The sequence below is a fragment of the Pecten maximus genome, chromosome 6 (genome assembly GCF_902652985.1).
Source record: "Pecten maximus chromosome 6, xPecMax1.1, whole genome shotgun sequence".
NCBI classification, from domain to species: domain Eukaryota; kingdom Metazoa; phylum Mollusca; class Bivalvia; order Pectinida; family Pectinidae; genus Pecten; species Pecten maximus.
The window spans coordinates 26390603-26451550 of record NC_047020.1 but is presented as its reverse complement, the minus strand read 5'-3'; the positions used below and the strand labels follow the sequence as shown (position 1 = coordinate 26451550).

Sequence of the window (60948 nt, the reverse complement as noted above, 5' to 3'; positions counted from 1 at the left end):
TACAAAACACAAATAATATTGAAATTGTGAACAGTTTGCATGCTAGTCAAATCATCATCGTTTCCATCGATAGTTCAAGGAGACCATTATATGGCCTACGTTGTGTGACAAGTTAATTTCTGATTCAAGTAAATCTTCCCACTGAAAATATCAACCAGGAGACAGAATGTCGATCTTGAAGAGTTGATGTGACAAGAACGGATATAAAGCATATCATATGTTATACAAAATCTATATCAATATCAGAAATCTCGTTGAATGACGTGACACCGCCACACTTTATGCATAATACTGATATTTCAGCCAAACGTTAATAACATCTTCTTAAACATAGATATATATGTATTCAGTTGAGATTTTCTTATTTTTCTGGGGAAATATTTAACAAGTCTAACGTTATGAATCATCATTGATTGACGTCAACATCTTCTGAAAAAGACTCTCATCAAAATGCTGTCGCCAAATTTGACAGGTTTCCAGGATATCTAAGTATCATTTAATCACCAAGCACAAAGAATTCTATCCATGATAAAACTTCAAAATCGACAAAACGTCAAGAAAATAACAAATTTGAGAACATTAATGCTTAGGTATACTTCAATGACAATCCTTATGGACTGAACAAGCAAAATTAAGCAACTTAAAAGCAAAATGCATGATTATTTTAAAGGCGTAATAAGATCGCATTAGATTTGAAAATATGAGTGGTATGAACAGGACTCGAGATGTTAACAATACAATTGCTTATTCAAAATAATAAGAACAGAATAAACAAAAACAGAGGCATGAGTTTCTATTAGTTGTTGATATGTTTGCCCTCTTCTGGTTGGTCAGAAATGAACCACGTGTCGGTTTATAAACAAATGATATTGATTTAAACAGCGTGCAAAACTATTATTGTGGTACCTGCGTCTAGATAATCTAATTAAAATAAAGATGCTCATTCTTACTACGTTACACGAACATCTAACAACATCGCATTAGGGGTCACGTCAGGATGACCTTTGTTACCTCAATATTTTTACTTTCAGGTCGAATTGACGATTTTTCGATGTCATCGGTCTCACCCATTCGTCACATGATGCATCTGAAGCTAACCATTTCGGTACAGCACGTGTAAAGCTATATATTTCGCTGGACGAAATGACTCCAAACAGATTGACAGATTATGAAAGCCATGCACTCTGGACATGCTATGTCGGACATACGGTATTCACTTCCAAGATTCTGTGTGTAGTAATTTGATTGGTTATTCCAAAAAGTCATTCTGACGTGACCCCTGATGCGATTTTGTTAGATGTTCATGAAGCGTAGTGAGAATGACCATCTCGATTTTAATTAGATCAGGTTAGGGCATCTGACATCGGCGTCTAGACGAACTCACCGTTTACGTCTTAATCGAACTCACCTTAGTGTGACTTCCGTTTCCAAGACGTCAGACGACAGACTGAGTTGTCATTTTCCGACATTATCAGATTATGATATCAAGAATGTAATTATCCGAATCTTTTGCTAACATCACAATGAATTCACCGAATACAGCTGTGAATGTCGTCTGACAATATCTGGAGAGATACTTTTCCGAAATGACCTCGATTCATTTTCTAATGAACGACTTGTAAACATTATAAGTAGACTTAAAGTGCTTCGGGTGAAAACAATACATATAGGCGTTATTTTCAAAGCCTCTTAAATAACGCGGACCGCGTGGTTGACATTCGTAAAAGAGGGGATTCTAAGTACTTCATATTTTTGTCCGTGAAGACGATACATCAGACTGCAGTCATGTAAAGTAGGACACATCGCTAGTCCTACAGCTACTTAATTAATATTACCATTTTGCTAAACCAAAGACATGTTATATTTTTGATATCCATACACCATGAATTCAAATGAGTATTTGAAACAACTGCTTCGAGCTTCGTTACATGCATGAATTATATCTTATTATAGGTTAAGATATGAAAAAAGATAATTTAATATTTGTTTAATCTTTCATTGGCATAACCCCAGATATTTTAAGCACTTTCTGATTAACTGAAACAGTGTCACGTGATTCCGGGTAAAAATATATTGACAGACATAAAAAAGTAAGTGAAAAAAATGCTGGTTGACTGTATTTCACAAAAAAAATAAAAGGAAAAAAAAGAAAGAAAAAATCGTAATCATAATTGTTTAAAATAGTATAGACATGATTAATGAAACATAGTAATAAAACAAACAGGAAAAAAGTAATACTCAGAACGTTTGAAAGTAATTTCATTATAAATGAATTAGTGTACCAAAAGTGTATTAATGTAGAAATTAATTCTTTTGATTGTGTAGTTTGATCGACATAGCAAACTCTAGCAACATGTGTTTAGTGCAATCATCCACATTGAAACACTATAATTATGTAATGGTTAAACATTTTAACATCCCTAAATATACTGATGAGAGGGAGTTTTGATTAAAAAGTTGCATTATGTTTTACAAATAGAATTGTAGTGCTATTCATCATAATAAGACAGTTACACCCACAACATGTCGATAACCCCAGTACATGTATGTCGACATACATGTGAACCTTTTCTTTTTGTCGTGGTCGCTTACAGTAATTTTTCAGTTTGAAGTATATCACATTTTTGATACATTGTGGTAACAAACGAGACAAACTTGGCTAATAACATTTGTTATCTCATCCTAAGCCATGCAGATAGGGCGAAAGAATTGTACCTGTTGCGCCGATTTTTTCTAATCAACTGTCTTCTCCCTAATATCACCCTTTACACTGCTTCACGTTTGGCCTTTTGCTGAGCGTCCGCCTCTGTGCTATCAGATGGAATCAATGAAGAACATACCATATCCCCAAAAACTCACACTAATACACTACACACATGCATTTTTGTCAATTTTCGTAGCAACGTTTCCTTTCCTCCATTGAGACTTAACTTTAACAATCTGACAACAGGGAATATATCAGAAGATTGAGTGGTATAAATGAAAGCATTTATTGTTACTTTTTCATTGTTGGCTGTGATGAGATCTTTACACCTGGACATTTCTGCAACAAACTACCAGCAAGGAGACTTGGCTCATAATCACCCCTGCTGCTGTGAACTGGGTAATATATACAAGTAAACGGCGTTTCATTGCAGTTCAAATCGAAGCCACTTATGTCCTTGGTAACTGGTATGTTGGTATTTAATTTACACAAAAAAAGTATTTCCGAGGAAATTTACTTCTAGTAATTGTTTGACGAGTTTAAAAAAACATGCCAAACCAAAAGGTCTATGAGCAATGCGAGCTTTAGTGGTACAAACAAGTCCTTCTGAATCAGTACTGCCTCCGCTATGATCCTTCGTACGTTTGGTTGCAAAAGAAAATATAAAATGGAACTATTAACATAGTGCGCCAATATGTATTTGTATGTTAAATTTGGTTTAGAATAAAGTCAAATTAGCAAACATTAGCATAAATAGGGTACCTCAATGAATGTCGTAAGAGGCAACTTGTTACGCTCCCCCTGCAGGGTCGGGGATGGGGTTTTTGTCTTCTGTCCACGGGACATTGAAGAACCGACAAATAAGACCGGCTTTACCCTGCTGCATGTTGATTGCAGGTAAAAGCAGACTATAAGTTGGCCCTCTGAAGAATCGGTGATTTCCTTCCGTGTTTTCTACCAAATGGACTTTGAATACACCAAACTAGATCTTCTGGCTCAAGAGCAACACTGTAGATCTTGAATCTTTCCTTCCTTTCCTCACTACTCTGTACTTTTCTGAGCTTTATTTTCTTTCTCTAGGTGTCCCCTAGACACCCGTCGTCATATCACCATGGTTGTTGCGAGGACGTTCAACCTATACAACAAACAAACGATCCCTAGGCCGGGTGTTTTTAAGGACAATTCGAGGTCTAATGCTAATTGTATTGTACCTAAGAGCAGAGACATATCTATATATGTATTCGGCCTCATGTTTAAAGAGTGGACGTGTCTACTACCAGACATTTGTATGCTATGCCTTTCTAAGACTTCACAATGCGCAAACCAGTAAACCATCGAACGTGATATTACAGGTTAGCCGTGTACAATGGAGACGTATGTGCTCGTCTAAAGACGACAGTCGGAAAAGCAAAGTAGTGAAAAACCAAAAACCAACCAAGGCTAAAAGACGAAAACCAGATCATACAACATATTCCTGTAATATTATGCATTTATGGCCCTGGATGCAGGGTAATATGAAGGTTTGTTTTTTTTGGCCCGGAGGTATCATGTTTCTCGAGGACTTGCCCGAGGAAAATATGAGAGCTGAGGGTAAACAAACCTTCATATTACATTGCATCCAGGGTCATATATTATTAATTATACCGAAAAATAATCAGCAATGATGATACTCAAAAATAAACTGAAGATATGAAATATCATTTGATCACAAACCCTCTGTGATCCCGGTCGCTCAATTGATACGATTCCAAACCAAGGTGTTATTGACAGTTTCTTTTAGAAACTCTTGGAAACAGTTGGCGTGTACATTTGTTGATATTTTCGTGTTCTGAGCAATCTTGTTTTACAGAATTGTATCTATTTCTGCTTTTCGACTGCACGAAAACGTTTGAACGTTTAACTTGAAGGGAGACAACTCCTTCCAACAGAATGTGTGTGTGGGGGGAGGGGGGTCGCCATGGGGGCACGCGCCTCAGGGAGATATGATGTTTTATCCCCCTTCCAAGTGATACGTTTCGGCTAATCACAGGCACTGTTATAAACATGAGGTATAATATTATCTATAGCGTATAGGTAAGGGGGGTGTAACTATCTGTGCAGCTACATATAATGTATGATCCCTACAAAGAAGTATAATTTAACATTTAAGTGAATACATGTGCATGCACATATGCCTATATATTGGTTTAACAGTTTGCTTCATTGTCACGGTGAGGAGAGTAATAATGAATTTACATTATGTATATTCAATATTTATCTACGAATATACGTTTAGTAACTATTGCGTATCATATAACCAAAACGAACGCTATTCAGCAGACGAAATGTTGTTATCTCAGATCTACATTTCACCTATTTCCAATTAACCGTTATGTTTATTTTAACATGTATTCTTAAATTTTGACTGTTTGTTCATCGCCATGTTATACATATTGTATATATTTAACAGGTAGACACTTTCTTATTAAGACAGCTGTAACATAAACTTGCATGTAGCACTGGTAAAGCAGGCACCATGGTGTAAGGGAGGTAACTCCAGTCACATAAAACAACTATTGTCACTTTGAGGACGGCTTCTCCCGTGTGGTACATTGTTGGTGGTTATACGTACGTCCTAGTAGACTGCAGTATGTTCATGCTCTTCTCTTGTGATAGAACGGAACAGAAGCTGACCGTACGTATACACTGCTACATCATCGCAGCCTAATGCCGAAGACATCCAGCAGGACACCCTCACCCGGTCATATTTAACATACTACCAGTGTGTGAATCAGTTCTCCCAATCCTAAAATAATCATCAGGAGTTAAAACTATTGTTTTACGACACTCAGGTGTGTCTCGACCAGGGTATAGTACTAAATTACTTAAAACCGTCCTCATAGGAGCGAACGCTCATCTAAAGATGATCAAAAGAAGCAGTAGACATTAAGACGTAGAGAGGTGTTCAGGAGAAAAGATAAGATCCCGCATTTAGCCGCCTCTTACCATCATGCATCCAGAACAAAAGAAACAACGCATATATCTTGCTTTTTTTATTTTTTTATTTTTTGCATTTCTGTATCATTGAGTTCTTGAAACCTCTTCTTGATTCGGAGGAGTGCAAAAAGGTCAAGTGCAGAAAGGTCAAACAGATAAGAAAACGTTATAGTATTAGACCCACTGGCTACATATAAATAATCTCGGTGGGAAGAAGATTGTATATTTGACCCCATGACCTTGAAAATATGTCAACCTCATTAATGTGGGGAAATTCCATAGCAATTTAATTATAACCGGGACCTACTAATGAAATTAAGTATCATGGGTCTTTTAAAATCTGAAAATACGATTAGCAAATGGACTTTTTTAGACAATAGTTGATCTTGAGCTTTTTCCTTTATTAAGGAAAATATAATGCACTCTCCTCATACCTCATGCTATTATGTTCTAATTCACCAGTTCAAACGAACATAAATTATTTATCAAACAAAAATCAACACACTGTGTTCAGAATACCGCTTACTGCAGCTAACGCTATTTACTGTGCACTCATTTTCATAAACAAAAATCACGACAATGTCCATAATCACACGCGATACCGCCATAATAGTCCTTGCTCTTCGACCTCTTTACCACGTCCATGTCCGGCTTACAGACCTGTAACACAGAAAACAAAACAAGAACAACTTCTCTTTCCAAGATAGATTTGGTGGGGGGGGGTCACTATAGCGTCTGTCGAGGTATATCACAGGTAAAGCACGTGCATCTCGCGCTACGTTACCCGATACACTCAATGGCCCATAGTCACCCCACGGGTGCCCCTCACTGTAAACACAGTGCAAACGTAACATTGATCAATTCAAAATATAAGTACTCCGTTGCTAATGGTTTTCTAGAAGTAAAAATATTCAGTGATGGATGGACGATGGACGACACTCGCCCACTCTGAAATAGACTCTAAGATCACCGACACTTCGTGCCATATGAGCTAAAACCACAAGGTTGAAATCTGGAGATAAAAAAAAACTTCCAAGATACATTTAATATTGTACAATCTCCGTCAAAATGAGATGAATACGTGATTTTAATGTAAGAATACATCATAACCATTGTCTACCATAAAATATGAAAAAGTACAGAAAAAAAATGGAACAGGATCAATATTACTCAAAGATGACAAGAGGCATTTACTTTCACAAGAACGCAACGTGAATTAAAAAAAACCCGTAAATACACTGAAAGTTTAAATTTACATACGTAAGTATATTTCTCGGCTACGTTCAATAAACTGAAAGTTGAAACTAACAAACATTGAAAATATTTTCGGGACATTTAATGATATGTCAGTTTTATATTCTACCTGAACTGAATCAGTAAATCAACCTCCAAACGAAAACGGCGAATAATACGAGTAATTACAGCTGACCTAGCTCTATCAGGTGTTCAGTAACTGTACGTGTACTCATATTACCAAATGAGGGCCGAGTTAAACATTTATCCTCTGTAGGGTGTTTTCAGATATTTGGCATCTGTCGATGACGGATATAATTTCATCAAAAATAGATGATTTGCCATGTCATATGGGATTTATCAAACAAGTTCAATAATTTGAAATGCCACAACCTTTAGGCGAATTGCACATCAAATTTATTAAACGAATTAAATCAATTTCATCAGTCATAACCTTGAGTGTAAGATTCTGTTTTCACATAACTCATAACAATGAAAAAAAGTGAAAACTGTCGATTCAATTTCTATATAAAACAGGCGGATTTCGAGTAGGACGGTATTCTTTTTCTTTGATTAGACAATCGCGTGACCTCGTATTGTTATTGTTACCTAATACATCATCGATGACATCACATGAGTGTTGTAGCACATGTGGTATGTTATATCTATGATACTGTTCACTAGTGATGTAAAAAATACAATTTTAACACGAATGGCATTCTGCTTCGTCCGTCCGTCTGTCCGTCCGTTTAAGTTTAATATAATCTATTAAAAAAATAAACGAATTACTATTGACTTACACAAGAAGAGTCAAAAACACATCAATGCTAGCCTAGTTGACTCCGATATGCCACACACTTTGGGATAGGGGGTAGGGGTTTGGGAGGGGTTGGTCATTTACACCAAGAAATATACATCCTGAAGGAAGAAAACAAAGTGTTCAAATTGCCTGTAATAAAACAGTTAATTCAATAAAGAGCTTATTTATATTATATTCATGTTTATGCCAACTTCAAAAGTAAAATCTGAAACCAAAACACAACAAAGTAAGATTGTTTTGTGGAAAAGTATACCTTCAAAATCATTATCTAAATACATTTTACGAACTTCAGACATTGGAAATGCTTTGAATTTTGTATCATCCGGACGTCAAAGCCTAGTGAAATAAAGACAGATACATGCACACAGTTCTCATGAGAGTAGCCCAAGTTCATTAAATCCATCAATAACATAATAACAAAACCATCGATCCAACTCAAAAGCGATAAAAAGATGGCAAAATTACAATTAAAGTTAATGGATTTACATGGAAACTCCTGAGCAATTACAAGAATAAAACCAAAGGTGAGCGACACCTGTTTCATCGACAACATCCGCCATATAAATCTAGAATAGATCCAAAGTTTGGTTTGTTTTTGTTTAACGTCCTATTAACAGCCAGGATCATTTAAGGACGTGACAGGTTTTGGAGGTGGAGGAAAGCCGGAGTTCCCGGAGAAAAACCACCGGCCTACGGTCAGTACCTGGTAACGGTCCCACGTAGGTTTCGAACTCGCAACCCAGAGGTGGAGGGCTACTGATAAGGTGTCGGGAATACATCCAAGGTTAACACACGTCGTCAATTAGAACTATATAATCAGGGCAATGGTTTAGTGTTATACATCAACAGGTAGAGGCCTTAAACTGGAGCTTATCTTCAAAATAATTCAGGTCCTATACACAAATGTCACAGGACATTAAATTTTTAAACCGACGTTATTGAAGGTGCATCATGTGGAAACTCACGTATGTTTCAGCAAAAATCATCAAGCTAAAACTAAAAAAGTTCGCCAAAATCGCCGGAGTCAAAAGTATCACAATACGACTGTAACCATTCATTAACGGGTTTCAGATATTGAGAAACTGAGGATTAAGAATGATCCCTCCTCTATAAAGGATTATAATAACAAAAACAAGCAAATGCAGTTTTCAGTCATCTAAAAAATGTCTTTAAAAACTAATTCGAACATACCAAGCATGTTTTTTTTTGTTTTTTGTTTTTTTAAACTTTTAAGAAGCTATTATTGAGTACAGGTATATGTTTTTCCCGGCTTAGACATTGAAGTTTATTGCCTTTATCAGGGACGTAGCTTCCTAAACGCGGGTACGCAAGTGCGTACACATAAATTTAAAAAAAATCCTGATGCTTTGATTGTCATGTTTTTTTTTGGTTTTTTTTTGTACTATTTTTCAGAATACCGACGATGGAGAAAGTAAACACGTAGACATAATTTGAAAATGAAGAAAGCGGCAGTAATAGCCAAAAGATAGAAAGCTTTCTAAAGCTAGTCAAAGAGATTTTCTTTGTGTTTCTGACACAGCAGTTAATGTACCATTTGTTTGGATCCTGTTATGGACATAACCAGCGGCAAGTAGCTTCAATCCGAAAATAACAGACTACCCAGACATAGTGCGATAGGGGAAAGTATAACTGCTAATAACTAATAATGACACCATTAAGTTGTCCCACGTCAAAGTGCTCGAAAGGCCTTTACAAAAATATATCAAATTTTCTCCTGGGGGAGACCCCAGAGACCCCCTAGCGGTAAGGGGGTATATCCTCCTCCAATTACATTAACCCTGCCTCATCGCGCTGCGCGCTTCGGTTGGTACTTTCGGCACCACATCTGCGTGCACATCAAAACAGGTCTCTATACGCCACTGTAAATGGAGTATTAAATCTATTTTTAATCCCGAACAATGTTTATACATTTATATGGCCCATGACGTGGTTACTACGCATAGTACTGGAACGTATACCATAACAGTTTTAGCATACATTATGGATATCATACTGAACATAACCAGTCAGCCGACTGGTAATTTTTCCGTCAAGAGCAGACGACATATTTGCTTGTTAAGTTTACGGAATAGTATAAAGATATACATGTCTTTCCAGGTAAAGGGGACCGTGGTAGGAACTGTTTGTTTACATCGAGTTGCTATGCTCCCCACAAGGAAGTTTATAGGAACGACCCGCTGCTATGGACGGTGACATGGATTTATATCACACGTAGTAGTGTTACAGTTTGCTTCATCACTGCAGTAAGTTTATTTCAAATACATCTATATACAATATATCATAGTATACCATATATATTTAACAGGTAAAAAATGTTCCGCTGTAGTACGTATTCACGTGTAAGATCTACGTGTATTATACATACAAATCGAAAGTAGAACATCGTATACACGATGAGATCTATTTCTTTATAATGTGTGTTTGTTTCGGCATTTTTTAAAAACTAATATGACCATGTTTTATAGGTAAGCCCGGCTCTCATATGATTTGTTATTAAGTATCCCCCCTAATACTGTGTGTTCATGGCATGGAGATATTATATATGTACAGAAAATTACAGACACACACACATACATATATATGTATACAAACTCACACACCTGCCTACACACCCGAACATGATATGTGTACATGTATACTAACCCGAACAAGGTATGTGTAGGTGAATACACACCTGAACTATGATTCCAGTGTACGTGCTAAACCATACAAAATCAGAGTATATTACAGTAATAGGTGTCATTACATGTACAGGTAAGCAGTAGATTATCAACCCGAATTCATAAATAAGATTTATGCCAATTACTGTAAAATACACATACATAGAATATATAGCACAAATCAAGAGATGATTAAACACACGATTATCTCTGCAACACAGCTAACATATATCAAGGTAAATAATGAAATGACACAGGACAATGAAAAGTTTTTGAGAAAGCTCTACATAGCACTACTTCATGTAAATCAATTAGGATAAAAAGAACATTACATAACTATTTCATAAGATAATGCAATGAGGAGGCCCCTACCAATAAGATACCATCTCATTGTCAGATTATGCACCCCTGACATATTTTCATAGCATCCTATACTATACTTAATATTTCACAAACAAGAAAAGAAAGAAATACAATAGTAATTTACACACTCAATTGTGACATATTTTACGCTTTGTTTATCACGACACGAGCGATTTCCACGGATGAAAATGCTTAATCAGTAGTGCATTAAACGCATCTCCATTGCTTATTTCATGTGCGCTGAGTCGTAATAGTAGTTTAATTCAATCTAATAATTTATTTTACTTAAAATAGATTTTAAAAATGCATTTCTGCTATTCATATTGTACAAGTGTAAAGGTTCTAATAGAACCCAATATGCTCACACTCACCCGCACCCCACTGCCGACTCGCCGAATTATTGTATTTTTAGAAAATACGTTTTTTGGTATCATTTATGTTTAATATTGTAGTGCATGTTTATGACGCTATATACAAACGTCCTGTTGAGTAGTGCATTGCTTGATATTAATGTAATGTATACCAGGAAAATGTCAAGCATCGACAAGGGTTTGAACCTAACTTTTAATGCAAACATTTATTTCGATGATATTTCAAAACAATTGCTTTGAGCAAAAGATGGTATAGTATAACAGTTGTTTAAACGACTTCCAAACACATATAACTCGTTTCCAGTTGCCGTCAATAATCCGGAGTCTCAGTTTTGTCAACTAACACGACCGTTGCTGAGATTTATTGATCACAGAAATGGTACATGTATATCGTATAACATTTTTTATTGCAATATGCACTTGTTTATAAATCAGATACCACGGCATAGGGTTTTTGATTTATGAATAAAGACTAGCAAGTGGTAGGCAAAATGCGAACAGACCATCATGTCACATTTTATATCAAACGATGAGCATAGTACTATTATAACAGTTATTATTCTCAAACGAAGACTATCTTTTAAAGACAACGATCAACTTTAACTTGATAAAAGTAAAAGTAGAGTATTTAGAATTTTTCTGGTAAAATATGTTTACAATGCATGATCTTATTTGGTTAGTATTCCATTACGTGTTGTATGATATCGCATAATAAAGTTCTCGGCATTGAAATTATTGAACCTCCCATGATTTGTGTTTGTTAAGTTCCGTAACCATGAACTCGTATTTTTACAATATTTCTTTAGATTTTAATCATCTGAACGGGTATGTTGTGAAGTTGTTGTTGAATCTTTTTTTTTTTAATTCTGACAACAGATACGATTGAGACATATTCAGAAATATCCCGAGACGACGATCGTTTTCGCTGATCTTCTTACTCAGTTGTCTATATACAGAAATATTGATTCTGTTACAGGGTAAAGAAAAATTGAATGAATCATAATGCCACCGAAGACCAAAAATAAAAACACAAGGAAATCAGCAGATCTGAAGAAACAAGATGGAGCATCAACTGGGTAAATATACACGAAGTGTGCTTAATTCGTTTTCAATAAATAAAATATAAACATTATACAGGTATTCAAAAGGGGGGTGGGGAGGGGATGGGTTGGTAGGGGGGGGGGGGGGGGTGAGGTTGGCAACAAAAGCTTTGTCGCAACACACGAATGTATTAAGAATAACAAGAATCTGTTTAAACATGGGTAATGATAATAATAATAAATAAAATGTCGTATAACATATCGTTACTGATGTATTGCATATTGAATTTACGCGCGACGTTTCGGTAGGGAGACTAAAGTGATACATTATCTGTACTGAAGCTATAGTAATATGGATTGGATCTATACAACAGCGTACATAAAATTAAAGTGCATCCAAAAAGACGTAAATTTAATGAAGACGTCGCCAAATTCTATACTGTTGTATACATTTGTATTAAATCTCTTTTTTTTCAGAAGCAAGGATGCCACCGAAGATTACATGGACTCGATCTATCGCACATCTCTACAAAAGTAACTTCATTCATTATTTCGAATTTGGAGAAAAGCATACCTTTATAACTATTTATTTTGGTCGATAATTAGATATGTTGTTCTGATAAACATATATCATAATAAAAAAGTGTTATTAGTATTAGTATATCTTCATTACTAACATGTATCTGAATCTATAATTTACTCCTTCTTGATAGTTCTAACTAGGTAGTTAGATATACATGTGATGAATAACTGACGTATGATGTTTTACCATACATCATGTTTCTCCCAAATAAAAATATTTCTACTTTTGCAAGTATATCCAAATCAACAAGTGTGATTATCATAAAATGCTCGAATGAGCATTTAGTTATAACACAGTTTGTATTAATTATCCAACCGTAACATCAATTACAAAAGCAATGGGGACCAATGGTTTTTATTCATTTATCTTCAATTGCATGAAAGATAATTCTTTAGTTTAATTACGCAGTGCAGAGAAAGAAATTGAAGACCTAAAGGCAGAGATAGTTCGGCTCAAATCGGAACCCAAATTAACTGGAAATGTGTGAGTATTTAGTTTATATAATTAGTATATTGCAAACATGTTTTTTCCACAACGAATATATTCCTTATTAAATTTTAACATATATTCCATATCTGAATTAGAAATCTATTATTTCTATTCGCAAATAACCAAGCATACATTCAGATATTTGTTGTTCAGGTTTTTTTTCTAGTAAGTTTTCAAATAATCTGTTAACCGTTCATAATAAAATAACCGGTTATATTTAAAATATACATGTACATTCTTTACTTTGCATGTGGTATAATTCAAAACTCTTCCTCACCACAATACACATGAAATATATTTATGATACATGTATCTATTACGATTTACCAGTCACGGTTCTTTTAGAATAATTCTGGTTAGGCGATTGGGTGCCTCAGTTCGAGGCCCGGTCAGGGCAAGAGTCATAAAGTCGCCTTCTTCGTCAATTGCTATACTATATGTTATAAAGAGAGAGAGAGAGAGAGAGAGAGAGAGAGAGAGAGAGAGAGAGAGAGAGAGAGAGAGAGAGAGAGAGAGAGAGCACCCGAGCTAGACAATGTTTGTTTTTTAGACCAACATTGTGGGGAAAAACGGTGCTTATGGGGATTCCCGTCGTTCCCCACAAATCGCTCCCCCATATATTCGTAATCAGCGTGAGCGAATCTTTAATAAAAAACTGAAAGTAGAAAAATGCTATTTTTAGACCATTTCAACACTCTCATATTATCACACGACCATGAAATGGAGGTGTAGGAATCATGGGAAATTTCTACTCGGAATGCTTCTAAGTTGTAGAATTAACACGTCATGATTTTGGCGCGAAAATATTCGGCGGAGTCCTGAGCAGGCTAGGGTATTGCGAGGAAAGCAGAACAAGCAAGGTACGTTATTTCTCTCCGATTTATGAGGAAAACATCAAATGAAAGTATTAAATGTAAGACATGGCGAAACCATTACATTGTGTGGGCTCAAAATGTGAATGCAAGATTTTTTTCTTTGACACTGACGGAATTGATGTTGCAAAATCATTTGCCGATGAATTTTCTTTGAGTGAATACCAAAATGGATTTTTGATAACATTTAAACAGCATATTGACTTTCGAATTGTAATGCTGTCTTTACAAGATCACAAACTATTTCACATTGTTTACGGAATGACGGAAATGCAGATTTTTGTACCAGCAGCGATGAAATATATCTTGCCTTGACCTATGGGCGAGGGTTAGTAAACAGTTAATCAGGTACAGTAGATTCTACTAATATAAATGCAATGTCCTCAGATCCTGAAAGCTAGCGCTGTATAAAAGTGTAATAATCAGGTCGGGGAAAACCACAAATTTGCGTATAATACGCCAACTGGCCTATTATACGCTAATTGGGGTATGGATTTGTTACGAGTGTTAGTACGGCGGCGATTATTACATCAAGTTTCTAAGTAGCCAATGCTTCAATTAAACATCTTTCAGCAAAATATTATTTATTTTGTCATAAATTAATGCGACTTTGATAAAAAAAAAATGAAAAAGGTGAGTTTAAATTGATTTGAGCTATTTTAAGTAACAAATCCATACATGAATCACATAAAATAATAACATATAGAGTACATATAAGTCTCATTTATATGTACTGTATATGTTATTATTTTATAAAACGAGTCAGGTACCTGTGCCTGAATTTGGCGTATAATAGGCCTATTGGCGTATTACACGCAAATTTGTGGTTTCCCCCGACCTGATAATGTACTACTGTATGCATATTGTTACATAATTAACGAGTGGCTCAATGATAAGTATTAAAAAACAAAAGTTTTAAATTTATCTGATAACAGTGTAGCGGCTCTAGACCGGGTTGATAGTCGGCAACCAGATAGCTCAATTGGTTGAGCGTCCGTCTAGAGTTCTGAAGGTCCCGGGTTTGAACCCGGTCTAGCCGTGCATTTTTTCTCTCCTGTTACAACAGGGCTAACTAATTAAATTTTACATTTAAAGAGAAATCTTGTGATATCAATATGGTATTAAATATATGTTAGATAACATAATGCCATGGTGTGTATTTATACAAAATTTATAAGATGATGGTATATATTTTTATTATACATTTTTTTTTAAATAAACTTGACTTGGGATGAGGATTTGCCACTTGATTACTGACAAGAACAAGAAATTTTATTCCATTTGCCTAGATTTTTACATGTTACTCATTGTTAGAGGATGATCTAAATAGGCAAATTGAAACACAATACCATGCCATTAGAGACTTGGACAAGTATTTTTTCCTGGCATTTGAAGTTGTAAAAGAACGTCGGATCTTGCATGATTGCTTAATATTCATGATTTCCAAGAGGCCGTAATTATAGTCTAAAAAATTTCAAGATATCACAATGCCGTTGGTGGGCACCAATATGCAATACCACATGAATATTAGTTTTAAAATTCCATAGGCTCGTTTTCAATAAATAAATTACATGTAACTGTGAGGCAGTGATATATATCAACCAACATAGTGATTCATACATAAGTATTTTTCAGTCCATCACGTGTACCTATCAAATGGCAAGCTTCAGCATAGATTTTCATTGTTCATTATATATATAACTTTGGAATTACATTTTCGGGAAAAATGTTTACGATAGAGAATTGTATATCGAGGCTCAAGTTCATGTATCGTCTGATGAAAACCCAGCTGTTCTACAACAGAATAGGGCAATAAATCAGTTTTAATAAACACAGATATAGACCTGGTCACAGTGAAGATGCTTCTTATTTGTTTTTCAATCTAAACGCAACTGCAGAACTGACTAACCTGACTGGATATAAAGGAATATTTTGTTTCGTTCAAAAGATCGACTTAAGAGTGACTTAAAGTGCACCACGTTTCCATTTTAGATAGGATTAGGCCATCATTAAAAAATTCTTTGTTTGCTGTTGCCTACCCACCCCTTCTAGGAGTGGGTAGGTAGGTAGGCTTTTTTTTTTTTTTTTTTAAGTTGAGACATTTTATAGCATAATTTTGTGAAATATTACAAAACAACTGAAACATCATGTGGACATGTAGTGTAGTGTGTTAAAGGTACAAATTTATTGTCCCGATTGTACTGATGGGCTTAATGCCTAAAGTTTGAATAAAAACTTGAAAACTTGATTGTCTATGTGTTATATTTACCCTGGATGTTTTTCTTGGTAGATTGGTTACTGCATGCGCACTGTATTGCCACTTATCTTTAACAATGCACCCTTTGGTTCTTAATCTGACATCCTCTGCTTAATGCTAGCTGGCTTTGTAACATATATATGCATGGTGAGTGTCAGATATGATGTCTTTTTCAAATGTACATGTACCATATATCATATGAATCATTTAGCCAGGATGTTCAAGCAACCTGGGGGTTCCAGCTAGTGTTTAAATAATAACACACACATATATATATAACTTAAATAATTGAACAATTTTATTTAACACTTGAATTAATAAATTGAAATCTCATTGAACACAAAAATATGTTAAAACACAACAAAACTGAAGTTGACACGATATGAGAAAATTGTTAATAATGACATTGGATGGAATGGATTTTTTTTAGATCTGGACTAGTAGATATTGATAGTGTGGGTATTGCACAAAAAATATAAAAATACAAAAACATAAAAATATGTTAAAACACAACAAAACTGAAAATGACACGATATGAGAAAATTGTTAATAATGACATTGGATGGAATGGATTTTTTTTAGATCTGGACTAGTAGATATTGATAGTGTGGGTATTGCACAAAAAATATAAAAATACAAAAACATAAAAATATGTTAAAACACAACAAAACTGAAAATGACACGATATGAGAAATTGGAATGGATTTTTGATAGTGTGGGTATTGCAAGCAATGTTCATATTGCAATATTTGGGGGCATATTGCGATATGTTAAGAAATTTTGTCGATTAACATGTTACAAAAATGTACAGGAAAACGGACAGATATAATAAAACATCAGGTAATCAAGTTTCAATGACAAATTTAAAAATGACAAACTGTATCTATCTATCCCTAAAAATTATCACAGCAAACAAGTTTAATTTGGCTGATATACTTTTGCTATAACATTATTTCTAAATAATTAGTTAATAATTGTACTTAAACAACATTAAAATGACTAGAACAAAATTCAAAATCACATTGCTATATAGTATTGCAAGAAAAATACTGTAAGTGCAATATATTGCCCACCCCTACTAAGTATTGATACTGTGTATGTTACTATGTATCTGTTATACAATATTTCATAAACAGACAAATTGTCATTAATACAAAATTAACAAAAGGACAGGTCAGGGTGGACATGATCTGCTCGACTAAATTCAACCAGTGGTACCGAGTGGTACTATATAAAGGCGAGTCTGTAGTCGAGGACTCTGTCAGACAAAATCGTTAGAATGGGGTTTCAACTTCCTACCCCCTCGCCTGCATCTGCCAGGTTTGCATCTCCGCAACATGCCAGGCGGAACGGGCTACCTGCCTATCTGAATATTTCAATTTTTTATTGGATTCCTTTTCACACTGTCTTTGCCTGCCAATAAACAATCCGCACAAACAGGCAGAACAACACGATACTGTTTGAGCAAGTTGGCATCTCGCTGTACTCCATCAACAGCGCAGTGACAACACACGTCTTTCCTTGTGGCAAATCCTGTAGCATAGTATGCAAATTCGATGTGGGTGTTGCAGGCTAGTTGCAACTTGACGAATACCATACCTTGCAAAGCATCACCTGAAATTAAATAATGATGGATACTTCACAGTGAAATAATTTGCAAATGCATACTATTAAAGATGAAATCCTTTTACATTATAAAGTTGATGCTTCAATATATTGATTCAAACTACTTTTTAAAAAAAATATCAGAGAACAATAATACACTGAGGTTAGTCTTTTGCATGTTTACATTTTGTAGGCTAACCTCTACCACAAAATGTGACTTACCTGTGAATTTTTGCCCTGTAGCATCCTTGTGTTTCGCAAATTTCGACAATTCGGTCGCTGACGACATCAGGACACTGAAGGCATTCCTTTTACTAGTACTAGTCGGGTTACTCTCGGATTCTGTTGTTGTGGTAGATTTGATCACTTTAAAAGTCGCATATTTCAAAGTGTTGTCGAGGTTTTGGGCTACCTCGATAGCCTCATCCATATGGGGGTGGAAGACAGTGATCGAGTTTTTTGCCGCAAGAGATAACTCAACCACATCTGTTTTCCCCGGCAGTGACGGCGAGTGTGTGCCGGTATGTAATAGCTCATCAAGCACTTCATTCCACGTGTCCCCGACACCAAACTCCATAATATAGTTGTTCTTGTTAGGCCTAAAATAAAAAATTAATTGTTTGCTGCTGCCGCCCTACCCAAAAAAAATGGTCCCGCTGGAATTATTTTTTTACGTTTTTTTCGGTCATTTTTTTTTTATAAATCGTCATTTCCGGATTCCGGATTTACCGGATTCGTTTCGGTTTTAGTTTTGACTCTTCGTCGCTCAAACGCTTTATAATAGCGAGTTGTTAAAGCGTGCAAAGCACCTTGCTGACGTTGTGGGCTCGGAGCCGCCATGGACGTCGCTACGCTAAAACGAAAGTTGGCTGCAGTCAGCAATGATTACGTATCGCTGTGCTGTAGTTTGGTGTATGAAGGAGAACCAGATATGCATAAACATAACAAGAACAACTATATTATGGAGTTTGGTGTCGGGGACACGTGGAATGAAGTGCTTGATGAGCTATTACATACCGGCACACACTCGCCGTCACTGCCGGGGAAAACAGATGTGGTTGAGTTATCTCTTGCGGCAAAAAACTCGATCACTGTCTTCCACCCCCATATGGATGAGGCTATCGAGGTAGCCCAAAACCTCGACAACACTTTGAAATATGCGACTTTTAAAGTGATCAAATCTACCACAACAACAGAATCCGAGAGTAACCCGACTAGTACTAGTAAAAGGAATGCCTTCAGTGTCCTGATGTCGTCAGCGACCGAATTGTCGAAATTTGCGAAACACAAGGATGCTACAGGGCAAAAATTCACAGGTAAGTCACATTTTGTGGTAGAGGTTAGCCTACAAAATGTAAACATGCAAAAGACTAACCTCAGTGTATTATTGTTCTCTGATATTTTTTTTAAAAAGTAGTTTGAATCAATATATTGAAGCATCAACTTTATAATGTAAAAGGATTTCATCTTTAATAGTATGCATTTGCAAATTATTTCACTGTGAAGTATCCATCATTATTTAATTTCAGGTGATGCTTTGCAAGGTATGGTATTCGTCAAGTTGCAACTAGCCTGCAACACCCACATCGAATTTGCATACTATGCTACAGGATTTGCCACAAGGAAAGACGTGTGTTGTCACTGCGCTGTTGATGGAGTACAGCGAGATGCCAACTTGCTCAAACAGTATCGTGTTGTTCTGCCTGTTTGTGCGGATTGTTTATTGGCAGGCAAAGACAGTGTGAAAAGGAATCCAATAAAAAATTGAAATATTCAGATAGGCAGGTAGCCCGTTCCGCCTGGCATGTTGCGGAGATGCAAACCTGGCAGATGCAGGCGAGGGGGTAGGAAGTTGAAACCCCATTCTAACGATTTTGTCTGACAGAGTCCTCGACTACAGACTCGCCTTTATATAGTACCACTCGGTACCACTGGTTGAATTTAGTCGAGCAGATCATGTCCACCCTGACCTGTCCTTTTGTTAATTTTGTATTAATGACAATTTGTCTGTTTATGAAATATTGTATAACAGATACATAGTAACATACACAGTATCAATACTTAGTAGGGGTGGGCAATATATTGCACTTACAGTATTTTTCTTGCAATACTATATAGCAATGTGATTTTGAATTTTGTTCTAGTCATTTTAATGTTGTTTAAGTACAATTATTAACTAATTATTTAGAAATAATGTTATAGCAAAAGTATATCAGCCAAATTAAACTTGTTTGCTGTGATAATTTTTAGGGATAGATAGATACAGTTTGTCATTTTTAAATTTGTCATTGAAACTTGATTACCTGATGTTTTATTATATCTGTCCGTTTTCCTGTACATTTTTGTAACATGTTAATCGACAAAATTTCTTAACATATCGCAATATGCCCCCAAATATTGCAATATGAACATTGCTTGCAATACCCACACTATCAAAAATCCATTCCAATTTCTCATATCGTGTCATTTTCAGTTTTGTTGTGTTTTAACATATTTTTATGTTTTTGTATTTTTATATTTTTTGTGCAATACCCACACTATCAATATCTACTAGTCCAGATCTAAAAAAAATCCATTCCATCCAATGTCATTATTAACAATTTTCTCATATCGTGTCATTTTCAGTTTTGTTGTGTTTTAACATATTTTTATGTTTTTGTATTTTTATATTTTTTGTGCAATACCCACACTATCAATATCTACTAGTCCAGATCTAAAAAAAATCCATTCCATCCAATGTCATTATTAACAATTTTCTCATATCGTGTCAACTTCAGTTTTGTTGTGTTTTAACATATTTTTGTGTTCAATGAGATTTCAATTTATTAATTCAAGTGTTAAATAAAATTGTTCAATTATTTAAGTTATATATATATGTGTGTGTTATTATTTAAACACTAGCTGGAACCCCCAGGTTGCTTGAACATCCTGGCTAAATGATTCATATGATATATGGTACATGTACATTTGAAAAAGACATCATATCTGACACTCACCATGCATATATATGTTACAAAGCCAGCTAGCATTAAGCAGAGGATGTCAGATTAAGAACCAAAGGGTGCATTGTTAAAGATAAGTGGCAATACAGTGCGCATGCAGTAACCAATCTACCAAGAAAAACATCCAGGGTAAATATAACACATAGACAATCAAGTTTTCAAGTTTTTATTCAAACTTTAGGCATTAAGCCCATCAGTACAATCGGGACAATAAATTTGTACCTTTAACACACTACACTACATGTCCACATGATGTTTCAGTTGTTTTGTAATATTTCACAAAATTATGCTATAAAATGTCTCAACTTAAAAAAAAAAAAAAAAAGCCTACCTACCTACCCACTCCTAGAAGGGGTGGGTAGGCAACAGCAAACAAAGAATTTTTTAATGATGGCCTTATGTTTATGCATATCTGGTTCTCCTTCATACACCAAACTACAGCACAGCGATACGTAATCATTGCTGACTGCAGCCAACTTTCGTTTTAGCGTAGCGACGTCCATGGCGGCTCCGAGCCCACAACGTCAGCAAGGTGCTTTGCACGCTTTAACAACTCGCTATTATAAAGCGTTTGAGCGACGAAGAGTCAAAACTAAAACCGAAACGAATCCGGTAAATCCGGAATCCGGAAATGACGATTTATAAAAAAAAAATGACCGAAAAAAACGTAAAAAAATAATTCCAGCGGGACCATTTTTTTTGGGTAGGGCGGCAGCAGCAAACAATTAATTTTTTATTTTAGGCCTTACATATGACAGTAGATGTAGTGCAGTGGCTCATACATGCCATATTTTTGGGAGACCAATAAGGGAGATTGATGATTATTTTAAGGGAATTTTGCCTAAAATAAGGGAGATTTGTGCGCGACATAAATATCGACATTTTTACTCAATTTTTTAGCAATTAACTAATTTTGAAAGTGATAAAGAATATTTGTATCTATTTTAGATATTAATCATATTGTATATGCAAACAACAAAAAGTTGTATAAGGTAAAAAATGCAACAAGTATACATTCATATTCTGATGATATGAATTTTTTTCCGATTTTTTTTATGCAACACAAAAAGTTTCACAGCTTTATGCATATTGCATAACAGCATTTGAAAAGGGTATATTATAATTACATGTAGCTAAAGATTAAGACAAGCAAGTTATTCATTTATCAGTTTGGATTTTCTTAAAATTAGAAAGCTTGATCCACTCCGAGGGAACACATCAGTTGTAAAAATCACCATGAAATGTCCTGTGGGATACCTTATGTTGGACCATTTAGATATAAAATATTCCAAGTGTGCAAGTGTATACATGAAATTATGAGAACGGAAGATGTTAATGTTAGGAGACTTTGTATATTGTCTCTAGTCTGTCATGGACTGTACAGTCATTGTAAACACCATGATTGACCACTTTGTAACGACCAACAGATGTGCTAATTTTGATAGTTTTCTAAAAGAAATTATCGGATTTCATCTTGCTATCACTGATCAACGATACACATGGTAAATGAAAAACACGTGTGATTTTGCGTCTGACCAGACTCTGTATCAATTACCATCATCAAAGTATGGTCCTAAAAGAAAACAAACCATAATTCAAGTCTGTTAGCTAAGGGGGTTAAAATTGTTTGTAAGCGACTTGCCTTTATTTCATGGTGATAGATATTCTAGCGCAAACATTACACTAGCCAGAGCTTCGTGTGTCCAACAGGCGCCATTTTGATTGAGTGATCACGTGAACAGATGGATCACGTGATCGCTAAATTTAGCCAAATCTCGCGAGAAAAACACTGAATTGTAAACAAAAATGGCGTCTGCAAAAATACCGGAGGGAATTACAAAATACGGGAATTTTGGCTCTCCTGCCGGGAGGAAATAAATGACTTGAAAATAAGGGAGATTTTGTCTCACGCCGGGAGGTATGGCATGTATGGTGGCTTGACGTTGTATAAAACTTAAATAAGTTTCTGCACATGTATGTATGTTAAATACGCTGTTGATTTCCCATTTTTGTTGTCAGGTCCAGGTTTAATTGGAAATAATGCCACGCTTCATGACATACGCTTCATATTCACCACCATTGTATAAGTCGCAGTCAGCTAGACGCTTGATAATTACGTAACTATGCAGGCATTACAAGCGTCTGATTGACAAAGACTAGCATAAATGACATTGAGTAATTTTTTAGAATCAAACCAAAATATAAGTATACAAACTGAAAACCGAACCGACAACGTTGAACTGTGGTTTATTGGTTTTTAACCAAATTAACTGTCGCACCCCTAGAAATAACCACAGTATATGTACCTATGGTATTATGACTAGAGATTACGACGTGTATTAATAATTTTTCAACACTGCCAAAATTTCTTGTCCCCTTTCACCTCTTGTATAGATCTATGATAATACAATGTAGACAAGTATGCATACATTTAATACTTGTATTTTCTTTACTCACAGAGCATGGGACGAAGCAAAAAAAAAACCAAGCCTTACAGAAAACAATCTGAATCAAATCGGCCTAAAGGTACCAGTCATACATTTACTAATCTTGATTTTTCATTTATGTGGAATAGAGTGAAGACATAATTTTTATATAACTATATAGTTTACTTATTTATTTTTGTTATTGTCCGCCGTACACCGCCTGTAAACTTTTCACATTTTTAACTTCTTCTCAAGTTCTACCAGTGCGCTACAGTCGCCATCTTGAAAAATACATTTCAAACTTCTTCTGAGTATCATTCTTTTCATTTCAGATGGATCCTGTATATTTGTGAAGCTTGACAAGGGAGTGTGGTGGCCAGGATATGCCTCGGAGGGAAAAGGCTACTTCTATGATGAAGATGAATAGTGCGTTATCGCATTCCTTTTTATAGTTATTAGTTTTGAAGTCTGAAGTGACCCTTTTTTAAATTGCCTTAGAACGAATGCAGAAAACATTTTTAATATTCATTGTTGTAGCCCTCCTGTTGAATTGAGACTTGATGAGGTTATATATATATAGCTGATACAATCATGCTTAACACCTATCACATATACCTATCTGTGATTTATTGACAAAGCAGGAAAGGTGAGACATATAATTACGCGTAACTCTTGTTTACTCTTGCAGGTTTTCGTTTGTTTCATCATTTTGTTTTAGAGTACAGTTAACGTCTTGAATTTGTGAGAAAAATTGCTATAGTTTATATTAGGAAATCATAGGCCCTATATGGGCTGATGGATTTGACCAAAAGGTTCAAAGTAACAGAATAATTTCAAAATCAGTAGACTGCTAAAGCTCATGGACTTATTGTTTTATTTTACAGCATAACCCTCAACAAATCTAATTGGAAATATACAGTCAGTGATGAACAGCTGAGGAAATCACTAGGTATTAATTTGTTATAAATTAATCTGTTTTCATAAATCAAAGAGTAAGGCGGGTGCAGATCTTGGAAAATTCTTGAACATTAATGAAAGTCTTGAAAAACCCCTTAAAGATAATTGAAAATCTTGTTATGCTTTGTTATGTAGTATTTATCCATATTGCTTTTTCTTTGAAAAAAAATAAAAATAAAACTAAGAAATAACATTACTAAAACATGAGGTAAACATGTAATTTATACAGATTGCATGACAGTTATTTACTATCACAATAATTCCTTAAAAATATCTCTCGATATAGAAACATTTCAAGCTTTACTATTCAAGTGATGATGTAATTGTATAGCATTTATAAGTACAAAATGGCGCTTGAATTTGGTTGACAATATTTTGAAAACACCTTAAATTCTGTTTGAAGCCTTAATGTAAGAGCTTAACTTAATTGACCTTTCCAGAATGAGATGTTTTACTTGTTTTGTTTTTTATATTCCCATGTGATGTTATGAGAATCAATTATATTTTAACAGACAAACTGAAAGGAAATTTTTTGATGATTTGGAAGCAACAAAGTCAAAGGTTAGTTTTTATAAAAAGTGTCCATGCATTTATAAGGTAATACTTGGCAACACCATGAATTTGAATGTTTTGTATATTTATTTAGTAAGAGTATCACATTTTGATTTTCTGAATGAGTTTAAAAGTGACATTGTATGCACCAAAAATCACTGTATATAGCTCTACTCCCACGCATTGGTATTTATACATGTGATTTCCATTCATGTATGCACTTTCACAGATAGAAGAATGAGACAATAAAAATTAGGGCTGTAAAGATACACTGCGGTGCACCGAAAACTATGATAAATTTCTTAGGTTTGGTACACTTTTCATTTTTCGGTATTTTTGTTTGAGTCAGTTTGGTCTGATCTGGTCCATTTTTTAGTATGGATCCAATTTTTGCCGGAAATAATATTTCATGTAATGTAAAATTTGATATGCTCTCGTGATAAATGCCGTCAAGTAACAAACATGCGTCCTTGTACAATAAGTACATGTATAGTGATATGAAACTTGGCGGGGGTGAAACTAAATTCCCTCAAACACCTTTTTTCGAGACTGCAAATCCCTGTCAATATACCAAAATAATATGCGTCGCCGATGCCATCAAACATGGTGACTCATTTCAAATTTTTATCGTGAGTAGATATCGTGGTATATACATTGTAGTATCATGGCATAAGTATATCATAACAGCCTTAATAAATATGTGTTACAAAACTGCAACTAATATTAGTGAATATTTTATGAAGAGTCTGAACACACTAATAAGGCAAAAAAATATTATTCTTTTGACAATAATGTTCAGGTTCCTGTTAAAATGTACATAGAGCACCCTACGTCCTGTTATGGTTTTAAAAAAAGGTTGTTTGAATGTAATTGAAAAGGTGATTGTTAGTTTAATATAGTGGTTACTGGCCTGATATATACATGCATTTTATGTATTTTCCGCACATCCATGTCTTTAAAAAATGCTATCAATTCATATCTACAGAAAGGCAGTGGAATGACAGGACATGCTGATGGACAAGAAGAGATAGTAGATGATAACATTGATGAACAAGAAAGGCTTGAAGAGAATAGCAAGGTAGATGATGACCAAGAGAAGATATTGGAGGATGGACAGATGAAGGACGATGACCAAGAGAAGATAGTGAAGGATGGACAGATGAAGGACGATGACCAAGAGAAGATAGTGAAGGATGGACAGATGATGGATGATGACCAAGAGATGATTGTGAAGGATGGACAGATGATGGATGATGACCACGAGAAGATTGTGAAGGATGGACAGATGATGGATGATGACCAAGAGAAGATTGTGAAGGATGGACAGATGAAGGACGATGACCAAGAGAAGATTGTAAAGGATGGACAAATGGTGGATGATGACCAAGAGAAGATTGGGAAGGATGGACAAATGGTGGATGATGACCAAGAGAAGATTGTGAAGGATGGACAGATGATGGATGATGACCAAGAGAAGATTGTGAATGATGGACAGATGAAAGAAGATGACCAAGAGAAGATAGTGGAGGATGGACAGATGATTGATGATGACCAAGAGAAGATTGTGAAGGCTGGACAAATGATTGACGATGACCAAGAGAAGATTGTGAAGGATGGACAGATGAAGGACGATGACCAAGAGAAGATTGTGAAGGATGGACAGATGATGGATGATGACCAAGAGAAGATTGTGAAGGATGGAAAGATGATGGATGATGACCAAGAGAAGATTGTGAAGGATGGACAGATGATGGATGATGACCAAGAGAAGATTGTGATGGATGGAGATTTAGCAGATGATGAACTAGAATGGAGATCAGATGATGAACTAGAAAGGAGATCAGATGATGAACTAGAAAGGAGGTCAGATTATGAACTAGAAAGAATATCAAATGATGAACTAGAATGGAGATCAGATGATGAACTAGAGAGCATAACACTAACAGATGGTCATGATGGAAACATGAGTTTCAGATATGATGGAAACATGGTCATGCTGAAGGAAAACAGAGAAGCCTTTAGTGGTTGGTATCTTTTTCATTACTTATACTACTGGTAAAGGGTGTGGATAGGGTAGGGTTGGTAGTTTGGTAAAATTATACATGTTTTATCTATCAGATATGTATAAAAGTTAAGATACCCTACAGGAATTGTTTTATTATTGTACTTAGGGAAAGCTAACTTGCAGTTTTGGTCAGCAATGTTTTAGGAAGTTATTCAAGAAAGAATTTCTTTTAAAAGACTTTCATTTGGTGCTCACAATCTCATCTGCATGTTGGAAAAAATGACATCATTTTATGCTTAAAGAAAATATTTAATTATTCGCCGTTACATTTAAATTATTCAATTATTCCAATTATGTACATATCATTTCTAGTAGTTTGATGCTATGATGAATGTTACATTATTCTTCTTTCACACAGCTGTTAAAGAAAAGCCGGATCTGGAGGAAGTAATGGATTCTTGCAGCGAGGACAGCAACTGCTCGCTGATTTGGCCCATATTGGTATGTATTAAGTTGTCTCCATGACTTGAAAAGAAATGAATTTAATCCAGTACAGCTTTTCCCGTAAAAAGTTTAATTACTCCCTGCCTAGGTCACAGCTGTTCACATTTACATATGATTAACACTTGAGTCTTTTATCATCCATTGTGTAGCACTGCAGATGCTTACCATAGATACTGGATAAAACACATACATTTAGAAGTAAAGATATGATTTTCTACTAGTTCCTTTATAAAATCACAATATCCCAGTGATATTGCCATATAAATTGTATGTATAGTGTAAGTGTACCCCATTTAAAATACCACATTTAAAGTGCCTTTAACATATAACCTAGTTAACCCGAATAACCGATTAATGGATATTTTATGATTTGTTATTATGTGCATTACAGAGTGTTAGTCTGAGAAAGACCAGAATCTTAAAGAGATGGAAAACCAATGAGTGAGTATATTGTTTATGGGTGTGCATCACATGTTATGAATGTATTAACAGAAGAAGGTTCCCGTTGATTTACATGGTCAAAGTTCAAGGTCACATCACGGGTACATGTGATTTGCGCTGGGATTTTAATGATTATATAATTGTGCATGCAGCTTTAACAAAAAATATCAATGATTGAATGATTTCGCGCATGATATCAAACCATGCACCAAACTTATTTTTAAAACAAAAATTCTTTTGATGTTGTATACAAATACATTTATTTTGTAGCTCACATAAAGACAGTGATAGTAGTGTTCATGACTATGATTCTGACAGCAGAGACCCTTCTTATAAGCCACAGAAGCATGATAGACTTGATGATGGGTATGTATACATGCAATGAACAAAAATATGTAAAACTTCCATGAAATGGTCACATAAAATTACAAATGGATGTTTATACCATTTACACAATCAGCATAATTATTTGTCAGAGATTTCATAAACTCCTGCAAATAACTTGCATTCATGTTGTTAATAATTGTCAAGTGCAGTTTTAGACTTCAAATTTTTGTGTAAAATTTTGGCTTCATGCATTTCAATAGATATTTTACACAATTCAAATTTAAGATGCTGTATTCGTTTCCTTGACCAATTTATATCTCAAACTGTGAAACACATTTTTCCTGTCAGGATCAAGAATCGAAATGTCAACTTTATGATGAATATCAAGATTTCTCTCTGGCAAGTTTGTGAGGAATATTACCTTAAACTTTCTCTCTGGCAAGTTTGTGAGGAATATTACCTTAAACTTTCTCTCTGGCAAGTTTGTGAGGAATATTACCTTAAACTTTCTCTCTGACAAGTTTGTGAGAAATATTACCTTAAACTTTCTCTCTGGCAAGTTTGTGAGGAATATTACCTTAAACTTTCTCTCTGGCAAGTTTGTGAGGAATATTACCTTAAACTTTCTCTCTGTCAAGTTTGTGAGGAATATTACCTTAAACTTTCTCTCTGTCAAGTTTGTGAGGAATATTACCTTAAACTTTCTCTCTGTCAAGTTTGTGAGAAATATCAGATTATCAAGCATTCTCTCATCTACAACCTATTTTTTCTGTCAAATTTGTGAAGAAAATCAAGCTTACTCTTACCAAGATTGGTTGAAAAATCAGGTCAGGCCTGATGTGGATTCTTTAACCTGATATGAAATATTTTAATTTCTCTCTGAATTTATGGGGAACAAAATTATTGAAATCATTGTCATTGAAATGTTTGCAAATTGTCATTAAAATGTTTGAAATTAATATGATTAAGTGGAATCTAGAACAAGTTTTAGATTGAGATATGGAGTTTCCTTCTGATGGATTTGCTTGTTTTGGAAATGATTTTCAATTTAGTGAAATCCTTGCCTTCTGTGGTGATAAGAACATGGATGTATTGGATCTACAGATATGTGGATCAAATTTCATTTTGTTTTATAATTTTTCTGAAATGTTGTGCTGCAAGCAATTTTGCTCTTCTGAAAGGTTCAGTGGGATATTCTACACAATTACGTCTTTGCTGTTATTTTAACTTTGTTTGATCTATCTGAACATAACATGGACTGGAGAATGGATAATGTTATGATAGTATTTGTGGACTATAAAGCCAATTCATGTATTTGTAATTTCAACACCAAAACAGGACCATCAAACATTTAAAAATCTTTGTGATACAAGGTACATATATACAAGTAGCATATACTAAAACTGAGATATTAACTACACATTGAATGAAAACAATTTGGTCCTGATGTGGAAGTAATTAAGATATTATTATGTATTTGAATTGTTAAGCAGATGACAGTTAGCTAGAATAAGTAAAGATATACATTTTGAATCTTAATCAAATCATTAGAGAGCAGCTGTTATCCAGATGATCTGTGATTTAATTAGCATGTTATGATTATGCTGCACATCTAAGTAATACTGACGGTATTATTTATTTTTGAAAATACCATTTCTTTCAAATGTTTTAGGTTAGGAATGTAGTCTGAACCCATCATATTTTCATGTTCCTGTATAGTCACAACATTAACATGGCAGTTTCTTGTATAAGGCATAGCTTTAGCAATGTAGACATTTGTTCAGAAAATGTAAATATTTTCTCATTCAGTATTTTATTGATATCCTAATATAAATGATATAAAAACATGCACATCCTATTATGATTTTGGTCTCGCCTTCGACAATAGTCGCGGAAAGTGAAACATAAGGTCACTGTGTTACTTTTACGACGGCGACAGCAACAACGGCCACATCAGTATTTGCGTAAATTAAAGTCTACTTTAAACAGTGTTATTGCCATCCATTTGAATCGAAACTTGGTGAGGTTACTGATACTATAATATTGGATGAACACAACAATTTGTCATTGTTATAAGAATCAAAGTCGCTATATGGCATACTGCACATGTTCTTCCCTGTCTAACCCTTCATTATTGAAAAAAAAGATCAATTCCATGCTATAGAAACATTACAACTTGTTTCTTCTTAAACAAAAACAGTTTTAATACATTTCAGTGAGACAGATGCAAGTGACCACAATGATTCCAGTGCATTGACCATCACCAAGAAAAGAAAGGTATCAATTGAGTCAAACCTGTCTTACGAACCCCTGTTTATATCGACTTACTGTCTAATGCAACCAAATACCTTCAAAGTTGTTATCCCCCTACACTACAGAAACCCTGTATTCAGCCAATAAATCCAGATCACAACAACTTAATGCCCTTAACCTCTAGGTTTCATGTTTAAGATTATTTGGGGCAGTTAGTTGCCAGATACTGAATGTAGGTCGCGATCGGTGTTTTCACTCCGGGTATTCCGGCTTTCATTCAACTACAAAACCTGGCGTACGTTACATTAACTTGTGTTTAAGGTGACCGGCAGTCCTTTTTGACCTTTATGATGGTTCCCTTGACTAATGACTCCATTAAACATGGCACCTGGGTCAATTATATTTGAGTCTTTGTATTTTTCATAAAACAAACATAGTATGATCACTTTCACCAAAATTTTGAAACCATTCAGTAGCAACAAGTTATTTGATAATTGACTGTGACCGATGGACTTCTTGCTCATTTTACCATTAAAATTTATTTGTGCAATATGTATACAAAATGTTCTTATATACTTATTCAACAGTTGCATTAAGTAATTATTTGATACACTGAGAATTGAATAACACCCACATATTGTGGTATAAAATGTATTTTTATGACCCCGCAATAGATCAGCAAATGCATATTTTCATATACCGATGTATATTTTGTTTTAATTTCAGAGCCTTCACTGGAAAAAGAAAGAAAGAAAAAAAAACAGGGTGCCCTGGACCAAAGCTGACACTGAAATCCTTAACTAAATCTATGTTATGTTCGTCAAGAAATGTTTTGATTCCAATAATGAAGAGTGTGCCGTTTTTGGTGTTTTACTTTACTTTTATTACTTGTGACGACGAAATGACTCGGTTGAATTAATTCCATTTCTTGGAAGAACCTAGGATAGAATTATCTACGTACATTTGTTTTGCATCCAATGATACACTGTATATGTACTTATATCAGCAAATGTTAATTGGTGCTCTGAATGAGTTAGACATTTAGTACATACAATTTTCTCCTCACAAAATTCAAATAATTTTCTTGCGAATTCCCTTTGAACATTTAGCTTGAATCCTTATGTCTCCATCACCGTCAGTCTTTGCCTTTGTGGCAAAATCCTCAATGTTTATTCTAAGGCTTCTTCTGTTTCTTAATAATAATTCCATTCACTCTCCAAAATAACTCATCTTAATTTGATCCAGGGAAATACCTGTGTTTGACATTTAAGTGGCAATGCAAGATATACAAGCGAATGTTTGTTACCACTATTTTTCATTAAAAAAGATAAAATTAGGACCTGTTTCATTTGTATGGATGATTTTAAATATATATAATCAATGTCATCAAGGTCATATATTGGAATAAGAAATCCTGACCTTTTACATAGTACTATGGAAGTATTAGAGAACTCTCAATGATAACAAATCTCAGATATAGTGCAGAGGAAAATGTGAAATGTTACATTGTATGTGTTTATTTAATGCAATATTGCATTCAATATTAGTATGATGCCATGTTATTTTCAACTTACTACATTTCATGTTTAAGCCTAAGGCTATTTGGATATTTATACCCTTCGATGCAAAACAATGCAATGTTTGATATCTTTTGAAGACTGAGAGATTTGTTTTTTTGAATTTCAGTTATTGTTTAATTTGGTATTGAAGATAAAAAATGTTCACTGTTGATTTGATTGCGATCTTTACAGCTAGTGCTAGCTATCTAGTTGTTATTATTTGTTTTTTGTGTGAATAAATCCATTGTATCAATCACATCTGTTGAGTTGATGGATTCAGCAGGTGCTTGTGGGGAACAAAGTATCTCTCTGTGAAGAGGGTTTATGAGGAATACATTCTCACTGATAAGTGTTTGTGGGGAACATCTTGGTATCTCTCTCTGAAGAGGGTTTATGAGGAATACATTCTCACTGATAAGTGTTTGTGGGGAACATCTTGGTATCTCTCTGTGAAGAGGGTTTATGAGGAATACATTCTCACTGATAAGTGTTTGTGAGGAACTTAGTATCTTTCTGTGAATAGGGTTTATGAGGAATACATTCTCACTGATAAGTGTTTGTGGGGAACATCATGGTATCTCTCTGTGAAGAGGGTTTATGAGGAATATATTCTCACTGATAAGTGTTTGTGGGGAACAACTTGGTATCTCTCTGTGAAGAGGGTTTATGAGGAATACATTCTCACTGACAATTGTTTGTGAGGACCTTATATCTCTCCGTGAAGAGGGTTTATGAGGAATACATTCTCACTGTTAAGTGTTTGTGGGGAACAACTTGATATCTCTGTGTGAAGAGGGTTTATGAGGAATACATTCTCACTGATAAGTGTTTGTGGGGAACATCTTGGTATCTCTCTGTGAATAGGGTTTATGAGGAATACATTCTCACTGATAAGTGTTTGTGGGGAACATCATGGTATCTCTGAAGAGGGTTTATGAGGAATATATTCTCACTGATAAGTGTTTGTGGGGAACTTAGTATCTCTGTGAATAGGGTTTGTGAGGAATACATTCTCACTGACAATTGTTTGTGAGGACCTTAGTATCTCTCTGTGAAGAGGGTTTATGAGGAATACATTCTCACTGTTAAGTGTTTGTGGGGAACAACTTGGTATCTCTGTGTGAAGAGGGTTTATGAGGAATACATTCTCACTGATAAGTGTTTGTGGGGAACATCTTGGTATCTCTCTGAAGAGGGTTTATGAGGAATACATTCTCACTGATAATTGTTTGTGGGGAACAACTTGGTATCTCTCTGTGAATAGGGTTTATGAGGAATACATTCTCACTGTTAAGTGTTTGTGGGGAATAACTTGGTATCTCTCTGTGAATAGGGTTTATGAGGAATACATTCTCACTGTTAAGTGTTTGTGGGGAATAACTTGGTATCTCTCTGTGAATAGGGTTGATGAGGAATACATTCTCACTGATAAGTGTTTGTGGGGAACATCTTGGTATCTCTCTGTGAAGAGGGTTTATGAGGAATACATTCTCACTGATAATTGTTTGTGGGGAACATCTTGGTATCTCTCTGTGAAGAGGGTTTATGGGGAATACATTCTCACTGATAAGTGTTTGTGAGGACCTTAGTATCTCTCTGAAGAGGGTTTATGAGGAATACATTCTCACTGATAAGTGTTTGTGGGGAACATCTTGGTATCTCTCTGTGAAGAGGGTTTATGAGGAATACATTCTCACTGATAATTGTTTGTGGGGAACATCTTGGTATCTCTCTGTGAAGAGGGTTTATGGGGAATACATTCTCACTGATAAGTGTTTGTGGGGAACATCTTGGTATCTCTCTGTGAAGAGGGTTTATGAGGAATACATTCTCACTGATAAGTGTTTGTGGGGAACATCTTGGTATCTCTCTGTGAAGAGGGTTTATGAGGAATACATTCTCACTGATAATTGTTTGTGGGGAACATCTTCGTATCTCTCTGTGAAGAGGGTTTATGGGGAATACATTCTCACTGATAAGTGTTTGTGGGGAACATCTTGGTATCTCTCTGTGAAAAGGCTTGATGAGGAATACATTCTCACTGATAAGTGTTTGTGGGGAACATCTTGGTATCTCTCTGTGAAAAGGCTTTATGATTGATGAATACATTCTCAATGATAAGTATTTTTAGAGAATTTATAGTACTATATTTCTGTCGGGTAGACTTAATATCCATCTGATGAAGGTTTAAAGGGATTATTTATTGCAGGTATTTTATGGTGAATATTTAGGTCCCCCCTCGATCCCCCCTTGAAGAAAGGGTTTATGAGGCATAAATCTCTTACGGAGGTGTTCCGAATGATCCCCATAAAATTGTCTTTGCCCCATATACTAAAACGGAGAGAGAACTTGGATATGGTTTAATATTTGGAAATAGCTGAAAGTGTATTTATTTCGGTGGATGCATACGCTGTTGTCCAGATGAAAGTATAGAGAGATTGATGCTGGAAGTTGTGTTCCCCATAACGTCGTGTAGTTACCAATTCCTCATAAGCACCGATTGGCGAGTAAGAGAGAGAGAGAGAATAAAATTACAAATGCATATTTTGCCCCTAAAAAAACTTATACTGAAATTTTCCTAAATGACATCATATAATACGCATGTGCTAAAACGGATTAAATGTTTGCATATGCAGTGACATATCTAATAAACAGGCATGTTGAAAACATAAAATTGGTTAAATCCACAGCAACCTTCTTAGTCTAGGGTCCACGTTATTATCATTGTTTTTGTGGCAATTAGTGTTGCTTTTACGACTTCGTACATGAATTAGTGTTGTTTTATTTTAACATATGCAAGAACTAGGCTTGAGTATGAAATTATATTATACTTTTTGCATTCATAAATGAAGACCTACAATGAAATAATAAAGTTGATAACTTTCAATATCACATCTGTTGCAATAAAAAATAGTGATTCTTTGAGACGAAACGCCCATATTAGGTTTGTTAAAGTGAGTGATCTTGACATACTGTCTACGTCACAGGGGTTAAGTTTGATACAATCATGAAAACATTACTCATTAAGAACGCCTGGATTAAAATGATTCAGGAAACTCGTAATGATAAAAAATGTTTTAGATAAGGTTATCAAATTTGTTCAAATGGATGTCTTAGGTACTTTTAAATGCTAAAATATTAAAATTATTCGTTCATGGCCACATCAATCCCGAAGTCAGATTATTATACAGCTTAACTTTTATTAAATCTTAAAGATTTTTTAAGCTCTGTCCCATTTGAACACCCTGATGAGGTACAATGTTACGTTTCATGTAAGACACGTTTTCCCTATGACCATAAATTGTGATATTTTGGTGTGTGCAATTGCATTTTTTTAGTCAAAACAGGTTGTGTAAAATTATGGCAACACAGATTTTCATCGTTTATATTGCTTACCAAGATATCGTAAATTGTTGAGTTTCCATGACAGTCGAGTAAAGAGTAAAGGTCTTATTTAGTAGTCAGGTGTTTTTCAACATCTCGAACGTCAGTTTTTATCAATATCAGGTAATGCATGGTCGTTGATGTCCCAATTCCTCATTGGAAAACTCTAGACGTGATTAATTTAAGAAAAACAAGTTTCACATCCTAGTATAGTTGTTGTTCGAATTTGAACAGCATATGAAAGTTTTATAAAGTGCGATTCATAACTTAAAACCTTAACGGCGGGACCGACCAACGCACCTTTTGCCTGTATCCATCACATCAAATTAAACTTTTTTTGTTATTTCACCAACCTGCATCTCTTGAAAACTTATAATGTTAAGTTTGTTTTCGTCAGAAATTAAGATCAATCACGTCTATCGTGGCTATCTTGATATAGTCCTTAATATCGAATCAACATGCATGTAAACAGCATGGGTGAGGAGGCAGTAATGCTACTATATACAAGTGGAAAGGTTACTCTTCGGAAATTGAAAGTATCACACTTATCATACACATTAGTTTCAAAATATCCCTGTTGGTAACATTGAATGTAAAATATGAGGTTATTCAATGTAGAGAGGAATAAAGAATTACACACGGACTTGGTCCAGGCAAGGAATGATCTACAAAAACAAAGAACGTATGTTGACTTAATTTGCTTAATCTGGTGATGACTAATATCAGGCTTTTTATCTTGAAAATATCAACACTATGATTAATCTATCAGTTATTATGTCACGAATGAAATATTGCTGGAATCTATGGAAAGTAAATATCTCATGCTATTCAACTCCTAACACCTAGCTATATATAATACATGTATGTACACTGAATGACATATATTTGTTGTTTGTGGTCGTATGTTGAGATATGCAAGATACATTGACTGCACATCCGTATGCCCAACAGATCCCTCCTAGATATTGAATTATGACGCTGTGTGACCTGAGCCATGTTGTATTGGCAAATGTGACTGACAATTCGTATGTGACATGCAAACTCAACTATCACTGTAATATTGTGAAAATTGTCATATTTTAATCTTAATTTTCATTCAAAAACTTGATGAAGGACTTGAAATAAGATCAATATTTTGTGATATTAGTAAAGCATTCGATATCTGTTCCCGATCTAAATAAATGATATAACTGAATGTATAACTAATGGAAAATGATTATTTGCTGACCACATATCTCTTTTTGAAGTAATACATACAAATCTAGTTGATGCAGCTATTAGTTTAACCAGTGATGTCGATAATGTAAATATATGGTCTAAGAAATGGGATAAAAATCTTAATCCCACTGAAACTAAATCACTTTCTTTTAGTCAACAATGAAATATTATTTCCTCTGAAGTCATTTTCCACAAAGAAACCATAAAAAGTATTTCATCTCATAAGCATTTTTTTTTTTTTTTTTTTTTTGAAGATTGTAAGTTGAATCATCATATCAACGCATACATTTATTAAAGCCTGAAATATACAAAATGAATCAAAACATTCATCACCACATTTACTGCTTACAATAGATCCATACTAGAATACGGGGATGCAATTTTGATAGTTGTACACAGCAGTATGCAGCTCTTCTTGAATCTATCTAAATATAGGCTGTTAGAATTATTACAGGACTGCATAACGGAACCTCACCCTATAAAATGTATTGTGAGCTTGGTTGGGACACTTGCTGCAAGAAGGGAAAAAACACAGACTATTTATTTTATAAAATGCTTGTAGGCACTGCCAACTCTTGCTTAGCTGAATTGATTGAACCATTTTTCAACAATATGAACTTATACTTATTAAAAAACGAAAGAATCTTTACGATTCCTGTATGCAAAACAAATACTATGCCAAAAGTTTTATATCATCTGAACTGAAAGATTATAATGAACTTGCAACAAAGTTTGATCATTCCAATATCGCATCATTATATCAATTCAAATAACTTTTAAGAAAATCTGTAAGTGACATTATGTAAGACACAAGAATAAATTCTATATTTGTTTATCGAGACGATATAATACACAATAATTTGATCTGTCAACTTAGAAATTCTTCAAACAGCCTTAAATTTTGACCTTTAATGAGACCATCTTATTACTCGGCAGCCTGTAACTGTGATAATAATACCAATGAAAGAGTTCACCATTTTTCTAGTCTAGAATTTGTTTTTATATTGTTTGATGTCAGTTACCATCACTACACCCTTGATGTACTTTTATTACGGTGTGATTGTGATCAACAAACCAATATGAATACATTTGAAGGTACTGTTGAGTTTTTCAGAACTACAAATATATGTTTTGTGCTTTGTATGTTGTTCATAATAAATATTGCTTGATAGAGTTAAGGTGATACCTTAAATGATTAATAAGAATGATTAATAAATATGGACAATATTATTATGGTCGACCAATTCAGAACCCCAAATTGTTTGTGTGTTTTTTATACTAGTTTAAAAAATCTTTATACTACATGACTTGATAAAAAAAATGATATAAATGCAATTGTTAACAGTTTGAATAGAACCCACCAAACGCATCAACCTAGTCAAACCATTTTTGCTTCACTCACTTAATTAAAAATAAGAATGCAGTATTCATTTCCGGCCCGAAAACTCATGGTGGATGGCCAGTGACTGTTAGGCCATCATGGACATTGTGGTCTGTATTTCATGGGCGAAGGGAATCGTTTCATGGTTGCTAGATTTAAAGCTAAAACATTTAATTGTCTTAAAAAATTGATAATGAATACTTTAGATGATATAAATAAAGAAACATGATCAGATATTGTCCATATTTCCAAATACATATCTTATATTTGATCGATTTATGCTTTATGCTTCATTTTCTAATTACATCACATTATATCATATGTATCTGTATTATATATAAATATATATTTACTCATTTATAAGTTTTTACCTTTAGGAGATAACCCATATAGGTTATGCCTGTTGTTTGATAGTTGAAATTGAAATTGAACCGTGATGCGTTAATACATACGAGGGTCAATATGGCGGGGATAAAATGTGACACATTTATTTTACATGTGCAGGTAGTAAACCGACAAATTCATTTTCAGTTATATCAAATTCAAAAGTTTCTACTCGCATAAAAGCACTTAAAATAACCTCGTCACTGACAGCTTTATGTTATCCTTCATAGGAATGCATGCATATCACTGGTCCTTCCATGCTTTGTCTCCATTGCATATGAACTCCATGCTTTGAAGATTTTTATCTGTATGGCAATATCATATACTTTGGTGTTTCTACTATGAAATATGAACAGTTGTTACTGATTACGAATAATCTCAAGCATCGTATTTAATAGTAACAGTTAATTTAAAAATTATTCGATTGTCCCTGATTGTTGAACTTCATTTCTTTTTTTTTTTTCGCAGCAAAGCAAATAATTCCACAACCTCCCAGCAAAAAGGTGACGTTAATCCAGTTGATAGGTTTGTTTCCCTGTTAAGCTATATTTTGTTTATCTCTGGTCCTCATTTTAGCGCTACTGTCGAAATATCAAAATAAAAAATATGATTTTGGATGACATAATTATAAATGGTGATGCTTGATTGGTTTGAATTACGAACATATCAGGTATCTGCTTATTAGGGTTTTAATCTCTGTCTCAGCAGCCACCACCAACAATTCGTAATCTATGCATTTGACAATTGATATGTAATAAATAAATCAATATGTAATAAATAAATCAATATGTAATAAATAAATCAATATCATTTGACTACAAGCATTTGGTTGCAATATACATGTTTGCATTACCATGTATTTTTGTTTTATTGACAGCGAAAACGAACATTCTACATTGGTGTCCAATTTACAAAGATATATAAAAGAACTAAAACAGTCCGAAGAAGCCAGGTATAATATTCGCTGACAACCTTTTGTTACCAAATGATTTAATGTATAACTAATTGAAATAGGAAATATTACAAATACATAGCTTTAATGAATTACAATTGATTATTATGTAATTATATATATATCAACCTTACATATGAACTGATTCATCTCAAGACGAACTGTATTTTGTGTGATTTAATGTGAAAGCACCATTATCCAACCACTGGTCAAGAGACGATGACCATAACATTGTCACTTACCGCATTGTATCTTTTGGATTTTGTTGCCACCAAGTGTTCAGTGATCATTATACTTTACATATCCTTAATCGAATGTATTTACAGAAAGGAACTTCAAAACAAAGTGGGAGGACTCGAAGAAAGGAACTCAAATCTCACAAAAGAAAGGTATTATCTATGCTCCATTGTATATTTCCATCCCGCTATGATGTAACCTATGTACATTTATTGTTATTACGTAGCTTTGGTAATGCCGTTACCAATGAGTAACAGCAGCTTAATTCGCGTAGAGTATTTGAGAAAAAAATCCGTAAGTCCAGACATAAAACTGTAAGAATTGTTTTCTTATAAACTTCGTCTTTCATTTTGGTAGTTTGCGAAAAATACTCTCAAAACTTGCATCTAAAATGTTAAAACACAGAGATGTTATGATGAGGAGGGTACGGGTAGTGGTCTCAGCCTGCAAAAGACATCGACATTACTGACTATCGAATAGACCTACCATTGTACATTGTTTGATAAAGGCTTCAGTACAAGCACGAATAGTATAGCATATTAACTGTAAGGATATGTCCTTTAGATTCAGTGTTGCAGGTATCCAGCTTTTTATCGAGCGATTAATTATTCTTCATGCGAAGTACTGTTACAATTAACGTAGCCTGACTATATTCTTTTTACAAGTTAAGTTAAACTCAACTAGTTGGACATTCCTCGTTTACTATATCCAGCATCCTAAATAACACCACTACGCGTAACGACTATGAAATATTCCGCCCTTCAATGCTCTGTTTATGGAAATGCATTTTAGCTGTTTATGTTATTTAAAAAAAATATTTAACAATGAAGTCGTCATAGCCATGAAGTTAAAATAATAAAACAAAATATAAAAAGCTTTACACAAATTGCCATGCAGCCAGATTGTGTGCGATTATGTTACAAAGCAGTGATTCTGCGTGAATGCATGGTAGTCAATCTATTTTTGTTTGTCGTTGCGTTAAACCGCCGACGTTTTGATCCTCTCAGCTGCTAACGTTATCATGCTATTCATAAAAAGTTTAATGCTAGTCGTCGTTTGCGTAATGTATGCCATACTTATATAACAGTATCCATGCAATATCTTGATGCACTTTTTGTTGTCGTACGTTTATTGATGTGAAGCAAATCAAACGTTTTATGCAAATTTTGATTTTGTGAAGCAATATTATGAAAACATTCAAATTTTCTTGAAACGATTGCTGAAATGTGAACACTTTTCTAAAAATACGATTGTGTATTGTTATTGTATTGTCTTTACAGGGAGAAGCAGAATGAAGAATTAAAACAATTACGAAAAGAAAATAAGGATGTAAAAGAAAACGCAGCCATGTACGTTAACTAAAAGTATTTTTTAAATGCATTTGCCCATTTCGAGTCATATATCGCTAACAATTCGTAATTGTTCCTGTGCCAAAACACAACGCACAATACATTTCAACAAAACAAAATAAAATATCTTATAATGAGCCATTAACTTGCTGTAGTGTGTAACTGCAATGTCCATGTATTTATCCAATGTAAATAACCAATGATAAATTGTACTAACTAATGTTGTTTACCATTCTAGCAAGAAGAAGTGGGATCATTTTAAACCTTTGCTGATTCAGAAATCAAATTCACCAGACACGTTATCTATTTATTTATTTTTATTTTTATTCTATCATTATTTATGTATTTATGTATGTCAATTACATTTACAGGTAATGCACGAAGTCACACACAAGAATAACAAATATAAAAACTCAGTTTAGTATAGATGGCGATAGAGAAATCCGTTCATTGCAATTTTGCCAGTGAAATATGGAAATTTATCAAACTAATAAAACTTGTATTTTCACTACAGCGATGAGCAGTAAAAATATAAGATTTTGCAGTGAAAATATAAGATTTGCGGTGAAAATATAAGTTTTGCAATGAAAATATAAGTTGAAACTTGTCGATGTTTCCAATTAAAGCGAGGATAAATGAATTGTTTATTTTGCTGTTTTTCTGAAATATTCAGACTAGTTTTGACAAAATACTCACTTGGAGTTAACTATTCCTGCACAGATTCTCAGATAACAGCAGCAAATGCTTAAATTGCGATGAAGTCATTTCAAAATTTCGCCGTCAAGTTTACGTGGGGTAACGTCACAAAGAGATGACGTAATTTCTTATTCCCGCACGTTTTGACACTATCATTTTTTCAATGTTTTCCATTTTGTTTTTCAAGTATATAAAATGCAATATGAAGATAATTGAATGGTTTCCTGTTTAAAATAACACATATTTCACTCGTATGGAAGACTATTTCGCACTCGCGAAAATAACAACAGTCTGTCATACTCGTGAAATATGTTATATTAAACGGGAAACCATTCAATATCCTCTATATAATAAATAGTAAATAAAAACACACTTTGATAGTCATTTGAAACGCCCCCTAACAATGACACTGCCATCTCCCGCCCACTTTTGTTTTTGTTTTGTTTTCTGCTTATCGTCGATAAATCTTTCCGTGGAGAAGTCCCTCTTTAAACAGCAAAACTCCACCTTCATGTTGTGATTACATGCGAATAACAACAACATGCTTAGTGCGATGATTTACGGTAATTTTTAGCCTACAAGATAGACAGAGAAAAATAAGTAAATATATAAAATAGATAGATGTTACGGTAGGTACGGTAAATATCGACCCAGCTCCTTAGAAAATGTAATACTAAAGGTAAATAGTTCATCCTTTTTGTCAATTGGGTCAGACATCAAACCCTTTCAAGTGTAGATAGCATACTTCTGTGGTATTTTCGGTAAAGGGCATGTTGTAACAAATAGGCAATCTAAAGAGTGGTTCAACAGTTCACCTACAGACCTCAGGTTTTTGTCGCAGTAAACTCGCTCATTTCGAAGTGTATACGCCGTCAACGATCTTACATTCTAACGGGTATTTGTACATATTTATATTTAAAGCAACACTATCAAATATCAAAGGATATATGTAGGTTAAACTTGACGTGTATTTCAAAATACGATTTTCCGTTACGTGTGTTTTACATAGCGTAGAACTTTCACAATCATACCTATATAAACTTGTTTCATATTTATTATTGATATATCATGTCTCCAGACCGAATGACGAGGAACAAGAGAAGGTCAGGTGTTTGGAAAGAGAAAATAATACGTTGAAACCTATTTTGTTTATCGTATATTTGTGTATATTGGTTATACATGTAATTGAATATGAATTAATAGAATTATTAACAAAGAAAATAAAGAGCAAATGACGGGGTGACTCATGAGGAATGGTGATAATTTGTTTAATACAACAAGCATTAGCTTGTTATAAAATAAAACTGTCTTAACATTGTCTTATTTAGTATATATGCATGATATAATGACACTAAACCGGTACTCTTATCTTTTATGATTTAAGTAGAACTTGAAAATTAATTCCTTCAAAAACACAAAAAATGATAAATACCTAAAAGGGCGAAACACTAGCGACGTGTTTTATATGCAAAGAGTAAACTAAAATTGGTATATATACAATGTGTTCCCACGGGAACAGAGAACGGGCCCCAAAACAGTTATTTATGTGGATATGATAAAGAAGACAAGTATAATTTTGAAATGCGGAATATATGTGCATATGCAAACATACTTACAGCTCGGGCTTTATTCTATCTCAAAAACCGGCAAACAATTTTACAACACTTACACAGTCTTCATCTACATATGTGAACACGTGTCAATCAGCCAGGTTCAAAATTGAGACCACATTTACCTATTCTATAAACCAACATCACTGTATGTACTTGCCTTGAGTTTACCTTAGTGTTGATAGTATATACAATAACGCCACCGACGGCAAGCAAATAAAATATTTAATATAGATTTTAATATAGTTGAATCGACCTATTTTTGGTGTAGAGTGTATATTTTTCGGAAACTGCTTGAATTTGATACTGCATTGTGTTCACAGGAAGAAGCTGGAGGAACGCGTGGAAAAACCACAAGATGAAAATAAAGATCTAAAAGCAGAAAATACAGATATGTACGTTAACAAAAGCATCTGCTATTTTACCTGTCGATTCAGTTACTCGTCTGTAAATCTCGCGTGTTCCTATGGCAGAATACAGTAAAATGATATATGCAAGATCAAATCCCACACAAAGCCGTCACGAAGCTACAAAGTTACTCACTAATGTATATAGCAGCCAGGAGATTCATGTTACTTCTTATCAATATATGGAACTAATTCATACCTTCGTATTTAATCAATATGATACATGTATTCTTTTATAACAAACGTTTTGTTTACATTTTCAGTAAGAGATCAGATGAACAGCAAATGGAAAGGGAGAGACTGGGCGCAAAAGATAGGTAATTTATTTATTTATTTACTTATCTAGCATTTACAAGTTACGAAAATATAACAGAAAATTCCAACATTCAACATTCATTGAAAATAGAAAAAACAGAATTGTCTCACATGTGCGTGATCTTTGGCTTCTGTTTAGTTTGTGTTGGACAAGTTCACAGAACCTCACATTATGTAAATTGTTTTACAGCAAGAGACAGGAAGAGGCAATAGAAAAACTCCAAAACGAAAATGCACGGTTAATACGGGACATGTAAGCCAGCTGATCTCAAATGTTTTCTATGAATATGAATAGGATGTTGGATAAGTAAAAACACATATGCCGAAAACTGTACATTATGGGTACGATAGGATGTTAAATGTGCAAATCAACTGTCGTCATGAACAGACACAATGTACAATTAAGTAATAAGTACTATCAACTACTGTTTTATCTTCATATATTACAGTATCCCACAGAAACCTATGCTTATGTTTCCCTATGAATGGAAAGCATGTCCGTTTGGTATATCAGCTGAACATTCTATACATGTACGAATACAAGTTTTGTATAACGTGTCTTTTAATAACATTATATCAATCCTCAGTGAGCAGAAAAAACAAGAAGTTGAACAACTGCAGAAACAACAAACAGGGAGGTAAGCTACGTCAATTTTGCTCAGCTGTAATTAATTAGAATAAAGTGAAAAAAGTTTTGTGTTGTCCAATCAGGCATCTCAAAATTCTGCTTTTAAACATCTAATAAGAGTTTTTAACCAATGTATATATATAATGCATATCCTAATCGTGCCCTTTGAATACATGATGTTATTGTGTGTGGATGTTTAGAGCAGATGTTCTTAAGGAGGCAAATGGTAATTTTTTAAGTTTGACTATACTTACATTCCTAGTGCATGTTTTAATTCTAACTCAAATTCGATAAACGGATGGACACGAAAATATAGGTCTAACCAGGTTAGGTCACAATCTCAAAACGACAACCCGTATACGAGACAAAAATACCACTATATAAATTCATCAATAAATTCATCAACAAGCTTCGAACGCATCATACTTCATATCGCACAGGAATATATAGTGTCCAAACAAAACTATAATGCCGGCCATAAAACCTTCTAGTGTATTCATCAACGTGCATCCATCGAACCCCGCAGTTGTTAGTTTATCTTTTCGTCAAACCTCAATAACTGTCACGAAAATCTTTATGATTAGTACCATGAACGTCTAATCAACGAATCAATGTATGCACTGTAGGTACGAGAAGCAGAGACAAAGTATCATTAATGAAGATTGAATTCACAAAGAAAAGTTGTGGCTGAATTGTTCCTGGAAAATAAGGAAAAAAACAAAAACAAAAGAAACAAACAAAACACACAATAAATCCCCAAAATTTAGAATTAAAAAAAGGTAATTTTTTATCCCATAGGTTTGCATTCAACTTTGCATAAGCATGGTAATTCGAACATGTAATATGATCAATATAATACATGTATTCTTTTATAACAAACGTTTTGTTTACATTTTCAGTAAGAGATCAAATGAACAACAAATAGAGAGGGAGAGATTGAGCGCAAAAGATAGGTAATTTATTTATTCATTTACTTATCTAGCATTTACAAGTTACAAAAACATGACAGAAACTTCAAACATTCAACATTCATTGAAAATAGAAAAGACATAACTGTATCACATGTGCGTGATCTTTGGCTTCTGTTTAGTTTGTGTTGGACACGTTCACAGAACCTCACATTATGTAAATTGTTTTACAGGAAGAGACAGGAAGAGGAAATAGAAAAACTCCAAAACGAAAATGCACGGTTACTACGGGACATGTAAGTCAGCTGATCTCAAATGTTTTCTATGAATATGAATAGGATGTTGGATAAGTAAAAACACATATGCCGAAAACTGTACATTATGGGTACAATAGGATGTGTTAAATGTTCAAATAAACTGTCGTCATGAACAGACACAATGTACAATTAAGTAATAAGTACTATCAACTACTGTTATATCTTCATATATTACAGTATCCCACAGAAACCTATGCTTAACGTTTCCCTGTGAATGGAAAGCATGTCCGTTTGGTATATCAGCTGAACATTCTATACAAGTACGAATACAAGTTTTGTATAACGTGTCTTTTAATAACATTATATCAATCCTCAGTGAGCAGAAAAAACAAGAAGTTGAACAACTGCAGAAACAACAAACAGGGAGGTAAGCTACGTCAATTTTGCTCAGCTGTAATTAATTAGAATAAAGTGAAAAAAGTTTTGTGTTGTCCAATCAGGCATCTCAAAATTCTGCTTTTAAAAAATCTAATAAGAGTTTTTAACCAATGTATATATACAATGCATATCCTAATCGTGCCCTTTGAATACATGATGTTATTGTGTGTGGATGTTTAGAGCAGGTGTTCTTATGGAGGCAAATGGTATTTTTTAAGTTTGACTATACTTACATTCCTAGTGCATGTTTTAATTCTAACTCAAAGTCGATAAACGGATGGACACGAAAATATAGGTCTAATCCAGGTTACGTCACAATCTCAAAACGACAACCCGTATACGAGACAAAAATACCACTATATGAATTCCTAAACAAGCTTCGAACGCATCTTAATTCATATCGCACAGGAATATATAGTGTCCAAACAAAACTATAATGCCGGCCATAAAACCTTCTATGGTATTCATCAACGTGCATCCATCGAAACCCGCAGTTGTTAGTTTATCTTTTCGTCAAACCTCAATACCTGTCACGAAAATCTTTGTGATTAGTACCGTGAACGTCTAATCAACGAATCAATGTATGCACTGTAGGTGCGAGAAGCAGAGACAAAGTATCATTAATGAAGATTGAATTCACAAAGAAAAGATGTGGCTGAATTGTTCTTGGAAAATAAGGAAAAAAAGAAACAAAAGAAACAAACAAATCACAATAAATCCCCAAAATTTAAAATTACAAAAAGGTAATTTTTTATCCCATAGGTTTGCATTCAACTTTGCATAAGCATGGTAATTCGAACATGTGATATGATCAATATAATACATGTATTCTTTTATAACAAACGTTTTGTTTACATTTTCAGTAAGAGATCAGATGAACAACAAATGGAGAGGGAGAGATTGAGCGCAAAAGATAGGTAATTTATTTATTCATTTACTTATCTAGCATTTACAAGTTACAAAAACATGACAGAAACTTCAAACATTCAACATTCATTGAAAATAGAAAAGACATAACTGTATCACATGTGCGTGATCTTTGGCTTCTGTTTAGTTTGTGTTGGACACGTTCACAGAACCTCACATTATGTAAATTGTTTTACAGGAAGAGACAGGAAGAGGAAATAGAAAAACTCCAAAACGAAAATGCAGGGTTACTACGGGACATGTAAGCCAGCTGATCTCAAATGTTTTCTATGAATATGAATAGGATGTTGGATAAGTAAAAACACATATGCCGAAAACTGTACATTATGGGTACGATAGGATGTTAAATGTGCAAATCAACTGTCGTCATGAACAGACACAATGTACAATTAAGTAATAAGTACTATCAACTACTGTTATATCTTCATATATTACAGTATCCCACAGAAACCTATGCTTAACGTTTCCCTATGAATGGAAAGCATGTCCGTTTGGTATATCAGCTGAACATTCTATACAAGTACGAATACAAGTTTTGTATAACGTGTCTTTTAATAACATTATATCAATCCTCAGTGAGCAGAAAAAACAAGAAGTTGAACAACTGCAGAAACAACAAACAGGGAGGTAAGCTACGTCAATTTTGCTCAGCTGTAATTAATTAGAATAAAGTGAAAAAAGTTTTGTGTTGTCCAATCAGGTATCTCAAAATTCTGCTTTAAAAAATCTAATAAGAGTTTTTAACCAATGTATATATGCAATGCATATCCTAATCGTGCCCTTTGAATACATGATGTTATTGTGTGTGGATGTTTAGAGCAGATGTTCTTAAGGAGGCAAATGGTAATTTTGTAAAGTTTGACTATACTTACATTCCTAGTGCATGTTTTAATTCTAACTCAAAGTCGATAAACGGATGGACACGAAACTATAGGTCTAATCCAGGTTACGTCACAATCTCAAAACGACAACCCGTATACGAGACAAAAATACCACTATATGAATTAATCAACAAGCTTCGAACGCATCATACTTCATATCGCACAGGAATATATAGCGTATCCAAACAAAACTATAATGCCGGCCATAAAACCTTCTATGGTATTCATCAACGTGCATCCATCGAAACCCGCAGTTGTTAGTTAATCTTTTCGTCAAACCTCAATACATGTCACGAAAATCTTTATGATTAGTACCGTGAACGTCTAATCAACGAATCAATATATGCACTGTAGGTACGAGAAGCAGAGACAAAGTATCATTAATGAAGATTGAATTCATAAAGAAAAGATGTGGCTGAATTGTTCTTGGAAAATAAGGAAAAAAGGAAACAAAACAAACAAACAAAACACACAATAAATCCCCAAATTTTAGAATTAAAAAAGGTAATTTTTTATCCCATAGGTTTGCATTCAACTTTGCATAAGCATGGTAATTCGAACATGTAATATGATAAAGATAACAGCCTGTTTATATAGTACTTAATGCAATTAAAAATGGCTTGTTTGTCGTGTTTGTTTTGTGATTTTGAAGCGTTGAAAGGGCGGGGAGGTAACTCCAAAATATCTGTAACTAGCACAAGGTTTTGCATTGGTATTTGCTTAAAGATCTGTGGTTTGAAATGCACATACTATTACAATGTATAATTATAACGTTATAACATATCCTGACTTCTTTATGAAAAAGCATCAGAAAAATTAAGTTCTGAATACAAAATTACAGTTCAAGTAAGAAGAAAGAAGACAAAAAAAGAGGAAACTCGTCTTCGGCAGAAACCATTTCAAAGCTTCAAAGCGAAGTTGACGGTTTGCGAAACAGGTATATCGCGCAACACATGTAATTCTCTGCTATAAATTTTAAATAATTTACATCCACGAAAACTAGTCTTATTTTGACTATGGCGTGCGATTTCCTTCAATGAAGGTTATATCCTAAAGGATTATTAGTGATTATGATATTTATGAATTAATGTATTATTTCTTCTGTGATATATTTTTTACTGTTTGAGTTGTGTATAGTCTAAACTGTATAATTCATGTAATTGTATTCGCTAGTATTTCATTTGGCGATTGCTTATATAAATGTCAACGTTGTCGTGAACTTCATATTTGGTCGAAATGATATTACATTTTAATAGAAAAGAATAGACCTTTTCAAAATAATTGATTTTCTATCGTTTAAATGAGTTTAGCTCTTTACTATTGATTGTAAATACGTCTGTAACTCTTATATAATATAAAGTGTCTTGAAGTAAATAATTAGATAAACCAAATGCCGTTATATGTATTTAATCAGACTGAGTAAAATAGCTGGAGCACAGCTTGTCGACAACAACCCCGCGATTGCAGACCTGAGCGATCCTAATCGTCCTTTGAGTCTGGGAGAAAAGTTTTCCGAGTTATATGACAACGAATGGACGGACGCGATGGAGGAAATATCCGACGTCCTGTCAAACGAGAGAGATGTGATTCAGAAACTCCTTGGAATTGTTTTCGTAAGTATATATCTGGGTATATATCATTGGTCGATATAACCATGTATCGATTTTTTTTATTAAAACATTATAATTGAATACCATGATGAATGGTACCTGTTATGTTATTATGTATGGCATATATTATGTTATTATATATGGTATATATTTTTTTCATTATGTGTGGTATATCTTATGCTATTATGTATGATGTACACTGTATACCATAATATTATATGCATGATATTTATTATGTTATTATATATGATATATATAATGTTATTGTGTATGTTATATGGTATGTAATTACGTATGATATATACTATGTTATTATGTATATCATATATTATGTTATGATGTATGGTATATCTTATTGTATTTTGTATGATATATATATTATGTTATAATGTATAATATATTATATAGTTATGTGTGTTGTTTATTATGCTATTATGTATGTCATATATTCATCCTAAGTAAGTGAAGGTTTAAATGCCTATTATAAATGAAAATGGAGACGAATCGATATAAGTAATCTGTCCTTGTTTTCTGATGCTTTATGTAAATCTTTGTTTTATGTATCACTGCATAATGTTGAAACCAAATTTTCGTAATTCATTTACACCAAAAAGCCGGAAGGACATTTGAAGGATATGCAATGCATAACATATCTGTCAGTGTGTCTTTAAATGACGACTCCGTGAGAATTATAACAGATCAGTGTATGTTACGTATTTGATGTTGTAGGATGCTTACGAGTTTTGCCTCAAACGATCCAATCAATTCATGGACAAGATTAACAACATCCTAAGTGACTTTTCCTTTGAGTTGGTTTCCGAGGTAAGTTACATTATTTTTCTTACACATTCTGCTGATATTTAACATGTGGTTAAGGTTGAAAACCCCTATAACTCAACGATAGTTTAAACCCAATTTTATTTTGTTTAGTACACCGCCCTATAACTCAAGGATAGAATGAAACCAATTTCATATCGTATTTTGCAGTATTTATGATATGTTTTATCATTTCTGTAACCCTATTGTTAGCCCACTGTCTTCAGAGGGTGGGCTTAAGTCAATTGCCAGTGGCCCGTGGTCCGGTCAATAGTCTAGAAACAATAACTGATATCGCTATTACGAAGTACAATAACTCTATATATCCCGTTTCTGTCACAGAAACTGAGCCCTCGACAGGATTGATCAGGCTACCAGGAAACTGAATATGTATGTGTGTGAGGGTGTATGTATGTCTATCAGAGTACATTCACATTTATAGGAGTTTGTATGGTTTCCTATGTACATGCATTTACCTTTGTAGTTAATGATGATGATATTATGATGAAATTATGAAGATGATTAGAATGATGATAAAATTATGAAGATAAGTATAATGATGAAATTATTAAGATGATTATTATGATGATGAGTATGATGAGATTATGATGATGATACTATGATGATGAGAGTATGTTGACTTGTATGATGATGTGATTACGATGGTGATGATGAGTATGATGATGCGGATGAGGTTGCTTTTAAGACAATGAAAGATCTTGAGGTTATTCTGATCATGATGATATATAATGGCAAACCATACATTCTGGAACTGATGTGTGTATGTTTGAGGGTGTGTATGTGTGCATGAGGTTATTATCTATTGGAAAACCAATGGCCGACAACCACGCATCCTTTGATAGTTAAAGTTTGTTATTGTTATTCTATGAGAAGTGTTAGAAGAATATACCTGAAACTTCATTTATAGGTATCTTCTTTCCTTGGCTCCAAGATCTCTCTGGGATCCCTTGTCATTTCCCCGACTCCTTTTTGGATTATATGTTTATTTCTGACCTTTATATTGATAAACTGATTCTTCATATGCTACATTTGCTTCTTTGTTATTGAAAGATGCCAATCATTCGCTTGTCTTTTATATAATTATTTTTAAGTGTAATATCGAACTTCCAAAAGTGTTTGGAGGGCCACAAACAACGTAACGATGTATTTCTATGTTAGAACGTTACATGTACCTCTAAGTTGTAAATGAGAATTATTGGCTATTATATTTACCCAGGACTTTGATATGGCATGGAAATAGTTATGTATTTGTAGTATTTTAACATATTCCATTTTTGTTTTGGCAATGATATAGAAAATGCCAAAGGAAATCGCCAAAACCAACAAGGATTTCCGAAAAAGTTTGTCAGTGCATGTTGTTAGCTATCTACAGCAGGTAATATTTGATTGCAGTTAAACATGATTGATGAAAAAAGAATATCGTTGTTACATTGAAATGCATGTCACATTGATATCTGTATGTATTATAAATAAATTCAAAATTAAAGAATCATTACCAAGCATTTTATAATTAAGTTTAATTTGTCTGTAAGATGTGATATTACACATAGAAATCTCATTTCTGTTGGAATATCAGTATTGGTAATACAATAAAAGATTGACAGGTTGCTACATGTATTAAAATAATGTTATATGACTGCTTGGCTTGATCAGAAAATCGCAAACTATTACGATCTTTTTTCATATACATATCTTACATGTTTTGGTTTAAGATATACATTTCTTTTATCTTTTTTTTTTTTTATCTTTTATCGATGCTCCTGCGGTGATTAAGTATGCTTGCTATATCCTACAGGAGTTCACAAATGCACAGACAGAATCGCATACAGGAGAGAAGACCACGGCTTACATGAAGAAGTGCGTGCTAGTATGCTGGTTCATGACCGTACAGGACCCAAAGGTCGTCATAAAAACGGAGGCACCAGAAATATTCGACGAAGATCGGTACAGACCTTACACAAAGAAAGGGAAACGCTTGGACTACCTGGTTTGGCCCGTCCTCCATCTTCACGAAGGAGGGCCGCTGATAAGCAAGGGCGTGGCTCAGGGAAAACTATGATCCAATACCTGATCGGCATGTGAGCTATCAGCACGTTGCAACGGAATATGTAGCATTTTCAAGTTGAATTTATTTTTAATGTATATATCATGTTTTTATATCTCATATAAAAAATTAATTAATGAATAACACAAAACTAACTAACTTGGTTTTATTACTGCTGTTTTAAAGAATAAGGGAATACTTGTAGAACTGGACACCTTGGATTAGTCTTCTGACGGAAATTCATTTCCATTTTACTCTATGAATGATAATCCTTTTGTGAAACTGATACAATCCATGAACATATGTCATTGATGTGTAGTCAAAACCATTGCTTTACAGATACGTTGCTAAACGATTCGTTTTGTATTAAATGTATCGTGAGTCTATGCAATTCCTTGAATTGACATTGACTGTCTTGGTCATTGATATACTTTGTCTTGGTCATTGACATACTTTTATTACTTATAAATATCCACATTTACATTTTCTTTAAAGTTTACAGATAATTCACTCGTGTACAAAATATGATGATGCCAATCATCCCAATGGAACACGTTTTGTTAAATGATGTGAATAAATCAGTTATTAAACTGCTTGGGTTGCTTATTGTCTTGCTAAGTGCTAATTTAATATTCAACAACGTTTCGACAGCACAGCAGCCCTCTCATTTCCAAGTGGATAATGTTTATGCTCATCCCCAGTGAAACTTCATTGTTGAAGACGTCATAGATGCAAAGGGATGGAAACTGACGTCAATACACCTGAGAGTTGTGCCCTCGAAACGTTTGTGGTATATTTAGTAAGTTTGTTCATGGCACGTATTATACAATATCATTCTAGAAGCATACTCAATATATGTACCAGATTTCTTCACGACAATCAGAAAATAGATTGAGTAAAATGAGACTTATTTAGTTGTATCAACGTTAAAACTTCACCGTAATAATATTCTTCAGTATGAATGAATTGGCTAAATATTTCCCATAGGGTCTAGTATATCATGCTAATATAAACAACGAGACATTTTAACGTAATGATAATTTATTCCTATTACAGAAAAGTTTGACATACACATGCAATTGATACATGAATAAGAGGCAAAGTGATATCTTCAAAAAAAACTGTCAACAAGTCAAGACAATCTTTTTTTTTTATCTAACCGCAAATTATGAACATAAATGTACACGGTTTATTTGACATATGGTATACATGGTACATGTACACTCACGTAACAAAGGTGTGATTAATCACGTGGGTACCTGGCACCGATTCTTATATATAAATGGTTTATCGCCCATTATCAATCAGAGCAGACAGACCAACAAACGGACGGACGGACGGACAGACAGACCGACCAGATTGATTTATCTAATCAGTTCTTAATGAGGACAAGGGCCCATTTGAGGATGTATGCACTAATAAAATACTTCATCGTGCATAATTTTATTACACATATACTAAACAGTACTGTTTTGTAACGTTTTTACGACTATCTATACAACATAGTGTCTGGTATATCCTTAATAAAACTGGACACATTGTGATTTTAAATCACAAATACCTATTTGATTAATGGGATTCTGTTCAAAAAATATCGGTACTGGCATTGTATAGCTTATTCCAATAAATTGCCTTTTTTGGACTTCTCCACAAAACTCTCCTCGCTTTGAACTTTGGGTTCGCCTTTCGAGTTCGATAGTAGATGTTTTTATTGGACCTACCCGTAATGCACATACATGTACGTACAATATAACTGGAAGGGAAACTTATTACATAACAGACACATGGATTAATTTTATTGCAGTGTACATATCATGATAACACTGATACGGCCTAGGTCGAATGGCCACACGAGCTAACGACATACATATCGGGTTGAAGATGATAAACAATCAACATAATATTTTCTCGGCGTACACTGCTGTCCACATCATGGGTGTTATTCTTATATAACAACGAATGTTTAATTGCCTGTGTGATCGCTTCCAATTTATAGGTTACATAATTGAAATATTAATAATGCATCTCAATCAATATAATATATATCATATGATTCAGATTATTAACTAATAAATAACAAAATGTTGAACTATACACCAGTGAACGAAACGCACACCCTATCCCGCTCAATATTCGCCGACGTCTGGTATACATTTCTCAAATTTTAAATATCGTTTTAATATCGACATCTTTTGCAAAATACAATTATCGATTTTACATTTCCTTTAATGTATTTCATCTAATTATAAGTGTAAGTGTCTATATGTAAATCTAGTGAGAGAAAACAATGATGTGGATAAGGTGACATTTATCACGTCAAGTGAAGGACACATATACGTCTTACATATCAGATACCCTTTGTATTTTACAGACAAATCGGTATATGTATCACACCTACCGAAACGTATATGTACCTTGTGTTTGTTACACATACATGTAATACTTAACTGCGTAAGCGTGGACATCTTCAAAACAAAATTCATATGTAGTGGACTAGGAAATAGACAAGTTTTATGTGTTATGTGTTCAAAGTTACCTAGAGTAGTTAAAGCTATACGCTATAGTCAGCCAAATCTATTCGAGTTGCTTCCCTTAGATCAGTAGTTAATTAACCCGTTTTAGGTTTACACCCTTCATTCTATATCAAGGTAAAATATAACCAAACGGTAGAACCTGAAAGTCAGTCGTTATTAGGTAGCACACGGTCCGTGGGACCAGTGGTCAGTGCCTAGGGCTATATTTGGAAATGACGAGATAGGGGTTTAGATACGCCCATATTTCGGTTTAAAGGTCAGGATTGGTCAATTGACCACATCCTCAATTCATACATATTAATTAATCCTTAGGGGATATAAAAAGACTTGCGCGTTTTGCATAAGGAGTTCTCCAGCAGCTTTCAGTCTAAACGGACTTAGTGCCGTTTGGATGTACATATTTAGGATGTAAATATGTTGACTTAGATTTGTTTAAATGTGTGTGAACTGTTAAGTGTGAATGCGCCGGCGATAGTGTGGAAGATGGATGAAACTTCATTGGATAGTATTGTACCTTCGGGATTTTCCTGTGGATTAATAAATATAAGTACACTTTATATCCAGTGTTGAATTATGTTTATCACACCACAACCATCCCAAAAAGAACTTTCACGTCCCGTGTTCATGGAGAGCGGACGTTACAATTGGTGGCAGCAGCGGTGGGATGGTTTTAAAATGTGGTTGTGATAAACTGGAACTAACACTATGGATGTAAGAATTCTACGAAAAACTGTGATGTCTTTCGTTCGACGGAGTTTGGTACGATTGGATTAATACAACCCGTCAAATCCTGTAGTGCTATCGAGAGCACGAAAACTGTGTCTTTTAAGTCCGTTACTCTTAATTTACAAAGGAACGGCATATATTCGGAAAATTTGTTCGGAAATGAATTTTTAACCCTAGAAGTGCTTGCCTCGAGCTTGTGGATTTATCTCCGCTACCCACATCATATAGTTGTGTGTTTCACAAAGAAATGTTGAGTAATGGAACGTTTTGACTGTGTGTTTAGCAGTTGTGTTCTCTATTATATTGAAGTTGTAATGAGAGATCTATTTACTCGGGATATGATGCAGGACATAGGTCTGGGATTTTCGGAGGATATTTACCCTCGGGAAGCTGAGGATTTTTCTAGTGGTTTCCGAGTTACTATGGAAGTTAACTCATTGTGTTTTCTCGCGTTAATAGTGCCTAACGGAGAAGTATTTAGGAAATTAAAAGTGAATATTTTCGCTACTTGGAAGTTAAAATCCGACAATTTTCCGGGATTATATACAGGATATATACAGGACATGTATAGGAAATTTTATCCAATGAACCGTGAGTACATTTAAAAATCATCGAAATATTGTCGAATAACGCTTATAACAGCTGTGACGGTGTCAAAGAACTTTCGAATTGCTAAATAAAATGATTAAGCATTTTAGACACATGTTTTTGACCATTTAGGAAACTATGATCGTTCATAGATTGTGACGACTCTCAGAATAAGTAGTAAAATGAGCAGGAACTTGATCAGTGTATCGTGTGTCAGTCCTAGATTCGGGAAGGCTCAATTCAGGGAATAACCAAAGTCAAGTATCGCCAATTTCTGGACCTAAAACAGTAAGGTTGATGGGGTCGACCATACGGGGAAAGCGAACGGTGGTGCTAAAACAGACATTGGGAGAAAGTGGAAAAGTTTAAAATCTTCCGCGCAAAGTCGCAGACAGGAAGATGTAAAAGCTAAATTCGTGATGTTCGAAGCAACGCGGATATGAAGTTGATAGCAAAATAGCCGTTAACTTAATTGGAAATTAGACTCTGGGGCCAGGAGTAATTCCATGATGGAAACATCTTTTGGCGTATCATCGAATACAATGTAACACCAGAAGAACGCCCTGTGTTAGTACCGTTTCGCACGCGATTTGAAACTACTTATGTCATGGAGAAATGTGCATTATTCAGAAATTGTGAAAGTGTGGAATTGAAGAGACAAGTTTTAGCTCGTGGTTTTGGTATAGAAAATGAAGAATTTCTGGAGAATATATGTTAACATAGCAGATGATGTGTATCCTACACTTATTTGGTCGTATAGATGATATTTGGTCGCATTTAGTGGAGCTGTGGTTTAATTCGCTTGTATTTGTTAATTTGACTCTTTTCATCGATGTCAGATTGAGCCAAGTCCGCGTTCGTTACGTCTCAGCTAGTGAGGATGATATTTGTACATGTAGATGATTTTGGACTTTGAATAGTGCCAATCATGTGTTCCAGGATGGAGTAGGCGCTAAGTGGAACGCTAGTGCATATAATACTATATATATACGTAGTGCTGCATCTGGACAATAATTGTGTACGCGAAGGATTTTAAACAGTTTTGGTATAGTTTGACCGCTGTTTGGTAGCCTTGATATCGCGCGAAATTTAAGGCGAATAATGCAACTTCTTGTACAATGAAGTTTAGATCCTAGGACAGGTGGTTTCTCAGGATAGCATTGGAAATCCTTCGAAAATCGCGGCAGTTGAAGCGATGTTGCTCCAGTTTTGTATATTACCGAGTTACAGCTATAGAGCGTTAGATCTCGGAATTGCGTCAAATTATCGGAAATTCATGTTCGGTTTCGCACTAATAGCGAAATGTCTGCGTGACCTCGCCAGGAAAAGGTGTTTAAGTGGTCAAATTATGGACTAAGGAATGCTCAGTGTATGTTCGCATTCAACGAACTGGAATAACGACATATCTGCTCCGATTCTCGGATATCCAAGCTTGGAAAGTGGAATTTATATTCTTTACACGGATGCTAGTAACTTTGTCACATTTAATTGTAAACTCTGGATTTACATTAAGATAAGTGAAAATTAATGTTTTTCAAAGGACATATACTGGAAACAATATTCAATTCGAACTCAGTAATAATTCGAATTAACTCGGTAAACGTGTTCACAAAGTTTACCAATCATTCAGATTCATGACCAAAATGTGTTATGATATTGGAGATAAAATACGCAGATTCCAACATTAAATACTAGTGGGAACTAAGGCTAAGTTAGCCCGTGATTGGACCGGACCGTGGACAGTAGTCGCACGGCTTAGTGATGTGTTATTTAGAATTCGTCACTCCGAAAGATCAGAGCCAGTTGTAATACACAGTGACAATTTGAAGCCTTACGGAGGTACACGTACAGGGGACAGCGCGACCGACGCCAGCCCAGCGGGAGCTTCCACCCCTACCAATAATTTACCTAAGCGTTTGGACTCGCCAGGTCCAACGACTGACCAGAAGTGGACACCCCTCGTTGTCAGGACAACGCGAACTGGGCGAGCCATCGAAACTTAAGAGACCTCAGTTTTAAACTTCAAAGGACTTACGAAGATCATCGACTATTGCCCTTTATGGACGCATGCCAAATAGGGATGAAGATTGGATTACGTAGTTATCATCGACATAATTATTGCCCTATATGGACGCAGGCCCCCGGGGGGATGAAGAATGGATTTTGTTTTGAATCGGTAAAGATTTCAACTTTTTGAAGTGACTGAACTTATCTAATTCAAAAGTGATGTTCGTTGAACTCTTATTTTGGATCATTACCAGAGAAATAATAAAGTTTTGTGAATCGCGAACATTCAGGACTTTTAAAGGATTATTAACTTTTTAATAGGAACTGTGCAACATTATCAAGGGATTTAAACGTTGATACTTTGATCTGATGTTTGAACTGTGATATTAATTCAAACTTTCGACTTGGATTAGAACATTTAGTGAAATACGGAAATTCGTTACTTTTGGATTTGTAACTTTGAAATGGACTGAACTGTGCAGAATTACCAAAGGATTATTACGTGCGTGGATACTTTTCAGTGACATTTATAACTGAACTTTGTGATATCAAAAAGAGACTTAATAATTTCCGATGGATATATTATTTAGGACAAACACACTAACTGTGATTATTAGTTATTGTTTCCGTGGATCACATTGATACATGTGAATTTTTGGAATTTATTTCACTGTGTCAAAGGTAATGTACGAATAGCATGTTCATTAATATTATAGTTGTGAGTATTGCCTCCAATGTTAGATTTCTATCTTAGATGTAACTCAAATTAAGGGTTATGGGTGGATTTTATCTCAATATTGTAGTATATCGTATTAGTGGATACGTATACTTGGGGGTTAGGACGTTACAACTAAACCATACATATATTTGTTATTTCATATCAGAAATATACTTGAAAAATGATATTCGATTGTGTCCGTGTAGCCAAATAGGTAGGATATCGATGTAAAATGGAGAATTTATATACAGTCTGATGACGTTTTATGTGTGCAGGGGTATAACGTGTGATAGAGATGTACGAAGAGTACGAGTTGTTGTATGTTTTTGTAGACTAGGTACATTTTTAAACGAACATTAATGTTCGGTTATTGTGGTCAAGAACTGGACTGAGAAATATGACCATATTTGGTAGCCACATTCACCAATACGCCATCTACTGTCTGTTTCAATGAAATATGGCTGCCCCCATTGCCTTACGCTTCAAATAATTTACTGGCAAAAACATCTTCGTTTTATGTAGTAGTTTTACCGAAAATGTTGAAATGTATTCAGAAGATGTTTTCAAGATGCATACGATTTGAAAAATACATAACGCTAGCGAAATGTGAAGACTAAATGAACCTGAACTTTGCGAATAACTCCAGGTCAAACCAATATATTTATGTAAACAAATATTGCGCAGGCGCATTCGTCTCCGGATGTTTAAAAAGTTTTCCTCTTCCGTGTTCATTCCAAAACGGCTGACATTATAGCATAGGTCTGCAAATATGTCCGCGATTTACTTAAATGTGTAATATATATATTCTAGAATGTTACATCATTATCAACTAGATGAGTATTTCTATAATTTAGAGAAAAAAATATATCAATAACGGCATACGAGACGATACATTGTATCATACTATAGGTACGAGACGATACATTGTATCATACTATAGGTTACTGTACATGTTTGCGAGAAAGGTAGATACTAGGTGCCATTTGTGGTCAGGGTGACTGGTCATAGCGTTAACATTGTCATCGATTTCCATATTCCATTTTCCTTTGACGAAAACGACCAATAAATCAAATGCAAATGATAATATCTTGTTGCCATGTGCACGGGATTGGTTGTTGTAGGCGATACTTGGAACGTATTTACTGTTGTAAGGGAGGTAACTGCAAGATTACGGAAATCAAACGTTAAACCAATTTGATTGGTCGATTCTTCCATGACTTTGGCAATGGGTTTACAATCGAAGTGACAGATAACTACGGCAATATTCAGATGATATCAACAATAACATTTTTAGATACGTGTGGTCGGCAGTTGTCATGTTTAAAATGAACAATTATATAGCTTGTTTTTATTTCGGCAAAGTCGAGAATATTTACTGAAACGGACCACAGGTGAAGCAGACTTGGAAATACCGAAACGAAGAAAAATGGGGCTTAATTATAATATAAATTGGCATTATTTTCAGAGAATTGACCCACATATATGTTTTTCAATGCCTAATTGTATCATATGTAAAATATTAGAGGTTTACGAATTTTAAATTAATTTTTCATTTGCGAATCGCGGCCCGATTGTCGTTAGAGTTGAATTACCGAAATGGTCGATAGTGGACCCAAATCGATATTTTAACGAGAGAATGGACCCAATATAGGATCTATTAATCTTTGGTGTGTGTATAGAGACCATATGCATTTTTTTCCTTTACCTGGAAGTATTTTGAACGAATTTGCAAAATACCGAATTCACGATCAAATTTTCGATTGTGACGAACTAATGAGACGGTGTTAAGTTCATGTTAAGTCAATCTGATTGAAATCAGCTGTTACATATGTACATATGGCTACGTTTACTATGCAATACGCCCACGTATTTTTTTTTTCAAAGACGGAAAA

General features: G+C 34.4%; 3 protein-coding genes and 1 long non-coding RNA gene across 11 annotated transcripts; 3 read left to right on the top strand and 1 right to left on the bottom strand.

Annotated features, from left to right (window-relative positions):
* Positions 1 to 9831: 9831 nt before the first annotated feature.
* Positions 9832 to 53078, top strand: LOC117329389 (trichohyalin-like). 8 transcript variants are annotated; one of them, XM_033887319.1, is made up of 23 exons: positions 9832 to 9997; positions 12125 to 12224; positions 12666 to 12722; positions 13180 to 13254; positions 38856 to 38912; positions 39265 to 39339; positions 39666 to 39728; positions 40857 to 40925; positions 43555 to 43626; positions 43902 to 43955; positions 44144 to 44206; positions 44541 to 44591; positions 45481 to 45534; positions 45723 to 45785; positions 46123 to 46173; positions 47048 to 47101; positions 47290 to 47352; positions 47688 to 47738; positions 48834 to 48929; positions 49407 to 49605; positions 50332 to 50424; positions 51734 to 51814; positions 52235 to 53078. In XM_033887319.1, the coding sequence occupies exons 2-23, from the start codon at positions 12151 to 12153 to the stop codon at positions 52496 to 52498; spliced, it is 1779 nt and encodes a 592-aa protein (XP_033743210.1). In that variant the 5' UTR covers positions 9832 to 9997; positions 12125 to 12150; the 3' UTR covers positions 52499 to 53078. The 8 variants fall into 8 exon arrangements, with proteins under 8 accessions (XP_033743210.1, XP_033743211.1, XP_033743215.1 ...); XM_033887321.1 differs by having other exon boundaries at positions 9980 to 9997; positions 12125 to 12239; XM_033887320.1 differs by lacking the exon at positions 44144 to 44206.
* On the bottom strand, positions 16140 to 18583 carry LOC117329392. The gene is made up of 2 exons (XM_033887329.1): positions 18217 to 18583; positions 16140 to 18003 (listed from the first exon to the last, which is right to left on the bottom strand). The coding sequence occupies exons 1-2, from the start codon at positions 18569 to 18571 to the stop codon at positions 17765 to 17767; spliced, it is 594 nt and encodes a 197-aa protein (XP_033743220.1). The 5' UTR covers positions 18572 to 18583; the 3' UTR covers positions 16140 to 17764.
* On the top strand, positions 18599 to 21303 carry LOC117329391. The gene is made up of 2 exons (XM_033887328.1): positions 18599 to 19310; positions 19524 to 21303. Exons 1-2 carry the CDS (start codon positions 18833 to 18835, stop codon positions 19760 to 19762), a joined length of 717 nt encoding a protein of 238 aa, XP_033743219.1. The 5' UTR covers positions 18599 to 18832; the 3' UTR covers positions 19763 to 21303.
* Positions 23745 to 26118, top strand: LOC117329393. The gene is made up of 3 exons (XR_004533159.1): positions 23745 to 23848; positions 24307 to 24371; positions 25917 to 26118. It is a non-coding gene; the product is annotated as an uncharacterized LOC117329393 (long non-coding RNA).
* Positions 53079 to 60948: the final 7870 nt, after the last annotated feature.

Bases quoted from the DNA above. Each gene is read 5' to 3' on its own strand.
- LOC117329389 (XM_033887319.1), top strand. From the start codon at position 12,151: ATGCCACCGAAGACCAAAAATAAAAACACAAGGAAATCAGCAGATCTG. The intron at 13,255-38,855 runs GTGAGTATTTAG...TTTTTTTCGCAG, and splicing joins CCCAAATTAACTGGAAATGT to CAAAGCAAATAATTCCACAA. The intron at 43,956-44,143 runs GTAATTTATTTA...ATTGTTTTACAG, and splicing joins AGACTGGGCGCAAAAGATAG to CAAGAGACAGGAAGAGGCAA.
- LOC117329392 (XM_033887329.1), bottom strand. From the start codon at position 18,571: ATGGAGTTTGGTGTCGGGGACACGTGGAATGAAGTGCTTGATGAGCTA. The intron at 18,004-18,216 runs GTAAGTCACATT...ATTTAATTTCAG, and splicing joins TACAGGGCAAAAATTCACAG to GTGATGCTTTGCAAGGTATG.
- LOC117329391 (XM_033887328.1), top strand. From the start codon at position 18,833: ATGGACGTCGCTACGCTAAAACGAAAGTTGGCTGCAGTCAGCAATGAT. The intron at 19,311-19,523 runs GTAAGTCACATT...ATTTAATTTCAG, and splicing joins TACAGGGCAAAAATTCACAG to GTGATGCTTTGCAAGGTATG.